Here is a 71574-nt window from a genome sequence, read left to right as displayed (position 1 = left end):
CCATGACCTGGAAACTATACGCCGGCTCCCTCGGCCAATAATGCGAGATGAGCGCGCAACCCCAGAGTCGGTCACGACTGGACCTAATGGTCAGGGGTCCCTTTACCTATACTTCTTCTTAATTGTATTAAGGTGCTGTGGTCTAACCCACAGAGCCTAGGGCTTGCCGATCAGAAGGTCGGCGGTTCAAATCCCCACAATGGGGTGAGCTCCCGTTGCTCGGTCCCAGCTCCTGCTCCTGCCAACCTAGCAGTTCGAAAGCATGTCAAAGTGCAAGTAGATAAATAGGTACTGCTCTGGCAGGAAGGTAAACGGCATTTCCGTGCGCTGCTCTGGTTTCACCAGAAGCGGCTTAGTCATGCTGGCCACATGACCTGGAAGCTGTCTGTGGACAAACGTTGGCTCCCTCGGCCTATAGAGCGAGATGAGTGCGCAACCCCAGAGTCGTCCGTGACTGGACCTGATGGTCAGGGGCCCCTTTACCTTTACTTCTTCTTAATTGTATTTCAGTTCATCAATTACTTTGATAAAATACCTATTTTGTTATGTTCAAATGGCTTTAGATACCTATCAGGTCCATGTTGTTGTTGTTTAGTCGTTTAGTCGTGTCCGACTCTTCGTGACCCCATGGACCATAGCACGCCAGGCACTCCTGTCTTGCACTGCCTCCCGCAGTTTGGTCAAACTCATGTTCGTAGCTTCGAGAACACTGTCCAACCATCTTGTCCTCTGTCGTCCCCTTCTCCTAGTGCCCTCAATCTTTCCCAACATCAGGGTCTTTTCCAAGGATTCTTCTCTTCTCATGAGGTGGCCAAAGTATTGGAGCCTCAGCTTCACGATCTGTCCTTCCAGGGAGCACTCAGGGCTGATTTCCTTCAGAATGGATAGGTTTGATCTTCTAGCAGTCCATGGGACTCTCAAGAGTCTCCTCCAGCACCATAATTCAAAAGCATCAATTCTTCGACGATCAGCCTTCTTTATGGTCCAGCTCTCACTTCCATACATCACTACTGGGAAAACCATAGCTTTAACTATACGGACCTTTGTCGGCAAAGTGATGTCTCTGCTTTTTAAGATGCTGTCTAGGTTTGTCATTGCTTTTCTCCCAAGAAGCAGGCGTCTTTTAATTTCGTGACTGCTGTCACCATCTGCAGTGATCAAGGAGCCCAAGAAAGTAAAATCTCTCACTGCCTCCATTTCTTCCCCTTCTATTTGCCAGGAGGTGATGGGACCAGTGGCCATGATCTTGGTTTTTTTGATGTTGAGCTTCAGACCATATTTTGCGCTCTCCTCTTTCACCCTCATTAAAAGGTTCTTTAATTCCTCCTCGCTTTCTGCCATCAAGGTTGTGTCATCTGCATATCTGAGGTTGTTGATATTTCTTCCGGCAATCTTAATTCCGGCTTGGGATTCATCTAGTCCAGCCTTTCGCATGATGAATTCTGCATATAAGTTAAATAAGCAGGGAGACAATATACAACCTTGTCGTACTCCTTTCCCAATTTTGAACCAATCAGTTGTTCCATATCCAGTTCTAACTGTAGCTTCTTGTCCCACATAGAGATTTCTCAGGAGACAGATGAGGTGATCAGGCACTCCCATTTCTTTAAGAACTTGCCATAGTTTGCTGTGGTCGACACAGTCAAAGGCTTTTGCATAGTCAATGAAGCAGAAGTAGACGTTTTTCTGGAACTCTCTAGCTTTCTCCATAATCCAGCGCATGTTTGCTATTTGGTCTCTGGTTCCTCTGCCCTTTCGAAATCCAGCTTGCACTTCTGGGAGTTCTCGGTCCACATACTGCCTAAGCCTGCCTTGTAGAATTTTAAGCATAACCTTGCTAGCGTGTGAAATGAGCGCAATTGTGCGGTAGTTGGAGCATTCTTTGGCACTGCCCTTCTTTGGAATTGGGATGTAGACTGATCTTCTCCAATCCTCTGGCCATTGCTGAGTTTTCCAAACTTGCTGGCATATTGGGTGTAGCACCTTAACAGCATCATCTTTTAAAATTTTAAATAGTTCAGCTGGAATATCATCACTTCCACTGGCCTTGTTATTAGCAATGCTTTCTAAGGCCCATTTGACTTCACTCTCCAAGATGTCTGGCTCAAGGTCAGCAACCACACTACCTGGGGTGTATGAGACCTCCATATCTTTCTGGTATAATTCCTCTGTGTATTCCTGCCACCTCTTCTTGATGTCTTCTGCTTCTGTTAGGTCCTTACCACTTTTGTCCTTGATTATGGTAATCTTTGTACGAAATGTTCCTTTCATATCTCCAATTTTCTTGAACAGATCTCTGGTTTCCCCCATTCTATTGTTTTCCTCTATTTCTTTGCATTGCTCATTTAAGAAGACCCTCTTGTCTCTCCTTGCTGTTTTTTGGAAATCTGCATTCAGTTTCCTGTATCTTTCCCTATCTCCCTTGCATTTTGCTTGCCTCCTCTCCTCCGCTATTTGTATGGCCTCGTTGGATAGCCATTTTGCTTTCTTGCATTTCCTTTTCCTTGGGATGGTTTTCGTTGCTGCCTCCTGTATAATGTTACGAGCCTCCATCCATAGTTCTTCAGGCACTCTGTCCACCAAATCTAAATCCTTAAACCTGTTCCTCACTTCCACTGTGTATTCATAAGGGATTTGATTCAGATTGTATCTTACTGGCCCAGTGGTTTTTCCTACTTTCTTCAGTTTAAGCTGGAATTTTGCTATAAGAAGCTGATGATCTGAGTTACAGTCAGCTCCAGGTCTTGTTTTTGCTGACTGTATAGAGCTTCTCCATCTTTGGCTGCAGAGAATATAATCAATCTGATTTCGATGCTGCCCATTTGGTGATATCCATGTGTAGAGTCGTCTCTTGTGTTGTTGGAAGAGAGTGTTTGTGATGACCAGCTTGTTCTCTTGACAGAACCCTATTAGCCTTTGCCCTGCTTCATTTTGAACTCCAAGGCCAAACTTGCCAGTTGTTCCTTTTATCTCTTGATTCCCTACTTTAGCATTCCAATCCCCTGTAATGAGAAGAACATCCTTCTTTGGTGTCATTTCTAGAAGTTGTTGTAGGTCTTCATAGAATTGGTCAATTTCACTTTCTTCAGCACTGGTAGTTGGTGCATAAACTTGGATTACTGTGATGTTAAAAGGTCTGCCTTGGATTCGTATCGAGATCATTCTGTCATTTTTGAGATTGCATCCCATTACAGCTTTTGCCACTCTTTTGTTGACTATGAGGGCCACTCCATTTCTGCTACAGGATTCTTGCCCACAGTAGTAGATATGATAGTCACCCGAACTGAATTCGCCCATTCCCTTCCATTTTAGTTCACTGATGCCCAGGATGTCGATATTTATTCTTGTCATCTCATTTTTGACCACATCCAGCTTACCTCCACTCATGGTTCTTACATTCCAGGTTCCTATGCAATATTTTTCTTTACAGCATCGGACTTTCCTTTCGCTTCCAGGCATATCCGCAAGTGAGCGTCCTTTCGGCTTTGGCCCAGCCGCTTCATCAGCTCTGAATCTACTTGTACTTGTCCTCCGCTCTTCCTCAGTAGCATGTTGGACGCCTTCCGACCTGAGGGGCTCATCTTCCAGCGTCATAACTTTTATATGCCTGTTGTCTTTGTCCATGGAGTTTTCTTGGCAGGGATACTGGAGTGGCTTGCCAGTTCCTTCTCCAGGTGGATCACGTTTAGTCAAAACTCTCCACTATGACCTGTCCATCTTGGGTGGCCCTGCATGGCATAGCTCATAGCTTCTCTGAGTTATTCAAGCCCCTTCGCCACGACAAGGCATTGATCCATGAAGGGGATCAGGTCCATAAATTACCATATAGCATATATTCAACAAAAACAACAAACACAGCCACAATTTATTGCTGACAAAGGACAGCTGGACATATAAAGGGCCCCATTGCCTTCAGTAGGTTAGGGCCTCATCAAACCTAAATCTGGCCCTGGTCATGTGCCCATCTGCATTATCTAAACTATTCCTTAAGCCTTCCTTAAAAACCACGAGTGTTATACACACTGTCAGCAATTGCGCCGCCGCATTCTGCCCTCTCTGCTGCTTCCACATCAAGCACGAAGGAAGCCCCACAGAGAGTGCATTGCAGTCGTCTAATCTTTCACTGCTATGCACATTTATTATTACTGTATATTCCAGCGTATAAGACGACTGGGCATATAAGACGACCCCCAACTTTTCTAGTTAAAATATAGGGTTTGGGATATACTCGCTGTATAAGAAATATGACCCGGCGTATGACGACCCCCGACTTTTCCTGGGTTAAAAAGTAAGTCTTATACGCAGGAATATACAGTATTTTTTTGCAAGCATTTTATTCCTAATGCAATGCCCATTTGTATGCTCAACTTGCGGTGGGGCTGGGAGAAAAACAATGTCCTGGATCGCTCTTTGCCTCCAACCGTGCTGAACAGAATGCAGCCTACAGAAGGAATGTCTTCTTGGTGGTGGGTTTCAGATATTCTGCATTAGCAGCATGGCAAAAGATAAAACGTCTCCTTGACGGGGTTTGGTAGATCCAAGAGCTGGGCTTCTGCTATGTCTCTCCTTCCTTTGTCTCCCTGCAGAGGTCTCGTCACTGTCATTGGGATTGGCGTGGGCTTGGGCTGCCTGACAGCGCTTTTTAAGTGGTGCTGCGCAGTTTGCAAGGACCCGGAGGAGACCGGCCAGGAAGAAACGGCAATACGCATGTCCACCTTGCCGCCTGCCTTTGCCCCACCTGTGCCTATAGCTCCTCCACAGCAACAGAGCATGGATCCTCCCCCCTACAGTGAGGTAAGCATCTCATGCGACTCTTTCTTCTGCTCATGAGATACGGCAGGCATCCCTGCCACAATGACAGCTAGCCTGCTTCCAGTGAGGCAGGAGAGATTTATGGCCCTGCCTCGAATTGAGAAGCCCATGCCTCTTCATTCCTGGTGCAAAAGTTGAGGAAAATGGGGACGCAAATGTTCATTAAATCAATTTTGCTTCTTCAAATGATACGGTACTATATGGACCAGGGGTGTAGCATGGGGAGGGTCAGGGGGTGGGGCTGTGGCCCAGGGTGCAGATTTTTGAAAGGGCGTGAGCAGTGCCAGATTTACGTATAAGCTAAACAAGCTGTAGCTGTAGCTTATTGCCCCCCCCATTATACTTCTTCTTAATTGTATTTCACTATTAATATACTTGGGAGGCTGGTGGCGCTGTGGTCTAAACCACTGAGCCTAGGGCTTGCCGATCAGAAGGTTGACGGTTCGAATCCCCGTGACGGGGTGAGCTCCCATTGCTCGGTCCCAGCTCCTGCCAACCTAGCAGTTCGAAAGCATGAAGTGCAAGTAGATAAATAGGGACCGCTCCGGCGGGAAGGTAAACGGCGTTTCCGTGCGCTGCTCTGGTTCGCCAGAAGCAGCTTAGTCATGCTGGCCACATGACCTGGAAGCTGTCTGCGGACAAATGCCGGCTCCCTCGGCCTATAAAGCGAGATGAGCGCCGCAACCCCAGAATTGTTTGCGACTGGACCTAATGGCCAGGAGTACCTTTACCTTTTTAATATACTACTTCTTAATTGTATTTCAGTTCAACAATTACTTTAATAAAATACGTATTTTCCTATGTGCAAATGGCTTTAGATACCTACTAGGTCCATAAATTACCATGTAGGATACAGTATATTTGACATACAAAAAACTGTGACAATTTGTTGTTGACAAAGGACAGCCGGACACATAAAGGGTCCCATTACCTACAGTAGCTTAGGGCCTCATCAAACCTCAATCCGGCCCTGGGTGCGAGGCAGCATAACGGTGCCCCCACGATAGGCTCCCTCATCAAGACCAAAGGCAGATCGGTTGGAAGCCAAGGCTTGGGCCAGCGCGGGCACACTCTGTGCCCAGGGTGCCGACAACCTGCACTACGCCACTTATATGAACACAAAAGAAAGCTACCTCATTTATTAATTTATTTTTTTTAAAAAAAATTCTTGAATCCCATGATTTCATACAAGATATTAAAATATCAGTCTCATATAGATACACACTAAGAAGCACATAAAAATTTAAAATCATGGGTCACCATCTATTAGAGAATTTGCTGTTGTTTAGTCATTTAGTTGTGTCCGACTCTTCGTGACCCCATGGACCAGAGCATGCCAGGCACTCCTGTCTTGCACTGCCTCCCGCAGTTTGGTGAGACTCATGTTGGTAGCTTTGAGAATATGTTTCCTCAATTGTCTTCATTAGTTTGGTAGGATATACTGAATTATATTGAACCAGACAAACCATGATTCTTTTAATTATCATTAAATTCATTACCCGCCCTTCACCAGCAGATGAGGTGCAATTATTTAAAATTCAAAAAGGGCTTTCCCCCCAGCCATTCTGGCACCTCTCAGGTGGGGGGCCATTCTAAGATGATAAGGGAGGTGTTCATGTTATTATTATTTATTCAGTTTATATACCGCCTTATACCCGGAGGTCTCAGGGCGGTTATTCTAATGCTACAAACCTCAGTCACAAATTTCCTCCCCTCCTTTTAATTTTCTCATCAGCTGAAGAAACCTCCCTGTTGTTGTTTTAAAAAATATATTTATTAAATTTTCAAATTGCCGTTGACTTCTGAGAACCTTCTTTCCACCCTGTAGAAAATCTCCTTCCCTGTTCATTCCTGGTGGTTGGGTAGGGTCTTACCTTCTAAGTTCCGGACTGCAGAATCCGGGACCGGCAGCCATTTTACACCGGAAGCTGCGTCGATGTAACTTCCGGTGTGGCTTTGCCCTTCTATGGGCACCCAAAATGGCCGCCGGCGGCTTCAAAAGTCGCTTGTACGCATGTCAGGAAGTGTGCCGATGCAACTTCCAGTGTCGCTTCGCCCATCTATGGGCACCAAAATGGCCGCCGCCAACACCGGAAGTCACGTCTATGCACTTCCGGACATGCGTAGATGCAACTCTTGAAGCTGGCGGCGGCCATTTTTGGTGCCCATAGAAGGGCAAATCGGAAAGAAAAAAAATGGCCGCCGGCAGGAGAAAATAATGGAGAAAAACGGGAGACAAAGTGATACGGGGGACCACCGGGAAAAGGTAAGTAAAAAAGGGGTTTTTCCGGGGAAAACGGGAGACTTGGCAGCTATGGGTAGGGTAGATGTGTGTGTTTAAGAGCCCCCCAGAATGATTTGTGTGTGACAGTGACACCGTTCCTATCATTCTCTCCAGGTTGCCTGGAAGCTACCCTGTTACCCACCTCCTGAGGGGCAGCCGCCTGTTTATGACAACATTGCGCTGGATATCTCCGAGCCTCCTGCATACCTACCGCATGATCACAGCTGAAGAGCGTCGTGTTTCTACTGCTATTAAAACCAGAACTGTGAGAGGAGCATAAAAATAATAATAATAATAATAATGGGTGGATCGATCGAGACTCGCATTCCCTTCCCAGTCTGCAAGGTATCCTTATGAAGCACAAAAGCGGAGAATATAGATGGCGGCCTCTCCCTTCCACAAACATTTGGTATTCACAGATATACTGCCTCTGCACAAGGAGGTTCCATTAGGCGTTATGCCAAATAGTTGTTGACAGATCTATGCTTTATTATTACTTTGCCTAACCCCTGTTAAAAATCTGTCTAAGCTTGTGGCCACCTTCACATCTTGTGGGACTTATTCCATGCTTATCAGTTATTAACTAATCAGGCTAGTAAGTGTATTATTATTATTATTTATTCATTTTATATACCACCCTATACCCCGAGGTCTCAGGGTGGATATGTGTTGAAGAAGCACCTTCCTTGGTTCATCAGATACTGTACAGAAGAAAGTGTCTCCGTACATACCGTATTGCCTCCATACTTCTTTTAATTCTAATGCTACAAACCTCAGTCACGAGTTTCCTCCACTCCTTTTAATTTTCTCATCAGCTGAAGAAAACCTCCCTGTTGTTGTTTTAAAATATATATTTATTAAATTTTCAAATTTTGCACATTTCCCCCTAGACCAGGGGTCAGCAAACTTTTTCAGCAGGGGGCCGGTCCACTGTCCCTCGGACCTTTGGGGGGGGCAGACTATATTTTGGGGGGAAAACATGAACGAATTCCTATGCCCCACAAATAACCCAGAGATGCATTTTAAATAAAAGGACACATTCTACTCATGTAAAAACATGCTGATTCCTGGACCATCCGCAGGCCGGATTGAAAAGGCGATTGGGCCTTAGTTTGGGGGACCCCTGCCCTAGACATTGGACTCTCCTTGTGACTTTTCATCTTAACTTCTTCAGACTTTCTTAACATCTTTATGCGCCCCCTTGGCCAGATTGTCCGGAGCTTTGGGCTGGGTTGTCACCAATATGCTGATGACACTCAGCTCTATCTGCTGGTGGATGGCCACACCGACTCGGCCCCGGACACACTGACCAGGTGCTTGGATGCTGTATCTGGAAGGCTTCATGGGAGCTGACTGAAACTAAATCCTTCGAAGACAGAGGTCCTCTGGCTGGGTTGGGATAGTATAGGGTTGGGGGACCAACTCCCTTCTCTTGCAAGGGATCAATTAGTGCCATTGCCTTCCGTTAAGAGTTTGGGTGTAATCCTTGACGCCTCCCTTTCCATGGAGGTGCAGGTTGCAGCAACAGTCAAGGCGACATTTTTCTATCTTCGCCGTATCAAGCAGTTGGTCCCTTACCTTTCCTGCCCCGATCTGGTCACAGTGATCCACGCGACAGTCACCTCCAGGCTTGACTACTGTAATTCACTCTACGCGGGGCTGCCCCTGAAACTGTCCCAGAAACTCCAGCGGGTGCAGAATGCTGCAGCGAGGCTCCTCACGGGGTCCTTGCCATGGGAGCATATTCACCCAGTGCTCTACCAGCTGCACTGGCTCCCGGTGGAGTATTGGGTCAGGTTCAAGGTGCTGGTTTTGAGCTTCAAAGCCTTTTGTGGCTTAGGGCGCTCGTATTTACAGGACCACCTCTCCTGGTATGCCCCGCAGAGGACCTTAAGGTCCATGAATAACCATAGTTTAGAGGTCCCAGGCCCTAAGGAAGCCAGACTATCCTCCACCAGGGCCAGGGCCTTTTCAGTGATGGCTCCGACCTGGTGGAATGCTCTGTCCCACGAGACTAGGGCCCTACAGGATTTAACCTCCTTCCGCCAGGCCTGTAAGACAGAGCTATTCCGCCTGGCCTTTAATTTGAACTCAGCCTGACCCTTCTCTCTCCCCCCTCCCCCCTTTTATGAAGATTACCCGCTCTGGGACCCCACAGCTAATTCTCCCCTGGCCTCTTCGCTGGCCCAAGTAGGTCTAATTTAGCCAGCTAGCCTTGGTGACTATCTAATGTTTATTGGATGGATTTCCCCCAAACTGATTATTGAACTTGAATTTTATTGTTATTCATGCATTTATACTGTATTTTATGCTGCTTTTATGTTGTATTACAATTAAGTGTTTTAAATTTGTTGTTAGCCGCCCTGAGCCCGGGCTTTTGAACCGGGAAGGAAGGGTATAAATAAAAATGTATTATTATTATGAACTGGAGCAAACCTCAGCCAGTTTTTCTCCAGATGCTCCAATTTATTGCTAAAGAATACCTTTTCCCGAGGAAAACAGCAGGCCAGGCCAAAACCATTCGGACCCATGGCTAAGAAAGCACAGGACCAAAAGAAAACCACTGGGACGCTGTTCTTAAATCCCAATGGGTCTACTCTTGAGTAAAGCTTGAGCATCACCCACCACCGGCATTTCTCAAGAGTGGGGCAATCAGACAAGTTGCTATCATGCACGCTCTATCTTGCTAACAAGCACAGAAAACCCCAGCGTTCCAAATTTTCCCCAAATGTCGTGAGTTTCAGCGCGAGAAGCCGGAAGAAGACACAAGATGACAGGAATTTCGAATTCTGTGTGTTCTTTCTTTGAAATTTAATAAAAGTCAACAGAAATGTGTAACAAAAGGGGCCCATTTCAGTAGTAGCTACAGGGGCACAATGTGCACCAGAGAGAAGAAAATTAAGTTGCAACAGCATCCTGGGTTCTCAAAAGCAGCTACTTCTTTCTCCACAGACCTATTAATTAGGAGTATGAAACAGCATGAAGAAAAGGGAAAGCATAGCTGCCAAGTTATCCCTTTTTAAAGGGATTTTCCCTTATGCTGAATAGGCTTCCTCGCGAGAAAAGGGAAAACTTGGCAGCTATGGGAAAGTGAGAAAAGTGTAAACATAAAAACTACCAGGAAAGCCACCAATGGCAGACAAACAGTTGGAGAGGTAGAAACAGATTTTTAGAAAGAGAGGCAAAGGTAACGTTCTTATTTTCGATTGCAGGGAAGGGGAAAGTTTAAGCCTCCCAGAAGTTGCTGAACGACAGCTCCCATCATCCCCGGCCAATAGCCATGTTTGCAACATCTGGAGAGCCGAGGCTTCCCCACACCTGTTCTCATGGAATCATTGAATTGTAGAGTTGGAAGGGACCCCAGTGGTCATCTAGTCCAACCTCCTGCAATGCAGGAATCACAGCTAAGTGATTCCATTGAGATCCAAGTCTCCCTCCAAGTTGGTAAATGTTTGGCAGTGTTCAGGCTTTATCCTTGGCAGTTACACCACTAGAGAGATGGGCTTCCTTAAAAGGGCAGTTTATTTAATTAGGTTATCATCTCTCCCCCTGCCTCTGCCCCCACAATCCCCACCCCACACTCAGGGACATCTTAAGCATATCTGGTGCCCTGGCGCCGTGGTGCGAAGATCCCTCCGGCGCCCCCTGCCACGTTTCCCAGAGCGGCTGTCTCGTGGTCACAGCGACGCCCCCCTGCGCCCTGCGGCACCCAGCCTTGCCGTAGGGCCGGCCCTGCCCGCACTCTGAATTTGATATAGAAGCCAACCGTATTGGTTCATGAATTTTACATCCGCATTGGCATCAGGTCCTCCAACAACTTGTTCACTGCTGCCCTCTGCTGCCCGTGAGCATCCGTCACATGAGGCATCCTCCTCACTCTGCCTAACAGCAGGATCAAACCCAGATTAACTCCAAATATCTCGGGCTTATAGATCAAAGTGTTAAAAATGAGAACGCGTCTCTTTTTTCTTTTTCTTTTTAGTTTGGAACGGATACTTTCAGGGGCTGGGGTTTGCGGCCCAGTTGAATCCTCTTGCCCAGCCACTGCCGTCCTGTGTTGTTGTTGTTTGTTTTTATTATTATGATTCCTCTGCCTGCTGCTTTGAAAACCCTGTTGTTGAGACCAAGCCTGCTTCCTAGCATTAAAAAAAAACCTCTCGTTTTACTAGAACTCTTAATAATAATACAGTGGTGCCTTGACTTACGAATGTAATCCGTTCCGAAGGCACCTTCATGGGTTAGTAAGTCGAAAAACCCCATTGGAAATGCAGTTTCCCATAGGGTTGCAGTGGAAACGGAAAAAAATCGTAAGTCAAAAAATCCCTATCTAAAACCGCCGCGGTTTGCTTTTGGATGTCGAGACATCTGTGAGCACGTGGCCATTAGTCAAAAAAATTCGGTTGTCGAGTCGTTCGTAAGTCGAGGTACCACTGTAATAATAATAATAATAATAATAATAATAATAATAATAATAATAATTTATTTCCCCAGCCACTCTGGGCGGCTTCCAACAGAATATTAAAATACAATAATCTATTAAACATTAAAAGCTTCCCTAAACAGGGCTGCCTTCAGATGTCTTCTAAAAGTCAGATAGTTGTTTATTTCCTTGACATCTGATGGGAGGGCATTCCACAGGGTGGGTGCCACTACCAAGAAGGCCCTCTGCCTGGTTCCCTGTAACTTCGCTTCTCGCAGCGAGGGAACCGCCAGAAGGCCCTCAGAGCTGGACCTCAGTGTCCGGGCAGAACGATGGGGGTGGAGACGCTCCTTCAGGTATACTGGACCGAGGCCATTTAGGGCTTTAAAGGTCAGCACCAACACTTTGAATTGTGCTCGGAAACGTACTGGGAGCCAATGTAGGTCTTTCAGGACCAGTGTTATATGTTCTCGGTGGCCGCTCGCAGTCACCAATCTACCTGGCGCATTCTGGATTAGTTGTTGTTTCCGGGTCACCTTTAATGGTAGCCCCACATAGAGCGCATATGTCTCCATGTTTTCCATGGCCTGAAAGCGGGGCTCTCAGGCCATGTCTAGCAGAAACACAAAGCTGAATTTTGGTCGGATCTATCAGAACCTTCTAAAGTTTTGGGGCGTTTCAGTAGCTTTGTTTCATTGTAAGAAACCGTTCTCTCATAGGTTGCTCTCCCCACATTTCGTTGCACGTGAGCACATAATATAAACATGGCTCTCGCCTACCATAAACCAGAGCACCTAGTGATGGGCCCGATTTCCCCTAATACAACGCATTTCGGTATGCTGCTTTCACTAACTACTAATTCATGCTTTTTCAGAAATACTTTCCCCTGATAGATGCCCTTTTGTATATGTTCTCTTGTGTTGGAGAGCTGTATCGCTCATTCAAGGAAGTGCAGTTTCTGAAGAAGAGGCAGCATTTTGATCCAAGCATTGTTTCGGGGAAGTGCCAGTTTGGTTGGCTTGCATTAAAATGCAAAAGAAACCAAACATTTTCCCCCCACCAGGGTGTGTTGTTTGTTGCAGCAACCACTCTAGCCAACAGCACCCCTTTCACCTTTATTCCACCTGAAATAATAATAATAATAAATAAACAGCCACAAACTTTGCCAAAGCAAGCTCAGCAACTTTTCTGTCCGGATTTTCACTTTTTGAAATAGGGCAACCCTGTATGAATTAGCAAATGCATTTCCCCCCCGCAAATCTGTGCCTTATTTGGGGGCTGCAGCGCCCCTTTTGAAAAGCAATGTCATTCCAATTCTGTGAAATATACAGTCTGCACAACTAATCTCATAATATTACAAAATACTGTAAATTTGAACCTCTGTGTAAATATGAAATTCCATGTCTGTTCTGATATTAAAACTTCTGCTGTGTCGGTACATTTCCTCTTACCATCCCTTCAGTGTTACACACACTAATCCTTTCCTATTTTTAAAATTCATGTACTTATTTCTCAAATTCAGATTGGTCCTTGTGTTTCCAATGCTATTTTTCTAGAAAAAGAGGCTATTTTTCTAGAAAAAGAGGCTGCAGCTCTTAGAATGGCAATGGCACCCACCTGAGATACCGTAGGAGCTCAGCTCCGGCTGAAAAAAAAGGCCTGCATATACATTATGTATATGCATAACAATTCTATTGTTTTTTAAATGATTCTCTCTATGGTTTCAGCACTTCTTAATTTGACTGTAAGCAGCTTTGAGTCTCTGCCAGGGGAAAAGGCATGGTGTCAATAAATAGGTCATCATCTCCTGTGTTTTCAGCCTCACTGAATTCTTGGGCCCACTGTCTGGCTCCACCACACCCTGCTTTCGCTTGGAGTCCTTTCCTTCCCGCCTTCACAGCCAGCGATGTTTTGCTCTTTGGACTGCACTGTGGCGATGACAGCAAGCTTGTCACCAACTACATCAGGCCAGATGCCAAGAGGACACCCTGACTGGCACCTGACACTGCCAGTGAGGTGGTGAAACAATGCCATTACTGGAAGGAAAAGTGTCACGACGGTGCTTCACGTCTGACTGACACGGCTTCCGCTTGAGTGCAGGAAGCTCCTGCTGTGGAGAGAGATTTGCCAATTGTGTTATTGGGCTAGATCTGATCCTATAGTTTGCATTGCCTGCATTGTATAATTGTGAGTGTATGGCTTAGCCCCCCCCCCATATCCCTGGGATGACTTGCTTAAAATGCTTTTTTTCTTTGCCTCTCTCTGTGTGCCAAAGGGTAATGTACACAAAACAGGATGCCCAGCTAAGCTATCAAGGCCGGATGACTGTCTTGTCTGATGCTAGCAGTCTGACGCAAAGAGCAGCAAGATAGTCAAGGCTGCCTGAGTCAGCATGTGTTTATGCATAAGACCGGACACAGGAAGATCCTTATATGTACTTGTGACCCCCCTTGCATGCGTGACCCCCTTGCGTGCGCACATTTACAGGGAGGGGGAAAGGAGCCCAAAGAAGTGTATAAGAAGCTTTGCAATTTGTGTTTCTCTACTCTTGTCGTGAGCTGATCACCTTGAGTCTCTTATTAATAAGAATTCAATTCTTTCTGTGAATTCAACCCCGGTGTCATTATTGACTATCTCTGTCCTGCCTGGGCGCAACTTAAAGGACCCTTAGTAGCTGATAAGGCTACACTGCAGCCAATCAGAAGCCGCACCTTGGTTTTCAAACGTTTTCGGGGGTCGAACGGACTCCTGGAACAAATAAAGTTCAGGAACCAAGGTAACACTCTATAAGTCCCAAACCACTTCATATTGTCATATCAGTGTCATAATTTTTGATCTGGCGATATATCACGAATCATGGTGTGCTTGTGTGTGCGCTATGCAAAAATCACAACGTGGGGAAAACTGTGAAGCCAGCCAATGCAACACAGAGCCACCCTTATTTCAGACATCATATTGATATATAGTGACGTTTAAAAAGGTAAAGGTAAAGGACCCCTGACAGTTAAGTCCAGTTGCGAACGACTCTGGGGTTGCGGTGCTCATCTCCTCAGAAGTGTGGCAGGAGAGTAAGAGTTACAACTCCCTGGTCACCTCGGATGTGAAGCTTTCCTTCTCCTCGGTGACCTGCTAAAAAAACAAAACCAAGGGGTTCGCAGCACAGCAGTAACCTGAACACTAGCACCGGAACTAGGGTGGCAGGGTAGCTGCCATAGCTCATAGGCGACATGAAGTTTCATCTGCTTTAGCGTTTTAATGTTTCGTATCTTTTAAAGTGTCATAACTTTTTCCTGATTTTCCTGCTTTTATCTTTCATTAACCGCTTTGAGGCTTGTTTGCTTTAGCAAGCGAGAGCTGTAGAAATGCTGTGGAAAAAAATAAAATAAAACAAAATAGGTACAGCCAAACCTCGGTTCTCGAACGGCTCCGTTTTCAAACGTTTCGGCTCCCGGACGCCCAAAACCCGGAAGTAAATGTTCCGGTTTTCGAACGTTTTTTCGGAACCTGAACGTCGGAAGCGGCTTCCGTTTTGAGTTTCCCTATTGAATTGAAGCTTACTCTTTCAATTTTCGAATGCTTCGGAAGTCAAACAGACTTCCGGAACGGATTCCGTTTGAAAACCGAGATTCCACTGTACAGTGGTACCTCTACTTACGAATTTAATGCGTTCCGAACGCACATTTGTAAGTCGAAGAAATTTGTAAGTCGAATCCCATAGGAATGCATTGGGAGAAAAAATTCGTAAGTTGAAGCAACCCCATCTAAAAATTTGTAAGTAGAAAAATTCCTATCTAAACAGCATCCAAGATGGTGGATGGAGCTCCGTTCGTAAGTAGAAACATTTGTAAGTAGAGTTATTCGTAAGTAGAGGTACCACTGTATTGGAATCTAAACCCCTGTATTGGTCCAGTTTGTTAATTGTCCCTAGGTATACCTAGGTACTGGCCACAGCACCCTCTTGAGTTTACCATCAGCAACTGCAAGGGAAAAATCTGAATGCTCTTAATCGTAAAGTGTCATTCTTATTGTTCTTTATAAATAAATAAATAGATAAGTATAATAACCATAATAAAAATTCAGAACAGGAAAATGTGTACAATGCTTCTCTCCCCCGCCCTATAGCAATGACAACAGGAAAGAAACCCACCAGATCTGTTAGAAGAGAAACCTACCGAGCTTTCAAAACATCCAGGACAAAAACACCATCTAAAATGTGGCGCTACTGAAAATAACACGGCACTCTCCAGAGAGACGGCTTTTCTATCACACACACACACACAATAGACAAGATACTGAACTCTTCATCTTCTTTAAAGTAAAGATAACGGTAAAAACACTTGACAGTACAATGCACCTTTTTCCGAGAGGCAGAAAGAGAGAAATAAAGGAGGTGACATTTCCAGGTGAGACTCGGTTGCACAGTATATACAGTTTTTTAAAAATTAATTAGGGGAGAGAAAGCCACTCTATGCTGCCAAGTCCGTGGAGCGGGGTTGTTCTCCAGATTTTCCACTTCGTGTGATTTCATCGTGCATTTTAAGTGTGTGGTGTTCATTATGCCTAAAGTTCCACTTTAATAACATTTTTAGCCCTTGTAGTCGTTGATATAATACTGGAAGCAAGACTTGTGAGTGGAGGCCCCAGGCAAAGCCCACAGTTATTATTTTAAAAAACAGAGATGGATGGAGAAAATGAATCAGGGGGAATGTCAGCTCAACTGGAAACAAGAGAGAGATAAAAGTGATGGAGGAGCCCAAGGACACATTTATGTCATACATTTAAAAGCACTAGGATTCCACTTTAAATAGTCTCGGCTTCCCCCAAGGAATTCTGGGAGCTGACATTTGTCAAGGGCGCTGAGAATTGATAGGAGAACCCCAGTTCCCTTCCCAGAGTGGTTTAACAGTCCATCCCTCTTCCCAGGGAATTCTGGGAACTGTAGCTCAGAGAGTCTTCTAACCACTCTTGATAAACTACAGTTCCCAGAATTCTTTGGGGGAAGCCATGTCTGTTGGCCAAATGTGAACGTGAATGTGGCCAAAAAGGAATAAAACAGGGTCGGTGCTTGTCCAAGACATTTCGCTGCCTGAAGGTGCTCCATCCCTACTAAGCACAAAACTTTAAAATGGCATTTCTGGCTCCAATTACATGCCAGGCTCTGACTTTATCTATCTCCCACTCATGAGAGCCTATATGCCAATTCCCACCCAGGTGGAAGCTCAGCGCCCCCCCCCCCCCATGGCAAATCCGGAAGCGCCAAACATGATGTCAAGATTTCTCCCAACTAAGAGACACACGTAAAAGAAAGAAAAAGGGAACAGAGCCAGAGAAGCAATACAAAGAGATGGGCAGGTACAAAGATCAAAACCATGAGAAGTGGGTGACAGGACAAAATCGCAGGAGCATTTGCAGTAATAAAAAATAAAAATGAGTCCGGGCAGAAAAGCAAATACTGTATAAGCAAAGCGCCATTAAGAATGAACCTAGCAGTCACTGGTGGGAAAGCGCACAATTAATGTCACCAACAGCTCAACCCTGCACATATATCTACTTTGAATTAAGTCCCACTAAGTTCAGTGGGTTCCACGGTGTTGTAAGAATTTTGAGGTCACATATAAAATGTTCATAAATGTACCAAGCAAACAGTACAGGAAGACAGGCCTGAAAACCATTTTGATTCTCCCAAAACGACCAAATGTTTTTCTGCAAGGAGAGAAGGGTGTGTGTGTGTGAAGGAACTTTCTCATTGTCTCAAGAATTAAAGTGATTTCCATCTCAAAGGAATGGCCAGGCTACCCAGGAAAAGGCAAACTAAGAACTTTGTTAAATTAATAAGTTACACAGTCAATAAACAGGAAAGACAGGATTTCATGTTAATGCCTCCTCACACCCAACCGCTTACCAACAATACTTGCATTTACACATTGTCCAATTCAGGGACATCTCCAGAATAATCAGGGTGCCATTTCCAGAAGATTCACAGATAAAGCTCACAAGTACTCTGTTTACTGAAAATGTTAACTATCTCCCCTTCCCGCCTTTTTTCGCTCCATCCACTTACATGTACAGTCAAAGGTAAAGGGACCCCTGACCATTAGGTCCAGTTGTGACCGACTCTGGGGTTGCGCGCTCATCTCGCATTATTGGCCGAGGGAGCCGGTGTATAGCTTCCAGGTCATGTGGCAACGGGAGCTCACCCCGTCACAGGGATTCGAACCGCCGACCTTCTGATCAGCAAGCCCTAGGCTCAGTGGTTTAACCACAGCGCCACCTGGGTCCCTGACTGATATACAGTCAAAGGTATATAAGGGAAAATGTTATTTTGTTCAGGGTTCCTCTTGCCATCTCTGCATTTGGGGGGGGGGCGGAACCTCTGTTATAACAGACCTCTGTTTTTTTAAAAATAAAGAATACGCTTTGCTTTACAAGCCCTGGGTTTTGGTCTTTGTCATTTTATCCCAACCAAAAGGAGCCTAGGTCTATCTGCTCCTTAGAGGCAGGTAGGTAGCCGTGTTGGTCTGAGTCTAAACAAAATAAAAAAATTCCTTCAGTAGCACCTTAAAGACCAACTAAGTTTTAATTTTGGTATGAGCTTTCCGTGTGCATGCACACTTCATCAGATACACTGAAACAGAAGCCACCAGACCCTTATGTATATTCAGAGGGTGGGGGGTGATGGGAATGGGTGATGGGCTGATAGGAGTGGTAAACCTGTTGATGACTGTTAACGACTGTTAATGACTACTCCTTAGAGGATTTCAGTCCTCCTTATGAGGCTGATCTCCCTTCATGGGAACTTTATTAATTTTTACAACGACGGCCCCACTGTAAATCCAACAATTCCGTTACGCCACTGCCGCCACAAGGCAGTGTAATGATTGGCTAGTTTCTGCCGGACACCCTCTACAAAACCCATGTCTGGATTTTGAGTGACCATTACGTAGCTACTTGTGTGTGTCAGCTGGGCCTCAGAGGCAAATGGAGACTGCTCCAAAAGAGACACACACACCCCGCTCTGTGACTTAATCCATGTAAACAGCAGCATAAAGGTAAAGGGACCCCTGACCATTAGGTCCAGTCGTGACCGACTCTGGGGTTGCGTGCTCATCTCGCATTATTGGCCGAGGGAGCCGGCGTATAGCTTCCAGGTCATATGGCCAGCATGACAAAGCCGCTTCTGGCAAACCAGAGCTGCACATGGAAACGCTGTTTACCTTCCCGCTGTAGCGGTTCCTATTTATCTACTTGCATTTTGACATGCTTTCGAACTGCTAGGTTGGCAGGAGCTGGGACCAAGCAACGGGAGCTGACCCCGTCACAGGGATTTGAACCGCCGACCTTGCATAACTGCTTTTAAATTACTGCCTCTCCCCTCCCCCCCCCCCAAAAAAAACCTGCTTTGATTTTTAATGCCTGTTTTGCTATAACATCAGGTGTGTCCTTTCGGGCATATCTAGCCAGGGTGCTACAGTTAATAATACTCGTTTCCTCTTTGCACACCCGTAACTGATACCAATTTATACAGATTTCTCTCTCTTTAAATATACATGTTTTCCCCGCCCCAAATAAAGGTACATAAATCTCTCCTCTATTTTAGCTATCTGTACAAAATTAAAAATTCATGCACGCGTACAATTTGTGGGATATAAAAAGCACATGAGAAAGATTGGGAAGCCACGGATCACGAGAAAGTAGAGATCCCAAAGAGGGTCAGAGTGGTTATTTGAGAAGCTAATAAATATTGCGTGGTTCTTGGGTGGCAAAAAGGTAAGGGCCTCAGATCAAACCATTCCCACTGTGTTTGGAGAGAAGGCATTACCATAAGGCAAATTCAAATGAGGAGTTTAGCTTGTGCCGGGTTAGACCCTGTGGAGGCCTCTAGGCAGTCGAAATCTCAGGGTCCCTCTTGGAAATGATCTTCTAATAAGTTTCTGATTTTAGAGGGATGACACTGAACGAATAAAGCTTGATTGTAATTTTCTTTCGAGGTCAAATCAATATTATTTTAATCCATTGTCCCTAAAAGGTGTGGGGCCAGTGCCTACGACGCCCGTTTGGTAATCCGGCACTGATTTTATCTTGCCAGATTTGCATCCATGCTGCAGCACAATCCTTAATATGTATACTGAGAAGAAAGCCCTGCCATGTTCTTCTGGATAAGCAAGTACACTGGTACCTTGAAAGCCGAAGGGAATCCGTTCCAGAAGCCCGTTCAACTTCCAAAACAAAGTGTGACTTCCGGATTGGCTGCAGGAAGCTCTTGCAGCCAATCGGAAGCTGCGGAAGCCACATCAGATGTTCGGGTTCCAAACAACGTTTGCCAACTGGAACACTCACTTCCGGGTTTGCGGCGTTCGGGAGCCAAGATACGACTGTATAGGAGGGAAGGGGGAAAGCTTGGCCTTTCCAGATATTGGTGGATTTCAGCTCCCATCATTACTCAGCATCGGTCATGGTGGCCGGAACCAGTGGGAGTTGGGTTCTGACAACATCCAGAGAACCACAGCTTTCTCATTCCTGTGGTATATGATGGCAGTTTCGAAGCAGATTAGCAGATGCCTACTAATATTCCAAAACCAGAGAGCTGTGCTTTTTCTCCTCCTAGGGATGAGCAGGTTTCTTCTGAAATGCCCTTTATTGTTCGAGGAGGGGGCGGGCGGGCAGGTTGCTTTGCCTCCTTGTTCCACAACTTCTACATTTCAATTTATCTCGACCCCAACTGGGGTGGGTGGGTTACTGGGTGTGCAGTCCGCAGCAGCTTTCTGCATCACCCCCTCCTTATATTTGCGAAGCAGAAGAAACAGTCCCCACCACATCAATAGCAACCACTCACAGAGTATTGCCGGGTGCTTGGTTGGTGGGAATTGGAAAATCTGAAGTGATCAACAAATGTAAGAATCAGAAACGTGTTTGTGAGCAAGGGGCTGCCTGCAGCTCTGGGCTGGGTGGAATGTCAGGTCTGCATAAACCAGGCATCCCCAAACTTGGGTCCTCCAGATGTTTTGGACTACAATTCCCATCATCCCTGACCACTGGTCCTCTTAGCTAGGGATCATGGGAGTTGTAGGCCAAAACATCTGGAGGGCTGCAGTTTGGGGATGCCAGGCATAAACTGATAACCGCAGACCTCCTCAACAAGATCACTGTAGCCCTTAACTCCAGACCTGCTTATCTCCTAAGGAAAGTTGTTGAGCAAACAATGAGGGGACAAGGAAGATCAGAAGATCCTGTTTCGCAGCCTTGCTATTGTGGAGTGGAAATTCCTGACTTCCGCCATGTCTGAAATACATCTTGATATATGTTTGGTAGAAATAGCGGTGTGTTTCAGCTCTCGGGGTCCCGCTTGCCCCACCAGCACGGTGAGAGTAAGCCGGAACGCACTGCGGTGATTTAATAAATAAATGTTCTGTTTGATGGACAACTGGACTCTGCATCTTAGAATCATAGAGTTGGAAGAGACCACAAGGGCCATCCAGTCCAACCCCCTGCCAAGCAGGAAACACCATCAAAGCATTCCTGACAGATGGCTGTCAAGCCTCTGCTTAAAGACCCCCAAAGAGGGAGACTCCACCACACACTCCTTGGCAGCAAATTCCACTGCCGAACAGCTCTTACTGTCAGGAAGTTCTTCCTAATGTTTAGGTGGAATCTTCTTTCTTGTAGTTTGAATCCATTACTCCGTGTTCGCTTCTCTGGAGCAGCAGAAAACAACCTTTCCCCCTCCTCTATATGGCATCCTTTAATATATTTGAACATGGCTATCATATCAGCCCTTAACCTTCTCTTCTCCAGGCTAAACATGCCCAGCTCCCTAAGCCATTCCTCATAAGGCATCTTATTGGCTGTCCAGGGTCTTGGGTACTGAACCCCAATATTTTCCCCAACAGTATCAATGCACTGCCCTCCCCTTGCAGCTTTGTACATGAACAAGTGGATTTTATAGTTACTGGGAAAGCACACACTTGATTACCAGCAGGTGGAGTTATTGCTATTGTTATTTTCTTTTCAAATTAACGCTGGGTTTTGCAAGAAACAGGAAAGCTGGCCAGGGCCTAAAATTCAGGTAGCACACACTCTTACAGTTGATTCTTGCTCTTGCACAACAAACCCTCTGCTCCCTCCCTCTCCCCAAAACTGGACTTCTTGCAACAAGGATGGGGAAATGCACGAGAAAGTGAGGGGCCACAATTGCTTGGTGCAACATGGCTTTCCACAAACAAAAAATGCTCCATAAATAACCAACAGTGTCTACCTTCTCCCCACAAACGTTCTGTGAACAAAGTAGGAGGAATGCTCATAATACAGTGGGGAGAGTGTGCTGGGGCCATAGCTGCCAAGTCTCCCGTATTCCCCGGGAAACTCCCGTTTTTCCAGCCGTACCCAGCTGGGAAAACGATTTTTTTTGTTTTCCCCCGGTTTACTTACCGGCTGGGGGAGGCTCCTTCTGCGCATGTCTGGAGTCTCTGGACATGTGCAGAAGCGATTTCTGGCACGGCGGCCATTTTGGAACTGGGCGGAGCATGCTCAGAAGCGACTTCCGGTGCTGCTCTGCCCAGTTCCAAAATTGCCACAGCGCGACTTCCGGCATGGCGGCCATTATGGAACTGGGCAGATCATGCTCAGAAGCAACTTCCGGTGCTGCTCTACCCAGTTCCAAAATGGCGGCCGCGCTACTTCCGGTCTGCCGATCCCTTATTTTTCCGGCAGGAACTTGGCAGGTATGGCTGGGGCAGCTAGCCTCTCTCCAGACTTACGGTATAAAGGGAAATTTCTCTCAGGGTCTGCCTGAGATGGGACCGTTTTGTTCTAGGTTTCTCTCCATCCTCCTCCCTTGCAAAGATACGGTGGAAAATATACTGTTTGGGCTCTGCCCCACGTTGCCCTGGTGACCTAGGACTCAGAATCATCTCAGAGGTGGGTGATGGGTGGGAGGGAATCGGGTTTCATTTTTTTTAAGGGGGGGTAGAGAAAGAAATTGGCATGTGGGAGAAGCACTGCAGAGAAGCTTCTTTTCTTTATCTGGCAATTTAAAAACTCCCCAAGTCCAAGGTTCTGCCCTTGCCCTGCAGCGGGTAGTCCCGCCAGTTAACAGCTGCCATAGAGTTGTGAGGTAGTGATTGTTGGTCCTTGGCAGGAGAAAAGGAGAACCCTGGAATTCGAGGGAAGCAACTGCAGGTAAACCTTCTGGGGAAGAGCCAAAATGGTGGGGGAGGAACCAGAGGATCTCCTTTAGAGGCAACGGGAAAATCCGGGGAGCAGACTCCACGAGGGGAAGGAGTGGGCTTCACGTAGGTGCAGACGAGAAGCAGCCTGTATTTCTGCGCTGCAGATTTTAAACGCCCGATCATCTGTTTTGCATTTTGATGTTGTAAAAAGGGACAACGAGGGCTGTGGGCTGCAGCAGCAGGAACAGCAAGGATTAGGATCAAAGATGACGGTAATTGCTATTGCTTTCTCTGGTGATTTTAGGGGTTTGTTTGCAAGGGGTGGGGCATCTTGGACAAGGTGTGCTCACGGTGCCCCCGGCCCCACTTCCCCTCTAAGGTGCCCACTCTCTTGCCCTCTCCCTCTGGGCCAGATCCATGCATCCACCTACAGGGAGAACATAAGGCTATAGCTCTATGTTCTTAATCAGGCACCCCCAAACTCCGGCCCTCCAGATGTTTTGGACTACAATTCCCATCATCCCTGACCACTGGTCCTGTTAGCTAGGGATCATGGGAGTTGTAGGCCAAAACATCTGGAGGGCCACAGTTTGGGGATGCCTTTCCTAATGCTTGGAGGCAAGAAGTCAGCTGAGGAGCAGGGAGGTAGTGGTGGCCCCATTGCAAAGATGTGGGACTTGGCAGGTGCCCCCCAACACTGATCCCTGATGCCAGCCCTGAGTTTCCCTAACAGCCGCCCTACGCTGCTTTCCTAATAGCAGGTCAGCTTCCCGGAGGCTGGAGAAGAACAACTTCCTAGCTGATACGACGCTAATCCAACCATAAGCCCACCTTGCCCAGTGTTGCCTAGGAGAGTTGAAAGAAGCTCTTCTAAGAGCTTGGGGCAGGGAGAGGGGTATTTGGGGTGGCCGAGGGAAACCTAGGTTGCACCAGACACAATGCGCCCAACAGCTCTTTCGGGATATTTGCGGCGAGGGAGCCCGCCTCTGCAAACAGCGTAAAACAAAAACAAACCGTATTAAATAGCCCCATTTTACAGGCAGCTAAACTGAGGCCGGAGGATCTCGCTCAGCCGCCAGCCGCCACGGCCCAAGGGAACAAGTCCAAGTGCAAAATTCCCACCGCCAGGCTATCTTGCGTCACATTCTTCCTTGTCTCGCTTACAAACCTTTCAGGCGTTCCTCTGCAGTTTTTCAACACCCCGCAAAATCTTGTGCTGACCAAGGGTGGCAAGGCGTCCGCCCCTCCCCTCCCCTCCAATCTACTCAGCGTGGTATGTTCAGTGGGGGCAAGGGGGGCAGGAGGGGGGGCAACAGCCCAGGCTACCAGTTCCTTTGGCAATATTGAGATTGTGGTCCGTCGACAAAGCTGTGATTTTGGCAGTGAGTTAGCTGTGGCTGGAAAGGCGCTGTGCTCCCACCCCACCTCTTCCGCCTCACCCAATCAGAGGAGCCGGCCACAATTAGGTGGGGGAGCCGACAGGGCAGGGCATTGTGGGTAACTGGTAGCCTGGCTCAACCCCTCTGACCAACCCCCACGTTCACCATGAGATGAATTCTTCCTTCGTTGCCAGCAATGGGGAGAGGGTGGGGGAGAGCATGTGCTGGGTGCTGCAGGTTAAAAGATCTGGGTTTCTTGGCCAAGTGAGGAGGAAAAAGCCGATGCTCTTGAGGCTGTGGGGAGGAGGAGGAGGAGGAGGAGCGCTGTCCCTCTAGTAAACCCAGCTGACGGGGACCCACTGCGGTTCGCTGTGCAACTTCTCCAAGGCTTCCTGCAGCTGCTGGAATGTCTGCTCCATGTTGTCGTTGACCAAGCAGAGGTCAAAGTAGTGACCATAGCCCCGCTGGATCCGGCAGCTCTCGTCAACCGTCCGCTTCAGGTCGGCATCCTGGCAGGACACGAAAATAATAATAATAATTATTATTATTATTATTATTATTATTATTATTATTATTATTATTTATATACCGCCCTATACCTGGAGGTCTCAGGGTGCTTCACAGAACAAAATCAAAATATAAAACCACAAAATATATCATCAAAATAAAAACAACAACCCAACAACCCTAATAGTCTCCTTTCTTCTAACTCAGGGGTCCCCAGACTTACCTGGCTTTGGGCCGGAGGGCGGGGGATTGCGCGCCCATGCGCATGCGCGCACACACTTACTGGCGCGGTGGCACACTTCCAGGTCGGAAAAAGCGCCGGAAATTGTTTGTGCGCATGCGTATAGGCCTCCCCCGACCCGGAAGTGCACCGGAAATGACCTCTTCTGGGTCGGGAGAGGCCCATACGCATGCGCACAAACGATTTTTTGTGCTTTTCTCCGACCTGGAAGAGCGCCGCCGCGCTGCACGCCGTAAGAGTGGGCGGCGGCAGCGGGCGGCAGGGTCGTTGCGGGCCGGATTGGGAGGCCAATTGGGCCGCATCTGGCCCGCGGGCCATAGTCTGGGGACCCCTGTTCTAACTTGAAGCCATTGGTTCAGGTCCTACCCTCCGGAGCAGGAGAAAGCAAGCGTGCTCCATTTTCCATGTGACAGCGAGTCCTTTAGATATTTGAAGATGGCTATCGTATCTGCTCTTAATCTCCTCTTATCCAGGCTAAACGTAACCAGCTCCCTCAACCACTCCTCATAAGGCTTGGTTTCCAGACCCTTGATCATATTAAAAAAAGGTAAAGGACCCCTGACAGTTAAGTCCAGTCGCAGAAGGCTCTGGGGTTGCGGCGCTCATTTCGCTTTACAGGCTGAGGGAGCCGGCGCTTGTCCGCAGACAGTTTTTCCGGGTCATGTGGCCAGCATGACTGAGCCGCTTCTGGCGAAACCAGAGCAGTGCACAGAAACGCCGTTTACCTTCCCGCCGGAGTGGTACCTATTTATCTACTTGCATTTTTGGCGTGCTTTCGGACTGCTAGGTTGACACAGCAAGGGGAGCTCACTCCGTCACGGGGATTCAAACCCTTCTGTGTTACACTAGGGGTTATTGTGGAGGGACTGGCTCCCCCCCCCCAGCCAAGTTCTGTGCAGGAGGTGTGTTTGGCAAGGCTTCCTCCAGAGGCCTCCTCCCTTGCAGCCACTAGCCCCAGCTACTGCTACCCCTCTTCCTTGCCACTGCTTCTGCCTGCTTGCCTGCCATGCGGGCATTGAGGGGACTCACCGCAAGCTGCTTGGTTGCCACACCGTTCTCCAGCGCTGCCTTGTTCATGGCTCGAAGGGTTTCAAAATCCGGTGCCTCAATAAACACCACGTACGGGACAAACTCCGCTGTTCTCAAAACTTTCACAGCCTTTTGACGCATCCGAGAGAGGGGGGAGAAAGGGGGGAGAGAGAGGAGAGAGAGAAAGAAAGGAAAGAAAGAGGAAAGAAAGAAAGAAAGAGGAAAAAAGGAAGAGAGAAGAGAGAGAGAAGGAAGGAAGGAAGGAAGGAAGGAAGGAAGGAAGGAAGGAAGGAAGGAAGGAGGGAGGGAGGGAGGGAGGGAGGGAGGGAGGGAGGGAGGGAGGGAGGGAGGGAGGGAGGGAGGGAAGGAAGGAAGGAAGGAAGGAAGGAAGGAAGGAAGGAAGGAAGGAAGGAAGGAAGGAAGGAAGGAAGGAAGGAAACTGACTTCCAGTACTGCAACACTGATGAGAGTCAAGTTGCAATTCTGTACAGTGGTACCTTGGTTTAAGTACACAATTGGTTCCGGAACTCTGTACTTAACCTGAAGCGTACTTAACCTGAAGCGAACTTTCCCATTGAACGTAATGGAAAGTGGATTAATCCGTCCCAGACGGTCTGCGGAGTACTTAAACTGAAAGTACTCAAACCGAAGCGTACTTAAACCGAGGTATGACTGTACTTACAAATGATGTGACCTGAATAAATCATTGCATTGCAACCAGGAAAGGTTCCTGGCACAGCCGACCAAGGGAAGACTCTCTCCCTTCTCCTCCCTCGTTCCCAACCCTTGGAGTGAGAAAAGAGGCAGTACCTGGGGGTTCACATCCAGAATGCACATCTTGCCTGACTCTACGACTTCATGGATAGAGTCAATCTTGGTCCCATAGAGGTTTCCTTCATACTCGCCATGTTCCAGGTAGCGGCCTGCTTTGATGTCTCCCTCCATCTCACTCCTGGTTACAAAGCAGTACCCCTGCCCGGACTTTTCATGCTCCTTGGGTCTCCGCGAAGTATCTGCAGAAGCACAGATGTACAAAGAAAGATCACCCAGAAACTGAAACTGGAGATGGGATCTAGTGAGAAGAGAGTGAGGTCAGGACAAGTTTGTGGTTCTCTGCTATATTATTATTAGTATTAGTATTAGTATTAGTATTCCTTCAGTAGCACCTTAAAGACCAACTAAGTTTTTATTTTGGTATGAGCTTTCGTGGTATCTGAAGAAGTGTGCATGCACACGAAAGCTCATACCAAAATAAAAACTTAGTTGGTCTTTAAGGTGCTACTGAAGGAATTTTTTTATTTTGTTTCGACTCAGACCAACACAGCTACCTACCTGTAACTAGGATTATTATTATTATTATTATTATTATTATTATTATTATTATTATTTATACCCCACCTATCTGGCTGGGTTTCCCCAGCCACTCTGGGCAGCTCCCAACAGAATAATAATAATAATAATAATAATAATAATAATAATAATAATAACAATAAAGCAATAAAACATCAAACCTTAAAAACTTCCCTAAACAGGGCTGCCTTCAGATGTCTTCTACAAATCAGATAGTTTATTTCTGCTACCTTCTGATGGATTAAATCAATGGAATAAGCCCCTGAAGATTGTCCTGAACTCTCCCTGCTCACCTCCCTATCACCAGGGATGCTTGAAGAATTCGATCTTCCAGCAGGGACTGACCTCAACTGCACCATCCAGACTAAAGTGTGGGTGGAAACTTAAGGTAATCCTTTTGTCAGATTTTGTGATGCAATTCTTGGCTAAAGACGTATCAAAATGCATTTCACAGTCTGGGATAAAAATACATTTAAAAAGGCATATTGCAAGCGAAAGTGTGTTTATAATTGCACATTCTGTGAGAAAACACGTTTTGTGAAAAATTGCGGACTGATACTGTCAGGGAGTTATTGCGGCTACTCCCGAGTAAAGACGCTCTACAGTGGTACCTCGGTTTATGAACACAATTGGTTCCGGAGGTCTGTTCATAAACTGAAGCGTTCATAAACTGAAGCAAACTTTCCCATTGAAAGTAATGGAAAGTGGATTAATCTGTTCCACATGGTCCGCTTAAACTGAAGTGTTCATAAACTGAAGTGAACTTTCCCATGGAAAGTAATGGAAAGTGGATTAATCCGTTCCAGACGGTCTGCGGAGTACTTAAACTGAAGTGTTCATAAACTGAAGCGAACTTTCCCATTGAAAGTAATGGAAAGTGAATTAATCTGTTCCAGATGGGTCCGCGGCGTTCGCAAACTGAAAATTCATAAACCGAGGTGTTCATAAACCGAGGTTCCACTGTAGTCCATTCTGTCTTTAAGGGTTTTATTGTGCATATTATTTACAGTGCAGAGATAGCAGAAAGCATGACCTCCTGGTCACTCTCAGAATCCGGCAATGGCGCCCGTCTGCTTCGGGGCCAGCATAATAGCCTGGGGACCCCAAAACGCCGCCCCTTTGCCCTATGTTTGGGCACGTGCCTCAATTCAGGCGCCGGAAGGAGCAGTGCCCCTTCTTGCCCTGGCCGGCTGGGGCAGTGCCTAGGCTCCGACGCCTCCCTGAGCCGTCCCTCCTCCACTTGTTGGTCAGAGTGGTGCAGGGGCTCTGACGCCTCGCTGAGCCTTCCCTCCTCCATTCCGCTTCCCCCTGACCCACTGCTAGTGCTGTCGCTGGGCGAAGTGCTGATCAATAGTAGAAAATGCACATTGAAGTGTTTGACTACGACTTGGGAAACATGGCTTCAAATTGTCACTCAGCCAAGAAGCTCGCTGGGCAACCTTGGGGCTACTCACTGCCTCTTAGCCTAAGCCACCTCACAGGGTTGTTGTGAGGATAAAAATGAGGAGGGAGAGGACCATAAATGCTATCCTGAGATCCTAGGAAGAATGGTAATATATAAATGTAAAAATAAAGGAATAAAAGATAACAAGCATCTGGGTACCATGACGGACGCAAAGTGGGACAGAACTTTAAGAAAAGATCATGGCATTGGGATTCGATGGGCACTTTCTGTGCCAACTTTTAAACGTTTGCCTGCTGGAAACTTTTCTATTTCTATTTTTGCAGAAAATTAAGAGTCCATCCCCCACAAGGGTCCACTAATGTTTGCCTTTATAACGCCTTTGCTTTCAACACTTTTTGGTAACTCTCTATAGTTTTCCAGTGTGGTTTTATATATCTCCAGTGTTGCAAATCACTGTGATGTATTTTCATGATACAGCAGTATATGAATATTATTATTATTATTATTATTATTATTATTATTATTATTACAAACAGGGACTTCAAATAAAGTCCTGACCAGAGAAGAATGGCAGATCAAGTTGGTGGATTATGCCGAAATGGCAAAAATGACCGGAAGAATCAGAAATCAGGAAGACCAAACTTTTTATAAGGAAAGGGGGAAATTCATAACTTATCTTAAAGACCATTATAAACAGTTAAAATCATTAGTAGGATTGGAATGTCACTTGTAGTTTAACGGTGAATTTTGGAAACAATGGAGAGGTAAAAGATTTGGATTATCGTAAAAGATGGCAGGAGGAAATGATTAATAATAGGAACCGCAAAGGGGAGGAGGGGAATTCAGGAGATTCTTTCGAATCTTGTATTTATGTTGCATGTTGGATATGTGACTGTAAAATTTTAATCTGAAAAACCAAATAAACACACACACACACACACACACACACACAAATATTATTTTACAAATAAATCAAGGTGTGTGAAACGGACCCGGAAGAACGGATCCATCCATTCTTAACACAAGATGCAGGACTCTCCTTCGCATACACACACAGACCCAGGGCAGAGTGCAACAACAGAACTAGGATCTGCCAGGATGTTAAGATGCCCTCCGTGCCCCCGTGTCTGGAGTACATGTTTCCCAGCTACATAACACAGTAAGCATAGGTAATGAAAAATGAGGCGTTATTGAAAAAACAAACAGATAGCTCTGGATGGCTCCGGCATCATTACTCAAGATGACCCTTCTGAAGACTGCTTCTGGGCATGACAGAAGGTATTGAACTTACGCCTCTTACGCCTCTTGTTTGCTTCCTGTCTAGCAACCCTCCCATTCGCCGACTCCTTGGACTTATTGGGTCAGCTCCAACCTGTTCCTGGTCTGAGAGGCTGAGTCTATTCATGCCTATTTGTGCTTACTGCAAGCTTTGGCTGTGTACTAGCCTGCTCTCAGCTACTGCCTTATCAGCCAGCCTGTCAAGGTCAGGAAGAGCCGAAGTCTGCAGCTGCTGGCTCTCCCCTGATTAACATCTAAACCTCTCTGTTCCTGGCTGCTTTCTGCAGTTGGCTGCAAACCTTTGCTTGGAGCTGGCTCATTCCTGACACCCTGTCTGCAATCAGCAAGACTCACACGGGATGGTGGTTCCGTACTGCGACTGGTCAGACATGATGAGTTTGTTCTTAAGACTGCGCCGGCCAACCCCCTGAGCCCCGATCAGCACCAAGGTTTTTCTGCGGAAAGGAGGCATGCGAGCCACTTCCTCATAGATCAGCAGCTCGTGGCGGTCGAACTCTGAAGTGAGAGGGAAAGAAATCACCATTAGCCATTAACACAGAGGAAGCATGGTTGGGCGACGGAGAAATGTGAAGACATGCCAAGATCCCTTGCCTGCATTTTTTGTGGTCAGATACATCATCCTCTTCTTCTTCTTGCTGCTGAGGCTTCCGCACAAGGCACCTGCCAGGAGAGGGGAAAGGAGCCACTAAGCAAAGCTGCAGAGAAAGCTATCGCACGTGTGGAAGAAGGTGAGAGTAGGGGCACATTCACATGACGCACCTTTAAAGCACCACAATGCCACTATAAATGGCCATCGCTCCCCCCCAGGGAATTCTGGGAGCTGTAGTTTGTCAACAGTTCTTAGAAGAACCTTTACAGTGGTGCCTTGGTTCTCAAACTTAATCCGTTCCAGAAGTCCGTTCCAAAACCAAAGCATACCAAAACCAAGGCGTGCTTTCCCATAGAGAGTAATGCAAAATGGATTAGCCGTTCCAAACTTTTAAAAACAACCCCTAAAATGAATGGCAAAATCAGACAGACCTCAATGTAGCACTCAGAATGGAAGTGTGGCACTCAAATCCGAAGCGTGGCACTCATATGTTCGGCTTCTGATAAAAGTTCGCAAACCAGAACACTTTCTTCCGGGTTTGCAGCGTTCGGGTCCCAAGTTGTTCGACAACCAAGCCGTTCGAGAACCAAGGTACCACTCTATTCCCCTCTCAGAGCTAGTTCCCAGAGTTCCCCAGGAAGACAGATTGACTGTTAAACCACTCTGAGAATTGAAGCTCTGGGAGGGTCTCCTAAGAATTCTCAGCATCCTTGACAAACGGCAGCTCCCAGAATTCCTTGGGGGAAGAAGCCACGACTGTCTAGAAGTGCTGAGAGTTGTTAGGAGAGTCCGATTTCCCCTCCTCAAACCGTTTTACAATCTCTGTCTCTCTTCCCAGGGAACTCTGAGAACTGGGAGGGGCTGTGCCTTTTACCTGATGAGGGGGTGACTTCGAGGTCTCGCTTCACAAAGGCCTTGCGTTTCTCTTCCAGCAGCTGGCTCGGGATCAGACCTGCACTGCCGCCTTCCACGTGGCAGGCCTGAAACAACCAAAGGTTAGTTCTGAGCACCCGGGCGGGTGGGTAAATTGCAGGACCCAAGATCCTGGAAAAAGCATTTCCCCCCACAAAGACACGCAACCCATTTTCTTCATTCTGACATTTTTAGAAGTCGCAGTGTTAATAAAAGAGCTGCAGTAAAGTAGAGGTGGAGAACTCATACAGACTTGGTTTTTTTGCCTAGGAATTGCATTCCTTTCTAGGACACCTAAACATGCAGGTGTCTAATCCTGTCTCGCATGTAGCCATTCTGATTTCCCTGGCTAGTTCTGGCCTAGCTGCCTACGGACTGATTTCTTGGCAGCAAACAGCTCTCCCTGAACATCACCCATGCCTAATCCCATGAACATGCACCCTGGGCCTGATCCTGCCCATGGCTCATTTATTTGACACAAGGTCCATACCTGCCACCAGTTGGGGTCATCCTGGTTGACGATCTGGAGCAGGTCCCCGGCAATGAACTTCAGCCCAGCTTCCTTACATGGAATGAGGTTGTCAGAGGCTGGGTCATAGTCAAAGTGGGCCTTCACAAACACCTAAGGAAGGGGAAGCAAGGTGAGATGCGTCGGGAGGCTCTGGAGTGAGGGAGGATCCAAGAGGGGTGGACACCACGAGCCAGCTAAGATCGAAATAAAGTGGGCTTGCAGGTCACGGTAGACTGTGGCATTGACACCAGAAACCATGGAATTGAAAACAGGAAGGGATGAAAGATACGTATTACGGGAAAATGCAAACAGGACAGTTCAACCCATCTCACGTCTCCAGTTCTGTGGGAGATAGCTATGCCTGTCCCAATCCTGCAACAACAACAACATATAATGATGATGATGATGATGATGATTGTTATTATTTATTATTTATACCCCACCCATCTGGCTGAGTTTTCCTAGCCACTCTGGGCAGCTCCCAGAAGAATACTAAAAACACAATAAAACATCAAATATTAAAAACTTCCCTAAACAGGGCTGCCTTCAGATGTCTTCTAAAAGTCAGATAGTTGTTTATTTCCTTGACATCTGATGGGAGGGCATTCCACACGGTGGGTGCCACCACTGAGAAGGCCTTCTGCCTGGTTCCCTGTAACCTCACTTCTCACAGGGAGGGAACAGCCAGAAGGCCCTCGGAGCAGGAAATCAGTGTCTTGGCTGAACGAAGGTGGTGGAGACGCTCCTTCAGGTATACTGGACCGAGGCCGTTTAGGGCTTTAAAGTAAAAAAAAAAATATCTTCCAGTATCACCTTAGAGACCGTTACAGGTAGGTAGCCGTGTTGGTCTGAGTCGAAGCAAAATAAAAAAATTCCTTCAGTAGCACCTTAAAGACCAACTAAGTTTATATTTTGGTATGAGCTTTCGTGTGCATGCACACTTCTTCAGATACCAATGACAAACTTAGTTGGTCTCTAAGGTGCTACTGGAAGAAAAAAAAAATTGTTTCGACTACGCCAGACCAACACGGCTACCTACCTGTAACTAGGACTTCAAAGGTCAGCACCAACACTCTGAATTGTGCCCGGACACGTACAGGGAATCAATGTAGGTCTTTTAGGACCGGTGTTATATGGTCTCGGCAGCCACTCCCATTCACCAGTCTAGCTGCCGCATTCTGGATTAAGTGTAGTTTCTGGGTCACATTCAAAGGTAGCCCCATACCACCAGCCCCTAAACCTTCCCAGAAAACCTATAGCAGGGCAAAAGAAGAGGTAGTGGCATCAGGTATTTCTGTGCCAGCCTAAGCTGGTAAAAAACACTCCGGGCCCTGCCACCACCCGGGCATATCCAGGCGGGTTGGGTCCAGCTGAACTCCCAAACAGCCAACATGGTTCTTCAGGAGTGCAATTCCATTTAGGACTAACTGCAAAAACACACACACAAACCCCCCCCCCCCAAAAACACCTGAGCATCAGCTTGACCTGCAGAAACCAGTGAAATAAATAACTTGCAGCACAGAGATGAGCAAACTTAGCCTGCCCTGTTTTTTTGCAAATTAAACTACAGCTCAGAAACTTGGGGGAGTTGGGGAGTCGGCAACACGAGGCTTCCTAGCCAAGCTGAGGCCTGGCACCCTTTTCTTTAGCAATAAATTGCTGGTGTTCATTGTAATGTTATCGCTACAAACACCTCCTCCCTCCTTGTGGACTGGAAAGAACAATCCGGCAGTCAGGGGACAAACCCAGCAAGCTGCCGAAGCAAGAGCATGGCCAGTACAGTACTCATTTTGCTCTGTTATCTTCAAACAATAAATCCTGGTGGTGGAAGGCAGCGAGGAAAAAACACTAGCCTCTCTCTCTCTCTCTTCATTATAGACTCCTTTTATTTGCATTTGCAGGAGACACACACTGCTGACATCTCCTGGGAAACGGATCATATATGAGCTGTCTGTCGAGAGAGACCTTTCACTCGTCCCCCTCCCTGCCCAATCTGAATGCATGCGGGGACAAAAATCACAGAAGGACATTTGCAAAGAAACTCAGGGGCTCAGCGCTTGAGGAGTGGCAAAGGGACAAGAGAACCCCAGTTCAGGCTCTCTCGACCCCTTGCAGCCCCCACCCCCCACCATTGAATCTCAACAATGAAATGTTGTCGGAGATCAAACTTGGCTCTACTTCTCACAGATCAGGGGAAATGGGCTAAGGCACTGGCTGGTCAGGGATGTGGGAGAAATGTGATTCCGTTTCCTTTAAAAATGTTTTCCTCAAGACATTTTCATGGATAACAAAGCTACAGAGATCATCTCTGTTTTCAGTTCGTAGAGACTTTTTCTACAGCTCGGTTCCATTTGGAGCGAGACATGGCTATTGTAGGCATTGCGAGTCTGGAGAACTTAAAACACTTGCACTTTCAGGAAACAATACGCAAAGCGAAACCCAGCCATCTTTTAAAATGTGCACTGAATGTTGCAGTAAAGTACCCCTGGACGGTTAAGTCCAGTCAAAGGCGACTATGGGGTTGCGGCGCTCGTCTCGCTTTCAGGCCGAGGGAGCCGACGTTTGTCCACAGACAGCTTTCCGGGTCATGTGGCCAGCATGACTAAACCGCTTCTGGCGCAACGGGACACCGTGACAGAAGCCAGAGCGCACGGAAACGCCATTAACCTTCCCGCCACAGCGGTACCTATTTATCTTCTTGCACTGGTGTGCTTTTGAACTGCTAGGTTGGCAGGAGCTGGGAGAAACCCAAGAGGCTCTGAGGTTTAGACCACAGCGCCACCCGCATCCCTGAATGTTGCAGTACAGTCTCACAGATGTGCATAAATGCAATCTAGGATCATAGAGTCATAGAGTTGGAAGGGACCACAAGGAAACCTGACAGGTGATAGCGGACTGTGTCCTCCACTGGCACCTGAGGGCAGAATGCTGCTCCCCCCCCCAGCATTTGCCTTCTGAGGCAGCCTCCTCATTCTACCTAACAGCAAGGCCGGCTCTGAATATATCCTCCCCCCGTTGCTTCTCCGCTCTATGTTATTCCCTCCCAAAGCCCTTGAGCAAGTTATATATTATCTCTCCAGATAGAGGGAAAGATTGAGGTGGGGAGGCAGAGGAGGGTTGTGTAATAAGTTAATGTGTCTTCCCAAACACACACACACAGAGAGACATGCCCCTGCTGTCTTTTTTTAGGCCACTATTTGGGCTTGTTGGTGTGAAATAATCCTCTTGGCTTCCACAAAGCAGGAGGATTATATTCACATGAAAACAAGCAGCGCTCGTCTCCATCACCACCACTCACGTCATCCTTCCCCCCACCCCCCACCCCGCCGCCCGCTTTTGGAATCAGCATGGGCTTTGTGACAAGGAGCTGTTGCTGCTAACTCATTACACAATCCCTCCCTCTGGAATGCTTCTAGCACCGCCAGACATTACTCTCAAATCCCCGCCTGCACCATCGCAACCGGGAGAACACTCGAGTATTCCAGGCAGAACGCACGTAGGCCCTACGTTTTATTCCCTGCGTTTCACGTTTCATGCTGAAGCGTTCCCACAGAGCGATTCCCGGGTGTACTCCGAAGACTGGTGGATAGCAGAGGGATGCTGCAAGTATTCTGCTACCCATGTTCGGAGGATAACACCTCTGACAGCAGGGCTTGAATCTGCTCCAGATTTTTAGCAAGAATCAAGTGTCCACGTTTACCAGGAACAGTTCCCCTGTAAATAGATGTCTATTCTAGGCTGAGACCCTACCTGCCTGCAGACTGTCTAGCAAGAGTGGTGCATGCTCTAGTTATCTCCCGCTTGGACCACTGCAATGCGCTCTACGTGGGGCTACCTTTGAAGGTGACTCGGAAACTACAACTAATCCAGAATGCGGCAGCTAGACTGGTGACTGGGAGCGGCCGCCAAGACCACATAACACCGGTCTTCAAAGATCTACATTGGCTCCCAGTACGTTTCCGAGCACAATTCAAAGTGTTGGTGCTGACCTTTAAAGCCCTAAATGGCCTCGGTCCAGTATACCTGAAGGAGCGTCTCCACCTCCATCATTCTGCCCGGACACTGAGGTCCAGCACCGAGGGCCTTCTGGCGGTTCCCTCATTGCGAGAAGCCAAGTTGCAGGGAACTAGGCAGAGGGCCTTCTCGGTGGTGGCGCCTGCCCTGTGGAACGCCCTCCCAACAGATGTCAAAGAGGAAAACAACTACCGGACTTTTAGAAGACACCTGAAGGCAGCCCTGTTCAGGGAGGCTTTTAATGTTTAATAGATTATTGTGTTTTATCTTTCTGTTGGAAGCCGCCCAGAGTGGCTGGGGAAACCCAGCCAGATAGGCGGGGTATAAATAAATTATTATTATTATTATTATTATTATTCATTACACTTTGTGAGGGTGAGCCATTGGCACCATTCTTCAGAGTTTAGTTCCTCTCCAATGGCATCTAGACATTAAATCTCCCAGTGAATTAGTCAATACAGTGGGCGCTCGGGTTGCGAACGTGACCCGTGCAGGAGGCATGTTCGCAACCCGCAGCATTCACAACCCGCAGTGCCGCATCCGCGCATGCGCGGGTCGTGATTCGGCGCTTCTGCACATGCGCAAAGCACAATTTAATGTTTCTGCGCATGAGCGCCGAAACCTGGAAGTAACCCATTCCAGGACTTTCGGGTTCGGCACGGTGTGCAACCCGAAAACACACAACCTGAAGCAGCCGTAACCTGAGTTATGACTGTATATATCATCCCTACTGTGCTGGGAGAGCAAAGTGTCATGCACTGGTTTTTACATATGTTTGGCCGTGACATACCATGCCAAAGCATGGCTTAGCATGACCTGCGCTACTCAGGGCTATGTCATGCTCTGGCTGAGCACTACATCTATCTATCTAACATCTATCTACCGGTATCTATAGGTTTTCAAAATATTCATTTAAGCAACCTTGAATCCATGACTTCCCTTCTTCTCTTTCCATGGTTCATTTTGCATACCATACATCCCTGCACATTTTACATGATCTAAAGGGTAAAGGTAAAGGGGCCCCTGACCGTTAGGTCCAGTCGAGTCCGACTCTGGGGTTGCGGCGCTCAACTCGCTCTATAGGCCGAGGGAGCCAGCGTTTGTCCGCAGACAGCTTCCGGGTCATGTGGCCAGCATGACAAAGCTGCTTCTGGCGAACCAGAGCAGCGCATGGAAACGCTGTTTACCTTCCCGCTGGAACAGTCCCTATTTATCTACTTGCACTTTGATGTGCTTTCAAACTGCTAGGTGGGCAGGAGCTGGGACCGAGCAATGGGCATAGCTGCCAAGTTTTCCCTTTTCTCGCGAGGAAGCCTATTGAGCATAAGGGAAAATCCCTTAAAAAGGGATAACTTGGCAGCTATGGCAATGGGAGCTCACCCCGTTGCAGGGATTCGAACCGCCGAGCTTCTGATCAGCAAGCCCTAGACTCTGTGGTTTAACCCACAGCGCCAGTGGGGAAATGTTGTTTCTTTTGCTTGCTTAAATGCCTAAGAAGCATTTTACCCTTTTATAAGTCCACCGCGGAGCACTACATCTAAACCTTGGGCTTGCATCCTCAAGACAAACACATAAGGCAGTAAACCAAGAAGAAATCTTTGTCTGCAGCGAGCAGAACCATGAGTATGGGCCTGGAAAACATGCTAAGCCAAACCATGGCTTAGTTGGCCCAGCAGGACTGAGGACGGCTACAATTTTTGATTTGGCTAAGCTACGGTTTGGCTTAGCATTACATGAAAACTGCATCACTGGGAGAGGAGACGGTGGAATCCCAAAGGAAGCCTCAACAGTATTTATGTGCATATGTGGCTACAGCAGCAAGGATTCTACATGCACAGAAAAGGAAGGAAGGAAGGAAGGAAGGAAGGAAGGAAGGAAGGAAGGAAGGAAGGAAGGAAGGACACACTCCAAAGAATAACGTTTGATGAAAATCTTGGAACAGGTAGAGATGGCAAAACTGACGGCACTGATGAAAGATACGAATTTAGAATCTTTTAAAGAAGACTGGAAACCGTTCCTAGTCTATATAAAAAGTTATTTTCCATACATGAGGACCACAGCGGTGTCTGAAGTGTAAGAAAACGGCAGAACATATTGAGAAACATGTCACAGAGGATGGAATCAGATAAAGAGGAAACCTAAAATGCAATTGTATGCGATTTGGGTTATAAGCATTGATGCTGCCCGAGTGGGAAATCAATAGTATTTTTTAATACAGAGGAGCAAATGTATCTTTCTGTACGGAAAAAGAATAGTACAATATTATTATATGTATTAAAGAAGAACTGCTTCACTATAGGGAAATGATGTTTCCTTGTACAGCTTTAGTTTAGCCAAAAAAACATCAACAACCAGCCATCAGCTGCTAAGGCTGCTTTTAAAAGGCTGCAAAATACAGAATAGATCCTATGGAATAAAGAAGGGGTGGGGAACTGGATGCAGCTGGTGGGGGGTGGATCCTTATCTCCACCCCCCTCCCCTTGCAGGGCCAGCCACCTGTCAATCACCTGACGTCACCATGACATTGGGTGACCCATTTTCCTTTGGCTGCGCAGTCTGAAATCAAAACATCTGTAGGCAAAGATACGGCACAGCACAGGGCCCTGGAGTGGAATAGTAATAATAATAATAATAATAATAATAATAATAATAATAATAATAATAATGTACCCCGCCCATCTGGGCAGCTCCCAAAAGAATATTAAAAGCACAATAAAACATCCAACATTTAAAAAAAACTTCCCTAAACAGGGCTGCCTTCAGATGTCTTCTAAAAGTCACAGATAGTTAGGGTTGCCAGACTCAATAGAGGACAGGACTTCTGTGCCTTTAATTGCCCTGCTCTCTTTTGAGTCTGGAAACCTTAAAGAGAAACCAGCAGACCCTTTGCTTGGAAATTAAACAAAGGGTCTGCTGGTTTGTCTTTAAGGTTTCCAGACTCAAAAGAGAGCAGGGCAATTAAAGGCACAGAAGTCCTGTCCTCTATTGAGTCTGGCAACCCTACAGATAGTTGTTTCTTTCCTTGACATTTGAAGGGAGGGTGGGGATGAGAATAAGGATGTTGGAAATAAGGAGAAGAGAATCAGTTTACTTCTGGTCCATGTCACTGTCACTTATCTTAATCCATAGTTCCACTCTACCCCATTCCTGCATTAAACTGCATTTTTTTTAAAAAAAAATCTGCACAAAATTCTGCATTTAAATAAACATCTTTCCCCTTGCAGTACACACATTCCTCTCAAAATACACATCCCTATACAGTGGTATTTCTACTTACGAATTTAATGCGTTCCGAACGCACATTCGTAAGTCAAAAAAAATTGTAAGTCGAATCCCATAGGAATGCATTGGCAGAAAAAAATCGTAAGTGGAAGCAACCCTATCTAAAAATTTGTAAGTAGAAAAAATCCTATCTAAACCGCATCCAAAATGGCGGACGGAGCTCCATTCGTAAGTAGAAACATTCGTAAGTAGAGTTATTCGTAAGTAGAGGTACCACTGTATGTATTTTCACTCAACATGCACCATATGGTTTTCTAAATGTATTTTGGTATCTGCCATGGTCCAACCGGAACATTAGTCCAAGAGTTACAGAGCAGGTTGATTCACATCAAAACTTGCAAAGATCAGGAGTCTTTTGAGGCATTTCCAGTTAAATGCTACAGGGTACAGAAGCAGCACCTCCTCTCTGCTTACTTTGATGCTGGTTTAGCTTCCTTTTACCCTGCCCACCTTAAACTAAAGTATTCTGCAGCTGGTTGCAATTTGATGCAGAGTGCTGCCCCCACTTGGGCTGAAAAACAATACCTGCTTAATTGGGAGTTAACTCCCGTTCGTTCAGCGCAATGGACCTTACTTATCAGCAGTGTCTGTATATATGAATGATTCAAAGTATCGGTGCTGATCTTTAAAACCCTAAACGGCCTAGGCCCAGTATATCTGAAGGAGCGTCTCCACCTCCATCGTTCAGCCCGGACACTGAAGTCCAGCTCTGAGGGCCTTCTGGTGGTTCCTTCCCTGCGAGAAGTGAGGTTATAGGGAACCGGGCAGAGGGCCTTCTCGGTAGTGGCACCCGCCCTGTGGAACGCCTTCCCATCAGATGGCAAGGAAATAAACTATCTGACTTTTAGAAGACATCTGAAGGCAGCCCTGTTTAAGGAAGTTTTTAATGTTTGATGTTTTATCGTGTTTGTAATATTCTGTTGGGAGCCGCCCAGAGTGGCTGCTGCATTCTGGATTAGTCGTAGTTCCCGGGTCACCTTCAAAGGTAGCCCCACGTAGAGCACATTGCAGTAGTCCAAGCAGGAGATAACTAGAGCATGCACCACTCTGGCGAGACAGTGAAGTGGGGAATCTTCTGTAACTGCAGAAGGGAATTCCACAATTGGTTCAGTACCTTGCACAGGGAGCGACTGTGCTTCATGAAGGCAACCTCCGACTCACGAAAGGTGGCAAGAACGACACTGAGGAGAGGAGGGAGAAGCATGTTCGCCCCTGCCTCGTGCATTCCTACTATACACCATAGCAGGATGCCTGGAGAGGAGGTCTCAGGCAACAAATCTTATGTGGGAAGCAGAGATGGGATGGTCTTAGGAAGCAGAAAGCTTTTCCCTATCCTTTTCTTGCACCCCAAAGGACTAATGGCTGCGCCAGGGTCCCCTCCAAGGTGTGAAGTCCAGGATGGTTTAGGCCAGAGACAAATGGCTGAGGTAGAAAAGCGCTACCTCCTGAGCAGAAATTTGCTCGCGTCGACTTAGGCCTCACCCAGAACCAGGTTGCCGGGGGGGGGGGGAGGAGGCTGCGTGACACACCTACACAGCTTCCCATGCTCAGAGCATGAGACGGCTATGCGTAATTGATTTGACACCTGCTCATTAAATTATTACGCCGCTATACCCAAAGCACCCAAGCATTGTCACTTCTGAACTCCGCTGCATGAGACAAAGGGAGGGACGCATGACAGAGCAGAATGGAAAAGTCACTTGGCAGAGGAGGAATGGAGCAGAGAGGGACACGGACATTGGCTGAGGCAGCAAATTTCTCTCTCTTTCCTTCCCAAAGGGTTGCAAGAGATGAGGAGTTACAGCCCTCAGCCTGGCAGGCACAAATCTGTATTTCTGTTTTTACCCATTAAGTCTGTTTGAGCCATTTCTGAATTAATCTGTGATTAGCATAAATCCTATGCAAGGGAAAAAAGCTGCATGTGACTGATTGATTACATTATAAGACTGCTGTAACTTTCCCACACACAGGAGACGGTGTAACTTGGTCTCCTGTCATGTGATATTCTTTGTTCTGTTTCTACTTTCACTTTTTGACTGAATGAGAGTGATGGCGTATACACTTAACCATCATTCTCTAATAAACGTAGTTAAAAGCTATGATTGTTTGCTGTCTTCTTTACCGAAGCCAGTGGCAAGAGAAAGAATATAGGGCTTCACACCCCAATATTCTAACAAAACTCTCCATGTAAGTATTCATTTAAATTTCTACTTCCTTTCATATTCAAAAAAGCATATATATTTTTATCTCCAATAAAGCATTTAAATACGTACAGTCGTACCTTGGAAGTCGAACAGACTTCCGGAACGGATTCCGGAAGTCCGTTCAATTTCCAAAATGTTTGGAAATCAAAGAACGGCTTCTGATTGGCTGCAGGAAGCTCCTGCAGCCAATCAGAAGCCACGGAAGCCCCCTCGGACCTTCGGCTTCCAAAAACAGTTCGCAAACCAGAAAAAAGTCACTTCTGGGTTTCGATCTTTCGGGAGCCAAAAGGTTCGAGAACTAAGCTGTTTGAAAACCAAGGTACGGTTGCATTTTGATATGTTTATGTCACAACATTATAACTTCTGGTTTAAAGGCGGCGAATGAGTTATTTTAATAAATCCACAAACATTATGAGAAGTATGGAATCTGTTGGGTAGATGCAATCTGCACACTTGTCCAAGAGATACAAATCAAACCTAGAGGTGTTAATTTTGTACAGGAATCTGCAAAGATTTGGGGTTCTATTCAATGCAGCAATTCAAGGCAAGGGCTGCCAGACTCATGCCTGTAGGAGCCAATGCACACATGAGGGTCTTCATTTGCACCTCTGCACAGCGGCTCCCGTCTTTTGAGCTTTCTCCTAGAAAGTAAGTTCTGAAACAGAAATATGCAGATACCCTTTCAAGCATTTTCTGTGAAATGAGCAAGCCTGGCTGATCTAGCTTGCTAGTGTTTTTAACCAATGAGTGAAGTCAGAGCTGTGACTGATAAGGGAATTGTTAAGACAACAAGCAAGAGGAATTCCTGGGGTCCCAAAGGCCTGCTGTTTTCTCCTTTTTAATGCATTTGTTTCCTGCTTCAGTCTTACATTCCAGGCAGAAATTATGCTTCCTCTGACATGGAAATACAGTTATGAGGAAAGCATTGCCCAGACTGCACACTTTTTTATTTTGTGCCCCCACAGCAGCCATTTTATCACTCATGCCCTCAGAACTCTCAACATTCAAAATGTGTCCCCGGTCCGAAAAGGTTGGCGACCCCTGTGGCCATCAAATAAATAAATAAAGATGATAGATAGATAGATAGATAGATAGATAGGGATTAGAAACATCTAAGAAGACGCTGTAGGGACGTGGGTGGCACTGTGGGTTAAACCACTGAGCTTGCCGATCAGAAGGTCAGCGGTTCGAATCCCTGTAACGGGGTGAGCTCCCGTTGCTTGGTCCCAGCTCCTGCCAACCTAGCAGTTCGAAAGCACGTCAAAATGCAAGCAGATAAATAGGTACCGTTACAGTGGGAAGGTAAACGGTACTGCTCTGGTTCACCAGAAAAGGCTTAGTCATGCTGGCCACATGACCTGGAAGCTGCACGCCGGCTCCCTTGGCCAATAACACGAGATGAGCGCCACAACCCAGAGTCGGTCACGACTGGACCTAATGGTCAGGGGTTCCTTTACCTTTACCTAAGAAGACATACCAGGAGGTGGTATGTCCAACTGTGCTTGAATGCTGCCAGAAGTAATGGTTGCCAGATCATAATTCAAAGAAACGTGAGGAACATGGAGAGAGCCATGTGCTCAACTGTGGCTGGCATGGAGAAGGTTTCTATAGGGTTCCTTAGATTCATATATTTTATTTTATTTTAAGTTTGGATCTGCACACCACCTTAGGCGAGCTGAAAATCTGAGACGCAAACACAACAATGCATTAGTTATGAATAAATCTTCCCTTGTATCCATTGTGAGATTGACAGCAGGAGCCTCTGAGCAAGGCTATCTGTCATAACTCAGGACACACGAGAAATGCTTTATGCACCAGGAGTCATGGAAGATGAAGTGATCCTCTCCTTTGACAATCTCAGGAAGCAGCCAGAGTGTCAAATACTTTGGCATGTACTTCTGGAAGGAAAAATCCAAAGGATCTGCGATGAATCCACCCCCTGTTCCTGAGGTTTCCTTGCCTACAACCTGTGACAGTAACAGCTCTTCTCCAAAACAAACCTCCCTCTGTCTGGACACCCTGCCTTCCATAAAGCATGCAAGTCCCAGGGAGACCATAGACACTGCAGCCTGCCTCGGGTATGCACTGTGGCCTCATTCAGTTCAAGATGGAGTTCCTCCAGGGAGGTGAAACCTGGGATTTTTGCACCCCTGACTAAAGAACAAGACTATATCAGTTGTCAACAACCTCAGGTATGCAGATGACACAACCTTGATGGCAGAAAGTGAGGAGGAATTAAAGAACCTTTTAATGAGGGTGAAAGAGGAGAGTGCAAAATATGGTCTGAAGCTCAACATCAAAAAAACCAAGATCATGGCCACTGGTCCCATCACCTCCTGGCAAATAGAAGGGGAAGAAATGGAGGCAGTGAGAGATTTTACTTTCTTGGGCTCCTTGATCACTGCAGATGGTGGCAGCAGTCACGAAATTAAAAGACGCCTGCTTCTTGGGAGAAATGCAATGACAAACCTAGACAGCATCTTAAAAAGCAGAGACATCACCTTGTCGACAAAGGTCCGTATAGTTAAAGCTATGGTTTTCCCAGTAGTGATGTATGGAAGTGAGAGCTGGACCATAAAGAAGGCTGATCACCGAAGAATTGATGCTTTTGAATTATGGTGCTGGAGGAGACTCTTGAGAGTCCCATGGACTGCAAGAAGATCAAACCTATCCATTCTGAAGGAAATCAGCCCTGAGTGCTTACTGGAAGGACAGATCCTGAAGCTGAGGCTCCAATACTTTGGCCACCTCATGAGAAGAGAAGAATCCTTGGAAAAGACCCTGATGTTGGGAAAGATGGAGGGTACAAGGAGAAGTGGACGACAGAGGACGAGATGGTTGGACAGTGTTCTCGAAGCTACCAATGTGAGTCTGACCAAACTGCAGGAGGCAGTGGAAGACAGGAGTGCCTGGCATGCTCTGGTCCATGGGGTCACGAAGAGTCGGACACGACTAAATGACTAAACAACAACATATCAGTTGTCACTAGGCTTCGAACTGGTGCTGAGGCAACACTTCAGCTTGCTGTGCTAGCACTGCTTGCAAATGCAAAATCTTGCCTCTGACTCCAAAGTGCGCTGGCCAAGGTGCTGAATTTCATTCCACTCTGTTGCCTGCCTGTCAGAACCTATTACCCATCCTCGGTTAAGACTGATGGTTGTTCCCCGGATGACCCCCCCCTCGCGGCGGCTCGTTTTAGATACAGCATATAGAAAGTTTGGCCAACTTTCCCAATATTGCATAAAACAAAACGAAGAAATCACTGGCAACAGCGGCAAACAGAAAGCTGGGCAGCTTGCGGAAGTTAGCATGAGAACATTAAGAAGAGCCTGCAGGATCAGGCCCACCTTGTCCGGCATCCTGTTCTCACCGTGGCCAACCAGATGCTTGTGGGAAACCAGCAAGCAGGATCAGAGCACGAGAACGCTGCTCTCCCATCCTGTGGTTTCCAGCAGCTGGTATTCGGAACCATGGTTGCCTCCAGCTATAGCGGCACAGCATAATCATTGTGGCTAGTGAAAAGGACCCCTGGACGGTAAAGGATCCCTGGACGGTTAAGTCCAGTCAAAGGCGACTATGGGGTTGTGGCACTCATCTCACTTTCAGGCCGAGGGAGCCGGCGTTTGTCCACAGACAGCTTTCCGGGTCCTGTGGCCAGCATGACTAAACCGCTTCTGGAGCAATGGAACACCATGACGGAAACCAGAGTGCGCAGAAATGCAGTTTACCTTCTCGCCACAATGGTACCTATTTATCTACTTGCACTGTTGTGCTTTTGAACTGCTAGGTTGGCTGGCAGGAGCTGGGACAGAGCAATGGGAGCTCACCCCGTCGCGGGGATTCGAACCGCCGACCTTCCGATCGGCAAGCCCAAGAGGGGCAGTGGTTTAGAGCGTAGTGCCACCCGCTAGTAGCCATCTATAGCCCTCTACTCCATGATTTTTTCTAATCCTCTTTCAAAGCCACCCCTCCAAGTTGGTGGCCATCACGGCTTCCTATGTACTGCATGAAGAAGTACTTTCTTTCATCTGTTCTGAATCTTTCAGCAAAAAAAATCACAGCATCACAGCGTTCAAAACAGTCACTGGGGGAAAAATATATATCCATGCTATAAGGCTGCAAATATTGCTGGAGGGCCATAAAGGGTCCTTCGTGGCTCTCTTGTATGTTCCAGCTGTGAACACGAGAGCATCTGAGCAACACTTACAAATGCCAAGAAAGTCTCGATGCTCAGCACTTACAGTCTTCTTATCCGGCAATTTCCAATGACCTAAATAATTATCAGCGTATGGCCAAACATGCAGCTACCGAAAACAGGGGGGCTTTTAAAACCACTTTAAGCTTTCAAAGGTTTCATCGGTACTGACTCAACGTTTTGTTGGTTAACTAGTGGTGGTGGCCAAATTTAAATTGGTGGCCCTGCAAGTTAAGAGCACTTAACTTGTTTCCAGGGGCTATTTTAATTCTCGGCGTGTTCCTCCTGCTACAGGGAATGCAGAAGAAAATATTACAGACGGCCTTTCCTTTTTTGGAAAAAGAGCTTTGATAATTAATTCCATGGGACGTTATCATAGACTTCCTCCCAGCAGCTCAGAAAGGCACCAATACGGATGTTCTGATAATATGCAAAAAGAGAGAAGAGAGATAAATAATTGATGGATTCTTTAATCAGCCAACAGCGTAGTCATTATGATTTTAGGATGGGGAATCTTTCTGAAAGGAAGAGAGAGACGCAAGAAAGGAGTGGAGAAAGAAAGGCAAAGAAAGAATAAAGCAGAAAGCCTGCCTGTTTCAGTCAGAGATGACAATCACATTTTATCTTTCTTCCTGGCAGGATTGGGGGGGGGCAATTAGCAAGACCTTATTTAGCACAGGGGAGACAGTAACTAAATGATGGCGCCGCCTACCTGGCGAGGTGGATGTGGCTCCTGGTAACTGGGCAGGATCTTGAGCACGACGCTTCCGCTGGCATTTTTCAGCACCTCTTGCAATGCACGTGGGTCACTGCCCACCTCTTGCCCATTCACCTCCTTGATGATGTCGCCCACATGCAGCAGCCCCTGCTGGTCAATCATGCCGCCATGCAGGATGCGGGCAATGACAAGCTCGCCGCGCTCCACCCGGAACGTCACACCCTGAGGGAAGAGGAAAGAGAAACCAGCAATGCAAAGCAGGGGCAATGCAAAGAAGTTGTGGGTGATGGGGACAGGGCCCTAAGCCATAGCTTGTTTAGCTTATACAGTGGTACCTCTACTTACGAATTTAATGCGTTCCGAACGCACATTTGTAAGTCGAATCCCATAGGAATGCTTTGAGAGGAAAAATTCGTAAGTAGAAGCAACCCTATGTAAAAATTCATAAGTAGAAAAAATCCTATCTAAACCGCATCCAAGATGGCGGATGGAGCTCCATTCGTAAGTAGAAACATTCGTAAGTAGAGGTACCACTGTATGTAAATCTGGCACTGGTTGGCTGGCTGGTTGGTTAATTGGTTAATTGGTTAGTTAGTTAGTTAGTTAGTTAGTTAGTTAGTTAGTTAGTTAGTTAGTTAGTTACAGGTCTGCTTAGTACACTGGCCTTTAAACTAAAATATGGCGAGGCCAATGACAGTGAGAAAAGACTTTACTCACCAGGTGCTCCCCAGCAGTCTTACGAATCCCCACCATGCGCACGGCATCTGGTGGCACCGGCTGGTTGTTGAACATGGGGTCCAGGACTGGGCTGGGTGGTGGAGTCTCGTAGCTCTTGGAGGCAACGGAATCGTGGGTTTCCAAGAGGGACTGAGAAAGGGGCGTGGCAGGGGTGGGAAAGAGGAGACAACAGAAAGACTCGCTCAGCTGAGACCAGAGACAGATTAAGTAAAACACAGAGGAGGGGAACGGGCCTTGTTACGGGGGATCATGAGGATCAAGTCTTTCGCACGAGGTCCTGGATCTCCAGGCCTTTCTCTCTAAATAGCGCACTCAGATACCCCAGAAAGCACACTGATGGCTTTCCTAGAGGCATCCATTCATATAGGAATGTTCTTGATCAGAATAGGATCTCTTGCACGGTGATTTCCGAAATCGCTAGATTCAGCCCAGCAAGAACATACGCAAATGCGCAGAGCCCTGGGGAACGATTAGGCCATATATCAATGGTTAGATATATAGTACAGCAGGTGTAGAGGTGCCTATCAAGCTGAGACTAGGGAGTGGAACAGGCTTCAAATCCCCACTTAGCCATGAAGGTCACTGAGTAACTGTGGGTCATTCATTCTCTCGGAGCCCACAGGATTATTGCAGAGATAATACCATGTGTATCACCTTGAACTCTTTAGAGGGAGGTGGGATCACAACATCTGAATGACATTGAGAGGGGGGAGGAATCTAAAGAGCAAGTTGTATTACAACTTGGCTTCTGATACCTGACTATTAAATATAATAATAATAATAATAATAATAATAATAATAATAATAATAATAATAATTTATTAGTTATACCCCGCTCATCTTGCTGGATTTGGGCGGCTCCCAACAGAATGTTAAAAACACGATAAAACATCAAACATTGAAAACTTCTAAACAGGACTGCCGTCAGATGTCTTCTAAAAGTCAGATAGTTGTTTATTTCCTTGACATCTGATGGGAGGGCATTCCACAGGGAGGGAGCCACTACCGAGAAGGCCCTCTGCCTGGTTCCCTGTAACCTCACTTCTTGCAGTGAGGGAACCGCCAGAAGGCCCTTGGAGCTGGACCTCTGTGTCCGGGCTGAACAATGGGGGTAGAGATGCTCCTTCAGGTATACTGGGCCAAGACTGTTTAAATATTGTCTTAAGCTTTTAACTGGGGAGGGCAATAAATAAAGCTTTCACTGTTAATAAGCTTCTACTTCAGTTTCCTGTGAAAATTGAAGGCAGCCCTGTTTAGGGAAGTTCTTAATGTTTCATGTTTTATCGTGTTTTTAATATTCTGCTGGGAGCTGTCCAGAGTGGCTGGGGAAACCCAGCCAGATGGGTGGGTAAAAATATATTATTATTATTATTATTATTATTATTATTATTATTATTATTCATAAACCTACCAGTTAAAACAAGACAGGCAAATCCTTGCAAGCATTTAAACCCCTCCCTCATGCCACCTTAGACATAGACACAGAGAGGCAACATTAGCACAGAGAATCTATAATTCGCGTACAGTGGTACCTCACAAGACGAATGCCCTGCAAGACGAATTTTTCACAAGACAAATGCGTCTTGCGATCTGATGGTGACTCGCAAGACAAATTCGTTTTGCGAAAAATCCGTCTTGCGAATCACGGTTTCCCATAGGAATGCATTGAAATTTAATAAATGTGTTCCTATGGGCAAAAAAGAGAAATTTCAATGCATTCCTATGGGAAACCGCGATTCGCAAGACGAATTTTTCGCAAAATGAATTGACTTGAGGAACGAAATAAATTCGTCTTGCGAGGCACCACTGTATATACATCAGCAGTCTGAAGTTACACGATCCAGCAAATTTGCTGATGCTAAGCAGGTATTCATCTGCTCAGTTCCTAAGTGGGGAAACACCTGGGAAGTCCTGGTGTGTCACCACTCAACCCACACAGAAGAAAGACCGGGTGCAAATGCAATAAGGATACTAGCAAATAAATCAACAGCATTAAGCCTCAGGTGTCTCTGCAAAAAAGGAGGACATAAAGCATGTCTTCCTTATACACATGGAAAAATAAAATACATCTCGCTGTTGCACGTTGTTGACCAAAGGCCTGTCAGCCTGGCATGAAGCAGAAAGCTTTATCCATCGCCAAGTCGGAACCCTTCCCCCAACTCCCGCTGCCAAATAGGGCAAATCCACAGATCCTTTATTAATATACTGTCCCTGTGGATTTTCGTGCGAAAGGGCACTTCTCCCTACACTTTTCTCTCTGTGTGTGTCACACACAGACAAAGCTGATATACGATGGGATTCCTGCTAACACCTCCTGATGAGAAATGAGCCCTTAGTGAACTGTCTGTCCTCCTTCCAGGGCCACTTCCAACGAGCCCCAGGCTCCGCGGTCCATGTGGCCTCAACAATCCCAGTGACACTTTCTTCTCTCTCCCCAGATCTTGAGATACAGCTACCTCCTACCTGGAAGTGAGGCTCCTGGAGGATGCGAGCCAGCTCGGCGGCCGTGCTGTCTTGCTGAGCAATGCGAGTGATGTCTTTGAGTATCTCCTGGACCAGCTCCAGATTGTTGTCCCTCACGGCTTCCAGCTTCGTCTCCTCCAGTCGCTCGTGAGCCTGCACGGTGGGCGGGTGGCAAAAGGGTGAAGGAGGGGGGGATTAGAGAGGCACATGTAAACAAACCAACCCTTTGTCCTTCCGACAGTGGTAAGTGTGGACACGCTAGAGACCTATGGGGTTATATTTATGTGGGTGGCTGAAAAACCCACGGCCCTATCTCCCCCCCAAGTTAAACCAAAAGCGTGTGTGTGTGTGTGTGGTTTATAGAGCTCTCCAAATTTTAAACATGTAGCCTCATATTTAAACTCATCAGCACTTTCCAGAGCCAAAAGGGTAAGCTTGGGGGGAAAAGAGAGGGTGTGTTGTGAGCTGTGTAAAGCAAAGGGGATTGGAAGTATTAACTCACACATGCCGCTCTCACACAAACACACAGCCCACTTGCTCACAGCAGCAGCAGCAACGCCAGAAAGATCAGAGCCTCTCCTAGCCTTTGACGGGAGTTTGCTGTAAGAGGGGATGAATCGCTGGCTCTGGAGGAGCCTCGGGAAAAGGCTGTCCAAAGGGAGGCAGACACAAAAGAGAAGGAACTAAAAATAATTAGGCTCTCAAGCAGAAGCTTAGCGTTGCCTGCCTGGAGTCAGTAGGAGAGGTGAAAGGAGAGCTTGATATGAGCCAGTTCTGGAATCCAGGGCTAGCACTGGAAAATAGCGAGGTGGGGTGTTTCTGGGTAGCTTTGGCTGAAAAACGGGACAAAAACATCCTGATTCTAGCTCTCTCGAGAGAGAGAGCAACTTTCCTAGACCCAGGGCCGCCTTAGGCATATCTGGCGCCCTAGCGCCGTGGTGCAAAGATCCCTCTGGCGCCCCCCCCGCCCCGTTTCCCAGCGCGACTGTCCAGCCTTGCCGTAGGGCCGGCCCTGCCTAGACCCCACTATTTGACAGGGGCTAGGCAAGAAGGGAGAATGCATTTTGGCCCCCAATCCAGGAAACATTAACATACCAGTTTCGGAGACACAGGAGATGTACAGTTTTCTTACAATATCTGACGATAGCCCTGTTTAGGGAAGTTTTTAATGTTTGATGTTTTATTGCATTATTATTGTTGTTATTATTATTGTTGTTATTATTGCTCTGTTGGGAGTCACCAAGAGTTCCCCCAGCCAGATGGGCAGGGTATAAATAATAAAATTTATTTATTTATTGTTACTACTACTACTACTACTACTACTACTACGGTACTACGAGGGGGAAAGTGGGTGTGGAAGGCAGGGAAGTTGCCAGATACAGTGATTGGTATCAGAAATACAGCATGAGGGAAGGTCCGCTTAACCCTTACCCTTCCTGCCATTTCCCTGCTCAAAATCACTCCCCAAGCTCTTTTTTCACCCTGCGGCTGGAAGATATGTGGTCCCTGTATCTTTTTACCCCTCAAGGAGAAAAGCGGTTTGGGGTAGGGATGTGCCAGGAGAGGAGAGAGAGAAATTTGATTCAGTTCACATCTAAATGCAGATCTACCTAATGTGCAGTTTCCTGAAAGTGAGGGACAAGGGATACAGGGAAGTCCCTCCCAGTATGTAAACTGAAACGCACCCATGCACTTCTCTGAATTTTGCCGTTCTCCAGCCGAGTAATGAGTAATGTGTGCAAAAATGCATATAACTGAGGTAAAGTGTGCGTAGAAATGCATATGAACTGTGAAAGCATACAAACAAAGACAAATGTATTTTACAGAAATGGGTATATCACATTAATCATGTGTATCTTAAATGCTGGTGGATTTTAATGAGGACATTTTAAAAAATCAAACTGAAGTGGAAATGCGAAGGACTGAAATTAAGATTTGAAAAGCAAGAAATCAAGAGAATTGAAAGATTGGTTTATCTCTAGCTGAGGAAGGATGATATTTGAACTGGGCATGGGGGGAAATGGCAGGAAGGTAAGGGGTTAAGTAGCTACCCCATGCAATCCCCGATCCCCTTCAATCAAAAGCCTCCATCAAGAGACTATGTGTTACAGCTGGCTTGGTTAGAAATGAATTCAGCATTTCAGACAGAGAGATGCTGCCCATTTCATTTTCAATTACTATTTCAATTGTTGTTACTTAATTATAAATTAAATTTCATTATTATCTGAACTTGGCTGAAATAAAATATATCTGTTTCAAATCCTGCTTATGTATTCCCCATTTCAAAAGCAACACGGCTCTAAAAACTAAAAATTCTAAAGCCGGAAACAGGTTTGCTCTGAACCGCCCTGTGATCTTTGGATTAATGATCTAGGCGGCAACCATTTTGCACAGGGGTCTGTTCCCGGCCCCCCACACCTGTCGGCAGAGCGTGCTTAATTCTGCCTCCGTTCTTCCCTCTTCCGGGTCCAAAAGGGCCCACAGGTTGGCGATCACATGTCATTTGGACACACCTAAAATGGTCATCGCTAATAACAATAATAGAGATCAGTTCGCATTTCTTAGTGCAGAAAGCATTGATCTGATGTGTAGAGATCTTTCCTATTCTACAAGGCGAGTCCGTTAAAAGAGGCCCCGTGGATACAGTGTACACATGTTCCACGGAGCCTCTTTTAAAAGACTCACCCTGTAATTTGGTCCAGTATACCTGAAGGAGCGTCCCCACCCCCATCATTCTGCCTGGACACTGAGGTCCAGTACTGAGGGCCTTCTGGCGGTTCCCTCATTGCAAGAAGCCAAGTTGCAGGGAACCAGGCAGAGAGGGCCTTCTTGGTAGTGGCACCTGCCCTGTGGAACACCCTCCCATCAGATGTCAAAATGAAAAACAGCTACCAGATTTTTAGAAGACATCTGAAGGCAGCCCTGTTTAGGGAGGCTTTTAATGTTTAATTTATTATTTTATTTTATTTTTCTGTTGGAAGCCGCCCAGAGTGGCTGGGGAAACCCAGCCAGATGGGCAGGGTATAAATAATAAATTATTATTAATTATTATTATTAATTATTATTATTATTATTATTATTATTATTATTTCATTCAAGAGGGTTCTGGAAGCTTCTCTGTGTGAAAAAAACAAGCAGAAGGTTCATGAGATTTGGGTTATTCCTTCAGAGAAGCTGAGTACAGCTGGCTTAAACAGATTCTGTTATCTCTTTCTGCCAAGGTCATTATGACTATAATAATAGGCTAGAAGGAGCCTGGGTTTCACCCTTTCTTTCTTTCTTTCTTTCTTTCTTTCTTTCTTTCTTTCTTTCTTTCTTTCTTTCTTTCTTTTGTCTCTCTTCCTTCTGGTGTGGTGTTCTGTACATAGTATGCTTAGTGTTAAGGTTTGGAGTGACTTATTATAAGTTACAGTGGTACCTCGAGTTACAAACGCCTCAGGTTACAAACACTTCAGGTTACAAACTCCGCTAACCTGGAAGAGTTACCTCGAGTTGAGAACTTTGCCCCGGGATGAGAACGGAAATCATGTGCCGGCAGCGCAGCAGCAGCAGCAAGAGGCCCCATTAGCGAAAGCACACCTTTAGTTAAGAACAGTTTCAGGTTAAGAACGGACCTCCAGAACGACTTAAGTTCGTAACTAGAGGTACCACTGTATTGTAAGTTTAAGTTAAGTCTTCCGCAACCGGATTTCTTATGGACGGTGCCAATCCTGAATGTATTGGATTTGTGACTATCATAGCTGCCAAGTCTCCTGTATTCCCCGGGAAACCCCCGTTTTTCCAGCTGTTCCCAGCTGAAAAAATGGATTTTTTGTTTTCCCCCGGTTTATTCTGGCGCGACGGCCATTTTGGAACTGGGCGGAGCATGCTCAGAAGCGACTTTTGATGCAGCTCTGCCCAGTTCCAAAATGGCTGCAGTGTGACTTCTGGCACGGCGGCCATTTTGGAACTGGGCAAAGCAGCATCAAAAGTCGCTTCTGAGCATACTCTGCCCAGTTCCAAAATGGCGGCAGCGCTACTTCTGGTCTGCTACTTCCGGTCTGGTCCCTTATTTCTCAGACAGGAACTTGGCAGGTATGGTGACCATTATGCTCATTTGCCTTCAGTAGAAGGTAAAGCTCTGCTGGATGGAATATTAATTGCCTCTGGTAATTTTTGGGGGAATCCTGCATTGTGTTTAAGTTGTTACTCTGCTAACGATATGTTGGAGTTCTGCTCTGGATCAATACCGTGTTTCTCCAAAAATAAGACACCGTCTTATATTTATTTTCCCTCAAAAAAAACCATGGTGGCTTATTTTCAGGGGATGTCTTTTTTTATTAAGTATGGTACAGTTTAACCTACAAGGTTAACCTACAAGGTTAAACTGCCTATCACTATGGCTTATTTTCGGAGAAACACGGTATTGATTAAAATTCCATGACAATAACCACTGCACACACTTGAGAGCAGGCGCTCTCTGGGTTGTTTGCTTATATTATCTTTCATTTTAATGGCTAATTTTCCCTAGTGGCTGCGGTGGAGAGAATGAGGGACAATTAGCAGCCAGAAGAAAGATAAGCAGAGGTAAACAACGGAAAGATGGCCAGGGATTCCTGTATCTGAGAGTGCATGTGTACCCGCAACTGTGAGCATTTTCCCCCACCCCCATCTTCCTCTGCCTGTCGCTGGGGGAACTTTTAGAATCCTCCGGCTTACACATGGCTTCCTGGGGCATGACATTAATCTCAGGGCTGCAGATTCAAGCCCCACATTGGGCAAATGATTCCTGCGTTGCAGGGGGTTGGACGAAAGCCGGGGGTGGTCAACTTTCAAAATTAAAATCTGGCAGTGATATACCCCCGTTTTAGGAGTTTAGGCCAAAGTTGTTGACCTTTTTGGGGGGAGGGGGGTTTCGTGACTTTCTTGCAGCTCTTCTGAGGGAGGGGGAAAGCCCCCCTTTTGGGGGAGGGACAGAAGCAGCCACTAGCCGGAGGAGGAGGAGGAGGAGGAGGAGTTTGGATTTGATATCCCGCTTTATCACTACCCGAAGGAGTCTCAAAGCGGCTAACAATCTCCTTTCCCCTCCTCCCCCACAACAGACACCCTGTGAGGTGAGTGGGGCTGAGAGACTTCAAAGAAGTGTGACTAGCCCAAGGTCACCCAGCAGCTGCATGTGGAGGAGCGGAGACGCGAACCCGGTTCCCCAGATTACGAGTCTAGCGCTCTTAACCACTACACCACACTGGCTCTCTGGCCAGATAACAGCCTCCGTTTCTAAGCTCCAGCTTCCCTTCTGCAACAATAGAGGCCGGCACAAGGAGAGGGGCCGGGGCCGGAAGGGGGCCAGCGATCGACCGCGATCTACAAAAACCTCACATGTATCGACCAGTAGATCACGATTGATGTGTTGGACATCCCTGGACTAGAGGATCCTTGTGGTACCCTTCCAACTCTACAATTATATGATTCTATATGAAGGTAAAAAGGTAAAGGACCCCTGGACGGATAAGTCCAGTCAAAGGCGACTCTGGGGTTGTGGCGCTCATCTCGCTTTCAGGCCAAGGAAGCCAGCATTTGTCCACAGACAGCTTTCCGGGTCATGTGGCCAACATGACTAAACTGCTTCCGGTGCAACAGAACGGAAACCAGAGCGCACGGAAACACTGTTTACCTTCCCGTCGCAATGGTGCCTATTTATCTACTTGCACTGGTGTGCTTTCAAACTGCTAGGTTGGCAAGAGCTGGGACAGAGCAATGGGAGTTTACCCCATTGCAGGGATTTGAACCACCGACCTTCCAATTGGCAAGCCCAAGAGGCTCAGTGCTTTAGACCACAGCCCCACCCGTTCCCATTATGGATATATAAGCCCTTGCCAGTTCATCAAGCAATTTCCATGGTATCCCATATTCTAACAGGGAACTCCTTCTTCAAGTGTGCATTCTTGTGCAGCTAAAACAGTGCCATCCAAGCACAAGAGGGACAGATCAATGGGTGTGGGGGGACTTCCAAGATTTGCAGAAGTACCCAAAACAGCCCAATGAGGAGGAATAAGCATGCTCAGTAGGTGCAGAATCATCCCCTCCAAATTCAAACTAGTGAATGCTTGTGTCAAATAAAGTTAAAGGGACCCCTGACTATTAGGTCCAGTCGTGACCGACTCTGGGGTTGCGGCGCTTATCTCGCTTTATTGGCCGAGGGAGCCGGCATACAGCTTCCGGGTCATGTGGCCAGCATGACAAAGCCGCTTCTGGCAAACCAGAGCAGCACACGGAAACGCCGTTTACCTTCCCGCTGTAGCGGTACCTATTTATCTACTTGCACTTTGACGTGCTTTCGAACTGCTAGGTTGGCAGGAGCTGGGACCGACAACGGGAGCTCACCCCGTCACAGGGATTCGAACCGCCGACCTTCTGATCAGCAAGCCCTAGGCTCAGTGGTTTAACCCACAGCGCCACCCGCATAAAATACTCTGCCGCTATTCTCTAAGTGGATGAATATTTGACCGCTGCTTTTGACATCCAGCTACACTGCATTTCGTTGTTTGATGCCTGACAGGTTTTGACAATAATTTATTGGTTGATACTAGCAATTGTGCAGGCAGGACAGATAGCAAATACACAAATTGTATTACTGAACTTCAAACCAAAAACCACACTCGGATTATGGCTAATTATGTCTACTAATAAGATGGTTATTATCTTCTTTCGGAGAAGCCCCACTGAAGGGCGATCCATAAATATTTTAAATAAGAAAATGTAAATAAAAACATTTTATAATAGAAAAATAAAAACCCACTTTTCATCCCAGAGTAGTTAAGAAAAAAACATGGGAATCAGCATTGTTTATTTAAACTGGCACACCAGGCAAAGAGCTGGAATAAATATTCAAGAAAGCAAATTTCTTGAAATGTGGGCTTTATTTATACATTTTTGGAATAACAGAATTGGGGGATAGTATCCCACCCTATGCTAAACAAGAGTTGAAAGCTCATTCTAAAACTGGCAGTAAACATGTTTGGGCTCTATTCAATTACTGTATTTTTCCATGTATAAGAGTACATTTCCCCCCAAATTTTTTAAGTTTAAAATTGGAGGTCGTCTTATACACGAAATGTTGCAATTAATTATTTCTTAATTTTGGGCTCAAAAAATAGGGGTCCGTCTTATACATGGGGGTGTCTTATGCACAGAAAAATACGGTAAGTCCTACACAGAGTAGACAAATTAAAATGTTAGTCATGCCCATTAGCTATAATGGATCTACTCTTGAGCAAGACTAGCATTGGCTCTCCCCCCCCCAGTTTATCCTAACTGTGTTACACCTTGTTTGTAACATTTTTTCTTACAAAAACACTTAAATGAAAAACCTATTTATAACCGGGCCTTTCTGCCTCAGCTTGAGGCAGCTTGCAGCAAAATCAATAAGTTTGATCAATAAACAACAACAAAAACAAAGAATATGAACAAGCAGAGGAGAGAAAATAATACACAAAGCTACTTAGCAGCGGGGAATCAGGCAAAAGTCTCCAGGTGATATGCAATGGCTTTTAAAACAAACAAAAATGCCGGCCCAAATGATGGAGAGCATGCAATGGTAGTTAGTACTTGACAGTGTTAGACAGCTGGACAACTTAAGAGCATAGCTGCCAAGTCTCCCGTATTCCCCGGGAAACCCCCGTTTTTCCTGCTGTCCCCAGCCGAAAAAACGGATTTTTTTTGTTTTTTCCCGGTTTATTCTGGCGCGGTGGCCATTTTGGAACTGGGCGGAGCATGCTCAGAAGCGACTTTTGATGCTGCTCTGCCCAGTTCCAAAATGGCTGCAGCGCGACTTCTGTTGCGACGGCCATTTTGGAACAGGGCAGAGCAGCATCAAAAGTCGCTTCTGAGCATGCTCTGCCCAGTTCCAAAATGGCAGCAGCGCTACTTCCGGTCTGCTTCTTCCGGTCCAGTCCCTTATTTCTCAGGCCGGAACTTGGCAGGTATGCTTAAGAGATTTGTTATTTGAAAAACTACCCAGAGAGACACTCGCGGTGATAGGGCTAGGTACCTTCTTTGATGCTGGACATTGTTTGGAGAAAGTGAGGCATTGGGAGAGGGTGGCTAATGATAATCTGCAGAGAGCTAGGGATCTGCACAGAGCAGCCAGACGGGCAAACCACACAGGTTAGCTATCTATAAATCGGGTGGTTGTGGGCAGAGTTTTAGAGAGAAGCTCGTGCATGGACTGACGGCCATGGGGCCGTGCAAACTGAGAATACCTGGTGGAGTCACTTCACCACTTCTTGAAGGCTTCCAAGTTGCAGGTTGAAGTGCTTGCTTGGTATGTATATATCATTTCCCCCTCAAAAATTATACCTTTACATTGGCACCACATATGATAAAATGTTCCTTCTACTTCCTTACATTTCCAGCATTTCTTATCTTCTGATCTATACATTTGCGATAACTTGACTGGTGTTAAGTACCACCTATACATCATTTTCTTTTATCAGTGTAAAGGTAAAGGGACCCCTGACCATTAGGCCCAGTCACGGACAACTCTGGGATTGCAGCACTCATCTCGCTTTACTGGCCGAGGGAGCCGGCGTACAGCTTCCGGGTCATGTGGGCCAGCATGACTAAGCCGCTTCTGGCAAACCAGAGCAGCGCATGGAAACGCCGTTTACCTTCCCGCTGTAGCGGTACCTATTTATCTACTTGCACTTTGACGTGCTTTCGAACTGCTAGGTTGGCAGGAGCAGGGACCGAGCAACGGGAGCTCACCCCGTTGCGGGGATTCGAACTGCCAACCTTCTGATCATCAAGCTCTAGACTCTGTGGTTTAACCCACAGCGCCACCCGCATCAGTGTACAGGCCATAAATTTCAGGTGGTTTCTCCATAATTTTTCCCAATCTGACATTTGGATATTACGTCCCACATCTTTAGCCCACTTTATCGTTACCCATTTGACCTCTTCATCTTGAGTTTCCCATTCCAACGACAAATTGTACATTCCCGATAGCACTTTAATATCACATTCTATTATTTCCCTTTGGAATTTTGAGATTTCGTGAGCAAATCCCTTTTTTCTTATCCTTTTTAAATCATTCATTTATCTGGACGTGTCATAACCTGTTTAGAATAGAATCTTTAATCTTCTCGCCCACTTGTGTTTTGTATTACTTCTGAATCTCATTTTAAAAGAACCGCCTTGCACTTGGCAAGACACCATCATCCATTCTGTCACACCACATGGGACCCATTCAGCAAAAAAACATGGAAGAAGTCGTGTGTGTGTGTGTGTGTGTGTGTGTGTACGCATTTGTATTATGTGTGTGCAGTGTGAAGGCCTGATCGTGTATAGCAATACCTTCCAGGTAAAGGGGAAATAAAGCGAGCAGGGAACAGGTTGCCAGCTAATCTATTTGGCAAATGCATTAAAGGCAAGATTAAGGAGAAGTAAGCGATGCAGCGGAAGTGGGTGGAACTGAAGACGCAGGAACTGTTGCAGCAAACTGCCCCTCTCCCAACTACCCCATGTAACTGTACCTTAGCCAATGATCTTACTATTGGACTCTCCATGAGGCCACGGAGAAAGATGAGATCCAGGTCTCCGGCTCCCATGGAGTTGGGGAGGTCACTGAGGTTGTCCAAGACCTGCTGCATTGCTGTGTAGAGAAACAACAGGGATGTTATTTAATTTGTTTATTGCGGTGGGGACAGAAATCATAACAAAACAGGTGCGATCAGGGCTAGCCCAAGGCATTCTGGCAGCTGTGGAAAGCCACAAAATGTAACCTACCTCCCCACCATAGCCTCCAACATTTCTCCGATGAAAATAGGGACGTCCTATCACTACACGGGTGGCGCTGTGGGTTAAACCACAGAGCCTAGGGCTTGCTGATCAGAAGGTTGGCAGTTCGAATCCCCACGACGGGGTGAGCTCCCATTGCTCGGTCCTTGCTTCTGCCAACCTAGCAGTTCGAAAGCACGTCAAAGTGCAAGTAGATAAATAGGTACCGCTCCAGCGGGAAGGTAAACGGCGTTTCTGTGCGCTGCTCTGGTTCGCCAAAAGCGGCTTAGTCATAATAATAATAATAATAATCATAATTATTATTATCAAGGCAGCCCTGTTTAGGGAAGCTTTTAATGTTTGATGGATTTCTGTATTTTAGAATTTGTTTTTTTGGAAGCCGCCCAGAGTGGCTGGGGGAACCCGGCCAGATGGGCGGGGTATAAATAATAAATTATTATTATTATTATTATTATTATTAATAATAATAATAATAATAATAATAATTTATTATTTATACCTCGCCCATCTGGCTGGGCTTCCCCAGCCACTCTGGGCGGCTTCCAACAGAAAAATAAAACACAGTAGCCTATTAAACATTAAAAGCCTCCCTGAACAGGGCTGCCTTCAGATGTCTTCTAAAAGTCTGGTAGTTGTTTTCCTCTTTGACATCTAGCCACATGACCTGGAAGCTGTACGCCGGCTCCCTCGGCCAATAGAGCGAGATGAGCGCCGCAACCCCGGAGTCGGTCACGACTGGACCTAATGGTCAGGGGTACCTTTACCTTTACCTTATCCCATAATAATAATAACTTTACTATTCCCGACCTGCCCATCTGACTTGGTTGCCCCAGCCACTCTGGGCCACTTCTGGCATATATACAAACATAATAAAACATTAAACATTTTTTTAAAAAAACTTCCCTATACAGGGCTGCCTTCACATGTCTTCTAATGGTTGTCTAGTTACTTATCTCCTTGGCTCGGAGGTTGCATAACTCCATCCCTTCCAACATTTCTCTGAAGAAAATAGGGATGCCCTAAGGAAAAGCGGGACATTCTGGGATCACATCAGAAACCAGGGAGGCTTTTGTAAATCTGGGGCTGTCCCTGGAAAATAGGGTCCGTTTTAAGCTGCTCCGGGGGCCTTTTGATCTTAGAAAAATGCCCTAAATAAATCAAGAATCTTGCTTCATCGGAATACAAGTGGGAAGGGGGAAAAGCCATTTCCCTTCACAAAATTCAATCAAAGGGGGAGGTATTTGGCATAGCCTAGCCAGTAGTGCGCCCTACATTTCCAGGCCCACTAGCTAATTGAGGAGAATGACTGACGCTTTTGTTGATCAATTTACTGACTGGATCACCAATCCTACTTCATTTGCTGTGTTCGGTGGGGGGGGGGGGAGAGAGAATTTCCCCACATATCTGCATTCCCCGAGAGGGAAGAAAAAACCAGACTGTGCCTTTGTCCACATGCGCACGCAGAGCGCAAACAAACAAGTAACATTCGTGGGACTTGGCAGACAGCCACAGACATCTGCTTCACCCCCAGATGATAAATTCATTAATACAGGATATAACTGGGACTCCTCTCTTGCCTGTCAGTCAAAATAGCAGGCAGAGAGGCCTCTATAGATGCTGCAGGATGACCGACCGCTCTGGGGCGAACGTTTGAGAGGCTGTTGAAAAAACTGTGTCAGAAATAGCCACGTGCAAAAGTCAGGCATTACCGTAACTGCTGAGAATTGTGAGGCTCTCCCAGAGATGGCTGGCCGTTCTTCTCATGTATCCCCCCCCCCACCCGCTATAGTGGCTAATTGTCCCTGTGAGTTATGAGGGCACAGGGCAGAGACAGCAGATGGAGAGGGAGAAGCAAGCCAGCAGTTCCCTCTCCCCATGGTTTTGCCTCGGCTGCATTCTCTGCCAGCCATTGGCGGGAGTTTCGGGATTCTCAACCCTGATCAGGCAGCTTAGGTCGTACAACAGTGGTAACTTCGGGTTCTCAAACGGAATCCGTTCGGCTTACGAAACATTTGGAAACCGAGGCGCAGCTTCCCACTGGCTGCAAGAGCTTCTTACACTCAGTGGAAGCCGCGTCGCATGTTCGGGTTCCGAAAAACGTTTTAAAACGGAAGCATTTACTTCCGGGTTTTCGGCGTTCGGGAGCCAAAACAAAAAAATTCCTTCAGTAGCACCTTAAAGACCAACTAAGTTTTTATTTCGGTATGAGCTTTCGTGTGCAGGCACACTTCTTCAGATACACTTGAAACAGAAGTCAGTCCCTTATGTATATACAGAGGGTGGGGGGCGGGGGGGATGGGGGATGGGCTGATGGGAGTGGTAAACCTGTAGATGGCTGTTAACGACTGCTGATGACTGCAATTGGTCCTGCGGGGGAAAAGGAAGGGCTGAGGCGCTAAAGAAAGCTTGACCTTGCATAATGAGATAAGAATCCAATGTCCTTATTCATCCCAGGGGGCTCCATGGTTTTAAGCTTGGTAATGACTTCCAAGGTTTCACTGTACTCCAGACTGCAGGGTTCCATGAGGCATCTTTTAAAACACTGCTCCCTCGATTAAAAACAAAAAAAAATTCCTGAAAATAAAAACTATCACACCAGGGAGAAAGGTTACAAAACAGCACAATCTTTCCGCAATGGGACATTGCTGCCATATTCTGCTGCACCTGTAGCAGACCAGGCCTCAGAGGCTGCCTTGCATGCTCAGGTTTGGGGTCTGGGTCTGGGTTGCCACCTCTTCCCCTTTGTTGGCAGGATACCTGGGTCCATATTTTCCAGGGACAGTCCCAGATTTATAGAAGTCGCCCCAGTTTCTGATCTGATCCAGGAATGTCCTGCTTTTCCTTAGGACGCCTCTGTTTTCATCGGAGAAATGTTGGAGGGGTCATCTCTATTTTAATCAGAGAAATGTTGGAGGGTTTGGAATAGGACGTCCCTATTTTCATCAGAGAAATGTTGGAAGCTATGTGTCAGGGGGACTCCCTACAGGGAGCCCCCCCCATCATCCTGACCAGCACTTCGCCCAGCGAGAGCGGCAGCAGCGGGTCAGGCGGGGGGAATGAGGAGGGGAGCGGAATGGAGGAGGGACGGCTCAGCGATGTATCAGAGCCCCTGCGCTGCCCTAGCCAACAAGTGGAAGAGGGAGCACAGCTGCTTCCGGCACCCGAATTGAGGCACGCACCCAAACGCAGGTTTAGAGGGCGGCGTATTGGGGTGCCCAACCTATTATGCTGGCCCCGGAGCAGAAGGGCGCCATTGCAGGATTCTGCAAGTGACTAGGAGGTCATGTTTTCTGCTATCTCTGCACTGTAAATAGTATGCACAATAAAACCCTTAAAGGCAGAACGGACTGGAGCGTCTTTACTCGGGAGTAGTCGCAACAATCCCCTGACAGTATGGAATAGGGCATCCTTATTTTCATCAGAGAAATGTTGGAGGGGTCATTTCTATTTTCACTGAAGAAATGTTGGAGGGTGTGGAATAGGAGGTCCCTATTTTCATTGGAGAAATGTTGGAGGGTATGGATCCTGTCCATCTCTCCCTTCCCCTTTTTGTTTCTGCCAGCTGCAGGGGTAGGTGGGTGAGTCTTACTGAGGACAAAGATGGACGATGGTAACAGTGCCAAGTGGCAATGCTTCTCTGATCAGCACCAGGTGGCTGCCATTGTAATTGCAAGGCATTGTGGGTCATTGCAATGGCAGCCACCCTGCATGTGTTGGTAGGGGAGCCTAAGTAGAGAGCCCAGAAGCAGCACCCTGGGAGCACAGGAGGCTGCCTTGCGCAGAGTCAAACCATGGGCACATCTGCTTCAGTATTGCCTACACTGACTGGCAGCCGCCCTCTCCTGGGCTTCAGGCAGGAATCTTTCTCCAGCCTACCTGGAGATGCCAGGGATTGAACTGGGCGCCTTCTACCCCAGCTGTAGGATGTCCGAGAATGACCCCTGCAGACACCTTCTTCTATGTGGGCTGCTTTTGATATACCGAATGTAGCCGTGCTCTCAGGGCCATAGCTCTGTGGCAGAGCACATGGTGTCCATGCAGATGGTCAGTCCCTGGCCTCTCCTGGTGGCCCAGTGGCTTAACTCGGTGTAGGACAGCTTCCCAGTTTCCCCATGCCAAACATTAAGTTGCATGTAAAATCTTTGGATAAAGGGCAGTATTTTTTTTTTGTCTTGTGGAATTTGGGGGGGGGGTAGTGGTGCTAAATTGTAAAGTAAAAACCCCTTGCCGTGCCCCCAAGTGTGTTGCTGTGGGTTATCTACCCCCCCAACCTATGTCAGCCCATGACCTATTTGGGCTCCTCCTCCCCCCGCCTCCCACCCAGGGCTCCATTTGGGATAGTATTTAATGGGCTGTAGACCTGAGGCCTAGTATGTAAAATGGAGCCAAGGCCTCCTGTTTTGCAGGATCTCGTAGCAGAGGCGGGGGTTGTGGGTGTGGTGTGTTGTTGTGGCTATTCCCTGTGAATAGCCCCATGTGTCCCGATCCATGATCTATTCAGTTTGTTCCCCCCCCCCATGACCGGTGTGGTAGTGTTGCTAAATGGTAAAGTAAAAACCCCTTGGCATGCAGGGGCCTACATAAATCAAAGGCCGGTTTGCGGCCTGTGCCACCCACCACCACCCCCCAGGCAGGCCCTGACCTCCACTTGGCAATGTTGGTTTTTTGGTGGTTTTTTTGGGGGGGGGTTAGTGGTGCTAAATGGTAAAGTTAAAAACCCCTTGCCGTGCCCCCAAGTGCGTTGTTGTGGGTTTCCCCCCCCCCCCGGCCTGTCAGAGGCCTACATTAAACAAAGGCGTAGTGGTGTAATAATGGCCGCCTTGGGGGATTTTCAGTTGCTTGGTTGATGATGATGTCATTTGGTTTGTGGGTGTGGCTTAGATTTCACAGGAAGGGAGGGGTGGAGGAGGGTATTACGCCACTTGAGGGCGCTGTTTGAGTTTGTGGAAAAGCAGGTCTGTACCTGCGCAGGTGTGTGATTTGAGGGATTTTTGCCCCCAACAACGCTCTAGGAGTGGCCTGGATCGTTGTGTCAAAATTTCAGGACGATCGGTCAAGCGGTTACAGAGAAAAGTGGAACCCGGGATTTCACGATTTTTACATTTTTATATATATAGATTATTTCTGCCCCGCCACTCTGGGCAGCTTCCAACAAAAGATAAAAAATACATTAAAACATCAGTCATTAAAAACTTCCCTAAATAACAATAATTATTCCCCAGGATCCCTTCCAGCTCCATGAATGCAAAGAAAGGAGGGGAAAGCAGACTTTTATTTCACTTTAACCCAGTGATGGCAAACCTGTGACACGCAGAGCCCTCACTGCTGGCACGCGCCCCATTGGCCCATTCACACTGTTGTTGTTGTTGTCCCCCCCCCCATTTGTTCTCCCGCTCCTCCTACAGCTTGTCTCCGCTGTTAAAACCCGGATCCTTTTTTGTTGTTGTTGTTGCTGGTAGCCAGAGATTGCTTTTTAACCCTTTCTGTGCTGTTTTTTCTGGCGCTTTGGCAGACTATGATCGGGTGTAACAGCGTTCATTTTTTAACCCGTTCTGTGCTGGGTTTTTTGGCGCTTTGGCAGACTACGTCAGTGCTGCGTGTTAGTTCCAGCGAATGTATTATTTGTCATTTATTTCTGTTCTCTTCCCCCCCAAAAAAGCGCAGCAGCTTTGCGGCACCCCCCCCCAAAAGCAAAGCATCTTTTGCACCCCCCCAAGAAAACCTCCAAAACTTTGGTCAGCAGCTCCCCCAAAAAAGTTCAACAACTCTGGGCACTTTGTGATAAATAAGGGGTTTTTGGTATGGTATGGTTTGGTTTGGTTAAATAATTAGTTATTGGTTTATTAAATACAATTATACATTTTTGTTAGTTGAACTATAAATATCACGAAATTATGGGTTTTTTCTCGAAGTGACACCCCCCCCTCCCGAGTTATGCTCGGTTTTTTGGCGAATTTTGACACACCAAGCTCAAAAGGTTGCCCATCACTGCTTTAACCAAAAACAGGCATGATGGCATCTTTCACTACACGAATGCCACTCAGAACATTCTCAAAGCTTCCAGGTTACGCAGAACTCTTTCCTTGCACAAAGACTAGATGAAGAAGGATAGCTCAGCGGTTTTGCATCTGCTTTGCATGCAGAAGCTCCTAGGCTCAATCCCCAGCATTTATGGCTGCCCATCTGAAAGCTGACATGGAACCATAGAATTTTAGAGTTGGAAGGGACCCTGAGGATCATCGAGTCCAACCCAAAGGTGGAGCCAGGTGGGTGTGACACCCCTCTGGGTGTCATCCCTGAGGGGGGGTGACATCACCGCCGCCCCCAGGATGCTCGGCGCGGGCGGCACCCCTGGGACACTCGCCGCACCCCCTAGGACATTAGCTCCGCCCTCGAGGTGCACGCTGCTCCGGGTACCAGAGCAGCTAGCTCCACCACTGGTTCAGCCCGGAAGTGACTGTTCCGGTTTTCGAACAACTTTTGGAAGCCGAACGTCCAAAGCTTTGGTTTCCGAACGTTTTGGAAGTCGAATGGACTTCCGGAATGGATTCCGTTCAAGAACCAAGGTACGACTGTATATATATTCAATCGTTTTCACTAAAAGCATGACAATCATTTGAATCACTGTACTTGTTGGGGCTTTGGAAAGAGGCGAAGCTGCTGCTGGGGGGCATGTTTGTTTATTCCCCCCCTTGCCTCCCTCATGAGCTCCACCTGATGCAGAGGTTTTTTTGCACAGGAAGCCATGAGTTTTCTAATCTCTTTAAGACGCTCTCTGATTTTCCCCTACTCCTCCCCTTCCCCGGCGCCTGCTCTATTACATCCTCGTTTCTGTGGCAACGGGGGTGAAGAGATTTGCATCCAAGGTTACGCTAAAACTAGGGATGGATGAAAGAAAGATTTAAAGAGAGAAGCAGAGACAGAGAGAGACAGAGAGACAGACAGAGGGAGCACAACTCCGGCAGCCCCGAACCCAAATCCCACCAGCACATCAAGTCTCTCAGAATGGGAGAAGTCACAAACAGGAAGGGGCAAATAAGCCCAATTTCTCATTTGTCCAATACTAAGTTCAGTTCTCCGCATGTCCATGTCAGTTTGCAATGTGTTATTTAAAAATAAAAGCACCGTCATCACAATTCATCAGCATTTTAGTGCGAAGTTCACCAAATATACATTTTTAAAAATATTCAATTTTGCATGATGCGTGCATTTTTTTGCAAAGCAATTTCCCCTAATATAAGGTAAGGCAAAAGGTAAAGGACCCCTGGGCGGTTAAGTCCAGTCAAAGGCGACAATGGGGTTGCAGCGCTCATCTCGCTTTCATGCTGAGGGAGCCGGCATTTGTCCACAGACAGCTTTCCGGGTCATGTGGCCAGCAGGACTAAACCGCTTCTGGCTCAAGGGGGACACCGTGACGGAAACCAGAGCGCATGGAAACGTCGTTTACCTTCCCGCTGCAGTGGTACCTATTTATCTACTTGCACTGGCGTGCTTTTGAACTGCTAGGTTGGCAGGACCTGGGACAGAGGAATGGGAGCTCCCCCCATTGCGGGGATTCAAACAGCTGACCTTCTGATCAGCAAGCCCTAGAGACTCAGTTGTTTAGAGTACAGCACCACCCATGTTCCCCAATAGAAAACATTCTTGTACCCCTATTATATGCACACAGAGCCACGCTTTACCCTAGCAGATGGGTTTTTGTACTTGGATAGAGAAAAGGAAAGGAGAGAGGAAATAGGGGCTGCCTAATATCAGGCTAATAGGGGCTGTGGGTATGTATAAAGGCTGTTTGGAAGTCTAGCCTGCAAACTTCATCCACAGTTGGGGTAGCTCACAGCTCAGGGCAAGACCTGACACTTTCACTACCATGTGTGGTTAACCGGCTTATGCAGAGCTGCGAGGATTACAGGCTGTGCTCCCTGTGTAATCGGAAGATTCAGAGAGGAGATATAATTGGACAGGCAAGAGCTTAGAAATCGAGACTAGAGCTAGCAGGTAGATGCTGAGGATGAGTGCAGAGACTTGAAAGCAAATGGCTCCTGTGGTCCATGAGATGTGCACCCTGGGAGCAGGGGCATACGAAGGGGGTGTGTGCCCCGGGTGCCATCCCTGAGGGTGGGACCAAAAAGGCACACCGCGGGGGGGCTCAGCCTGCCACCCCTGTGCACGGCGGCTCATCACTGCACCTCCAGCGCACTCATGTCCCCAAAGTTGCACGAAAGCTCCTCTTTCTCCACGGTCTGTAGCTGCTCTCTCTCTCGCTCACTGATTTGTTCCTCAGACGATCCCACCGCTCCACACTTTTCACTCGCTCGCTCACTCCTTGCGCACCGACGAGAGGTGGGGAGGAGGCAGATCTGATTGCAACGAGAAGGCGAGCTCTGAATCGCCGTGGCAAGGAGAGCTTGTTGGCCCTGGGAGGATTGGCATGCCGTCGATGGCACCCCCGGGAGGATCAGGCGCCACCGATGGGTGTATTTGTGTGATCGGCAGGCGGTGCTGGCACCCCCGGGAGGATCGGCGCGCCCCCATGAGCAGATCGCTCCACCTCCTGGGTGGATCACCCTGCCCCTGGGTGCACGTCATGTTTGCCGTTCCTCTGCCACTGCCTGGGAGCAACCAGAGCATCACGTGAAGAAATGTAGAGAGGCCATCACTGAGTCCCATTTCACCAAGGTCTAGGGCAGAGGCAGATTTAGGCCAGGAGTCTTCTTCTATTTGTCCCCATGTCAGTTTTAGTTTATTGGTTAGTTTTACTAATAAGGCTGTTTCCCATACTATTTGATACCATTGATCCATGCTTACTCCTGAGAGGTCTCTCCAGTGTCTGGCTATGATGTTTCTGGCTGCTGAGAGTAGGTGTGTTATAAACTCTTTATGATGTGTGTGGGCATTATTATCTTGAAAGGTGTTTAGTAGGGCCAGATCTGGCGTGACTTCTAATACTTGCTTAGTTATTTTGCATATTTCTTGTAGGCACCCCTGAAATTTGAAATAACAAAGGCCTCCTCCGCCAAGGGACAAACCACATTATGATGTACAGCTGCGTTCGAAGTTATTCAACCCCCATCGCAAACCACATTTGTTATCAAAATTCACAGACTTTTGGCTGTTTCCAAATCAAACAAAAGCAACTGAAGTAGCCCAACAACATTTCTGAAACAAAGACCTCATGGAACAAATTGCTGTTTGAATGCAGCTGCCGTTTCTCTCAAAATGTGCACCTTTTTGAGTCAAGATGAGAGTCAGAATATTTGGAATGGTGAAAATCCCAAAAGTTATTGACAAGAAGCCTGTGCCATATACACAGAGCCCTGAATATCCAGTACTTCCAAAACAATGTTATAATCTTGTCCCCAGCGCCGAGAAAACAAAAGCACAAAAGACAGTTTATGAGAAACTCGTAGGAATGACAACAGACTCTGAGAGCCCCACTTAGACTAAACACCTCAAAGAAGCTGGAGGGAAATTTAAGACACTCAGCACTGTTCACTCAGCTCCTGCTTGTATTTCCCAGGAACAATAAGAACTTTTGATGCAAAACACCGCGGAAAAGGAAGGCCACGCAAACCCTGATACAAAAAGCAGAATGAGTCAGGATCATGTTACGCCATGGGAAAGCACTCGGCTCCGCAGCAACAAAAGCGAGGGGGAATGAAAGGAAATACCTGCACAGGACCACATTTTGATGTCTGCTACCTTCTCCTCCCCCACTGCATCACCAGGGCTGGGTGATATCTAGTTTTCAACATCACAGGGCATCACCAGCCAAATATCGCAATACAGTCATACCTCATGTTGCGTCCGCTGCAGGTTGCGTTTTTCTGGGTTGCGAACGTGGTGGACCCGGAAGCGTTTACTTCCGGGTTCCACCGCGCGCGCATGCGCAGAAGCATTCTATCACGCTTTCGCGTATGCGCTCTATCGCTGCTTGGGTAGTAGTAGTAGTAATAATAATAATAATTTATTATTTATACCCCGCCCATCTGGCTGGGTTTCCCCAGCCACTCTGGGCAGCTTCCAACCAAATATTAAAAACAGTACAGCATCAAACATTAAAAACTTCCCTAAACAGGGCCGCCTTCAGTTGTCTTCTAAAAGTAAAATAGTTGCTTATTGCCTTGACATCTGATGGGAGGGCGTTCCACAGGGTTGCAGACTTTTTGGGGTGTGAACAGCACCCAGGAACGGACTGGATCCGCAACCCGAGCTAACCATGTCTGGAATAAGGATGGAGCTATCACGGTTTCTCCCACATGGTGAGCCCCAAGGCTGAGGCCAGTTCTTGGATCTGAGATATTTCTGCATCTGGAATCTGTGGTGCAGCTGCTTTTGAGAGAAAGTGGTGTGGGTCTTCTTCTTCTTGCCTCCTTTCTTTTCCTCCTTCCACTGCTGGGGAGTAGAAGTCAGATCTGGGCAGGGGGAGCGGCTTGTTGGGGCTGGTTGCAGAATAATAAGTGAATATCCCAGAGCTGCAAGACCTCGGGGAGAGATCTGGGCTATTGCTGGGGCCCTTCCCTTCCAGGCGCTAACAGCCTCAGGGGCAGGGAACCCACTGGAGCAGCTCCCCGGCTCCATCTCCTCCTTCACCGAGGGCCAGTAGTAACCGTTGTAGCCCATGTCAGTGGCCGCCGCCGGAGCCACCACCCCCAGTGGCGGAGCTTCGTGCTCCGGCACCGGGGGCGAGGGTGGGGCTGGCGCCTGTTCTGGGGGCGGGGCTTGCATCCTGGAGGGGCGGGGCACACGTTCCGGGGGCGGGGCGTGGAGCGTGCTATCCAGGGTTGTGGCGCACCTCCTGGAGGGGTGTTGCATGCGTTCCGGGGGTGGGGTGTGCCTCCCAGAGGGGCACGGTGCATGTTCCGGGGCACAGCGCGCCTCCCGGAGGGGTGTGACATGTGTTCCGGGGGCGGGGCACGTGTTTTGGGGGCGGGGTGGGCACCCACGATGGCGCCCCTTGGAGCCCGCCACTCGGGGTGGCCCGCCCCCACCGCCCCTATCTTCCTACGCCCCTAACCACCCCCACAGGGTAGACCCAGTAAGAGGCATTGAGGGCCAGCAGGATGCTCATGAAAGGAGGAGCCGGCGGGGCCCTTTGGAAGCGTGGCTGGATCACCCTCTCCCACATGGTGATTTTTGCATAGCAAACACACATCATAATTGGCGATATATATCGCCAGGTCAAAAATTATGAAACCAATATCTTGATATGGACTTCAAAACAGTTTTGGGTGGTATATTGCCCAGTCCTAGTGCCTAGATGCAGGCGCCTTGGCTTCAACATTAGCCCAAAATAACAACAACCATGAAGTCTTCCACCTCATGTTGCTCCGTTTACCATCTAGCCCGGGTGCAGGAAGTCTGTGGCCCTCCAGATGTGGCTGAACCACAACTCCCATCACCCCTGGCCATTGTTGATGCTTTCTGGGGCTGATGGAAGCTGGAGTCCAGCAACATGTGGAGGGCTTCCCACACCTGATCTGATTCTGGAGAACTCAACACCCCTGAAGGAGCGTCTCCACCCCCACCCCCCATCGTTCTGCCCGGACACTGAGGTCCAGTGCTGAGGTCCTTCTGGCAGTTCCCTCACTGTGAGAAACCAAGTTACAAGCAACCAGGCAGAGGGCCTTCTTGGTAGTGTCACCCGCCCTGTGGAACGCCCTCCCACCAGATGCCAAAGAGAAAAACAACTACCAGACTTTTAGAAGACATCTGAAGGCGGACCTGTTTAGGGAAGCTTTTAATGGTTAATAGGTTATTGCATTTTAGTGTTCTGTTGGAATCCGCCCAGAGTGGCTGGGGAAACTCAGCCAGATGGGCGGGGTAAAAATAATAAATTATTATTAGTATTAGTATTAGTAATGGTATTGGTATTACAACAGCTTTCCTACTGTTTTGTGATATTTTGGCTGGCCTACCTGAAGGTGCTACCCTACCACGGATTTTAGAATTTTCTTATATACCTTTACATAGAGGCACATTCATTCATTTATTTATTGTTTTCTATAGCTGCTTTTGCAAGCTCTCCCCGCCCACCTCTATAATCAAGGAAACTTTTCCCACCTGGATTCGTCTGCCAAAGTGTGCTCGCGAGCAAGTGTTTGGTCCCAGCCGTAGCCCCGGATACTTTCAGGCACAGTCTTAAAACGGTACAAAGCAGATATTTGGGTAATAATCTGTAGTACAGTCATACCTTGGAAGTCAAACGGAATCCGTTCTGGAACTCTGTTCGACTTCCAAAACGTTCGGAAACCAAAGCGCGGCTTCTGATTGGCTGCAGGAA

At 47.1% G+C, this 71574-nt stretch overlaps 2 protein-coding genes across 2 annotated transcripts in view; one reads left to right on the top strand and one right to left on the bottom strand.

Moving 5' to 3' along the window:
• Positions 1–8414, top strand: part of LOC148683808 (uncharacterized) — a 15354-nt gene extending 6940 nt beyond the window's left edge. Inside the window, exons 4-5 of the mRNA XM_088655073.1 lie at positions 4587–4794; positions 7211–8414. Of these exons, the coding sequence (XP_088511199.1) occupies positions 4587–4794; positions 7211–7324 (322 nt within the window). The 3' untranslated portion in view covers positions 7325–8414. The remainder of the gene's footprint in view (positions 1–4586; positions 4795–7210) is intronic.
• A 15978-nt stretch (positions 8415–24392) lies between these two features.
• MPP2 (MAGUK p55 scaffold protein 2) lies at positions 24393–59148 on the bottom strand. The gene is made up of 11 exons (XM_035135600.2): positions 59030–59148; positions 49518–49670; positions 47034–47183; positions 46311–46538; positions 31883–32014; positions 31355–31460; positions 30483–30551; positions 30225–30386; positions 26648–26850; positions 25838–25966; positions 24393–24569 (listed from the first exon to the last, which is right to left on the bottom strand). Exons 1-11 carry the CDS (start codon positions 59144–59146, stop codon positions 24393–24395), a joined length of 1626 nt encoding a protein of 541 aa, XP_034991491.2. The 5' UTR covers positions 59147–59148.
• Positions 59149–71574: the final 12426 nt, after the last annotated feature.

This window comes from Zootoca vivipara, chromosome 12 (genome assembly GCF_965207765.1).
Source record: "Zootoca vivipara chromosome 12, rZooViv2.hap1.1, whole genome shotgun sequence".
Classification (NCBI taxonomy): domain Eukaryota; kingdom Metazoa; phylum Chordata; class Lepidosauria; order Squamata; family Lacertidae; genus Zootoca; species Zootoca vivipara.
The sequence above is the reverse complement of the archived record's forward strand: the minus strand, read 5'-3'. Positions and strand labels throughout refer to the sequence as shown.

Bases quoted from the DNA above. Each gene is read 5' to 3' on its own strand.
- MPP2 (XM_035135600.2), bottom strand. From the start codon at position 59,146: ATGCAGCAGGTCTTGGACAACCTCAGTGACCTCCCCAACTCCATGGGA. The intron at 31,461-31,882 runs GTATGGACCTTG...TGGTTGTTTCAG, and splicing joins ATGACCCCAACTGGTGGCAG to GCCTGCCACGTGGAAGGCGG. The intron at 24,570-25,837 runs GTGAGTCCCCTC...GTGTCCTGCCAG, and splicing joins TGGCAACCAAGCAGCTTGCG to GATGCCGACCTGAAGCGGAC.